Genomic DNA, 72,089 nt, shown 5'->3' with positions numbered 1-72,089 from the left:
ACTGAGAACTACCATAACCATGTGAATGAATGACGAAACTAGAAAGCCTGTCTAGAGTACAGGTTGGGGTGGGGTGGGATGGAGGGAGATTTGGGACATTGGTGGTGGAAATGTTGCACTGGTGAAGGGGGGTGTTCTTTACATGACTGAAACCTAATCACAATCATTTTTGTAATCAAGATGTTTAAATAAAGATATTAATAAAAAAGATAAAAAGGAAGAAAAATAAAACAACACAAAAAGGGTGTGTGTGTGTATGTGCGTGGCAGTTGTTTTTGTATAGGTGTAGCAAAAATTGGGGAAAATAGCAAGAAAAAGCCTTTGGCCTAAAACCAGGAAACCTTATAGGAACTACTTTAAGACAAGATGAATCCCACAAACATGCCTGCAGAAATATGGCAGAAAACTCCATGAAAATAACCTATTTCAAAATGTACCATTGAAGAGAAATGCATATCAGGATGGACTAGAATATTGAACCAATCTTTCTGCTGCTAGCATGAAACACCTTTGCATAGTTAGAGCAATTACAGACTCAAAGTCAAATATTTTAATGCACATCTTCAAACAATTACTTTCAAAGGTAATAGTTGGTATTACTATGACAATGAGGGTCAGTCCATGGTAAGAACTTTGTCACAAAGAGTGGGGAATTGCAGTTAGGGCAGAGAAGGAACCACTATCACAATGATGGTTGAATATTATAATTCTGGACAAGAACTGGTGCTGAAAGAAGATTACATAATATACATGATCCCCTTTTAGTAACATTTTTGCAAGTCACAGTGTCTAAATCAGGGGTCTCAAACTCAATTTACCTGGGGGCCGCAGGAGGCAAAGTTGGGATGATCCTTGAGTGCAAAGTCAGGAGTAAGCCTTGAACATTGTGGGGTGTGACCCAAACTAAAACAAAACAAAGCAAAAAAAGATTCCTCTACGGCAGGGCCACAAAATATTGTATGGAGGGCCGCAAACGCCCCGCGGGCTGTGAGTTTGAGATCCCTGGGACTCTAAATAAAGGAGGAAAATGTGGTGAGGAAGGGAGGGAAAGAGGGAAACTGAAGCTATTGGTGGGAAATGTTGTACACTGTATGACTGAAACTTAATAATAAACAGTTTTGTAACTGTGTAAGTCATGGTGATTTAACAAAAGAATGTATTTAAAAAATAAAAAATGGCCAGATTAACCATTCTTGTATCAGATGACATAGTCTTCAGGCTGGAAAAGGTTATAAGCTATTTCTAAATGATCAAGGAATATATATGTTAAGAAGAACTCACACACCTAGACATATATGCACCTAGTGAGAGATAAAGAGACAACTGATAAGAGACTTGAAGAAATATAATGATAATAACACAATAGTAGCTGAAGACTTCAGCACTGCTTTGTTACCTCTCCACCTTCTCTAAAGAACAATAAAGCTAAAACTCAGTAAGAAAATACTTACTTTAAAGGAGAAATGGAAGAGAGGTGTTTAGTATGTATATTATATCTCTATCTCTATATCTGTCTTTCAGTTTTAAAAAGCTGGATTTTTTTTCTTCAATTCACATGGGACTTTGCTAAGATAGACCACAGGTTAGGATTCAAAACATAACTCCACAAAGTCAAATGGATGGAAAAATTTTCTCTGATCATGATACACTAAAAATAGAAGTTAATCACAAACAAAAATGTAGAAACAAATAAAAAAAGAAATTAAATTTCTTAGGAAAAAAAAAGAATGAGGACACTACCAGAATTTATGAGACAAAGTAAAAGGATTAGTAAGAGGAAAGTTTGTAGTCATGCAAGCATTCATCAGGAGGAAGAAAGGGTCCACATAAAATAATCAACTACTCCACTTAAGAAACTGGAAAATAACAAATGAAAGGATCTCAAAGCAGGCAGAGAAAGGAAATAAAAAATTTAGGGCATAAATCAATAAACCAGAGTAAAAAAGAAATAATAAAACTAAGAGCTAGTGCTTTGAAAAAAATTAAGTATTTCAATAAATCACTCAAAACTCACAGAGACAGGGAGAGAGAGAAAGAAAGATATAGAGAACCCTAATAAAGAGAACCAGAAATAAAGGGGAGATGTATAACAGCTGTGTCAGAATCTATATGCTACAGATAAGAGAACTTAGAAGAAATGATTAAATTTTTGAACTCTTAACCCCTTAAGGATGAACCAAAAAAAAGCAATAGTCATTAAAACATCATGGAATTGTAATAAAGACAGATCAATGAAATAGACTTGATATTCAGAGAATGTTCCCCAGACATATAATTAATTAATCTATGATAAATGAGCAAGAAATGCAAAATGGAGTAAGAAAAGTCCACTTCAACAAGTGGTGTTTGGACAACTGGTTAGCCACATGCAAAAAAACAAAATCAGGGTTACATCTAACACCATGCACAGAGGTCAAATCCAAATGGATTAAAGACCTTGATATCAGACCCAGAACCATAAGGTATATAGAAGAACTTATAGTTAAAACACTCCATGACATTGAGACTAAAGGCATCTTCAAGGAAGAAACATCATTCTCCAAACAAGTGGAAGGAGACATAACCAAATGAGATTATATTAAACAGAGAAGCTTCTGCTTCTCAAAGAAAATAGTAACTAGTATACAAAGGTAACCCACAGAATGAGAGAAACTATTTACCCAATACCCATCAGATAAGGGTTAATATCTAAGATATACAAGATACTGACAGAACTTAACAAGAAAAATATATCCAACTCCATCAAAAAATGTGCAGAAGTGTCTGTTCATTTCTTCTCCCCATTTTTTGATGAGGTTAGTTGTTTTTTCTTGTATAGTTCTGTCAGTACCTTGTAAATTTTGGATATTAGCCCTTTATCTGATGAGTATTGGGTGAATAATTTCTCCCACTCAGTGGATGGCCTTTTATTCTGGGTACTATTTCCTTTGAGATGCAGAAGCTTCTCAGCTTAATATAGTCCCATCTGTTTATCTCTGCTTCCACTTGTTTGGAAAGTGCTGTCTCCTCCTTAAAGATGCCTTTAGTCTCAATGTCCTGGAGTGTTTCACCTACATGTTGTTCTATATACCTTATAGTTTCAGATCTGATATCAAGGTCTTTAATCCAGGGGGTCTGAGTTCGCTGTTTTCCAAGTGGCTAACCAGTTGTGCCAACACCACTTGTTGAATTGTCTTTCCTTGCTCCATTTAGGATATCTTGCTCCTTTATAAAAAACTAGGTGGTTATATGTCTGAGGAACCTTCTCTGAGTACTCAAGCCTATTCCACTGATCTGAGGGTCTGTCTTTATTCCAATACCATGCTGTTTTTATGACTATTGCTTTGTAATACAGCTTAAAATTGGGGAAAGTAATGCCTCCTATATTTCTTTTCCCAAGGAGTGCTTTAGCTATTCGAGGTTGTTTATTGTTCTAGATGAATTTCAGAAGTATTTGATCCACTTCTTTGAAGAATGTCATGGTTATCTTCAGAGGAATCGTGTTAAGTCTGTACAATGCTTTTGGAAGTACTGCCATTTTAATGATGTTGATCCTGCCAATCCATGAGCAAGGTATGAAAATATTCTCAACATCACTAATCATCAGGGAGATGCAAATCAAAACTACTATGAGGTACCACCTCACACCACTGAGATTGGCACACATCACAAAAAAGGAAAACAAGTAGTGCTGGCGGGGATGTGGACAGAAAGGAACTCTTTTTCACTGCTGGTGGGAATGCCGTCTAGTACAACCTTTATGGAAAGCGATATGGAGATTCCTTCACAAACTGGAAATTGAGCTTCCATATGATCCAGCTATACCACTCCTAGGAATATACCTGAGGAACACAAAAATACAATACAAAAATCCCTTCCTTACTCCTATATTCATTGCAGCGCTATTTACAATAGCCAGACTCTGGAAACAACCAAGATGCCCTTCAACAGATGAGTGGCTAAAGAAACTGTGGTACATATACACAAAGGAATACTATGCAGCCGTCAGGAGAGATGAAGTCATAAAATTTTCCTATACATGGAATCTATTATGCTGAGTGAAGTAAGTCAGAGGGAGAGAGAAAGACACAGAATGGTTTCACTCATCTATGGGCTTTAAGAAAAATGAAAGACATTTTTAACAGTATCTCAGAGATAAGAGAGATGAGAGCTGGGGTGCAGCTCATGACATGAAGCTCATCACATAGAGTGATGAGTGCAGTTGGAGAGATGACTACACTGAAAACTATCATAACAATGTGAATGAATGAGGGAAGTAGAAAGCCTGTCTCGAGTACAGGTGTAGGGGGGTGGGGAGGAGGGAGATCTGGGAAATTGGTGGTGGGAATATTGCACTGGTGAAGGGGGTGTTCTTTACATGACTGTAATCACACAACTATAATCATGTTTGTAATCACGGTGTTTAAATACAGATAATTATAAAAATGTGCAGAAGAAATGAACAGACACTTCCTCAAAGAAGAAATACAAATGACCGAAAGACACATGAAAAAATTCCCCACATCACTAATCATCAGGGAGATGCAAATAAATACAATAATGTGGTGCCATCTCATGCCACAGAGACTGGCACACATATCAAAAAAAATCAGTGCTGGCATGAATGTGGGGAGAAATAAACTTGCATTCACTGCTGGTGGGAATGCCGTCTAGTCCAGCCTTTATGGAAAACAATATAGAGATTCCTCAAAAAACTGGAAATTGAGCTCCCATATAATCTAGCTTTACCACTCCTAGGGATATACCTTAGGCACACAAAAGCACAACACAAAATGGCCTTCTGCACACCCATATTCATTTCAGTGCTATTTACAGTAGCCAATATCTGGAAACAACCCAGATATCTGACCACAGATTAGTGGGTAAAGAAACTGTGATACATATACACAATGGAATACTATGCAGCAATCAAGAAAAATGAAGTCATGAAATTTTCCTATACATGGATGGATATGGACATTATGTTGAATGAAATAAGTCAGAGGGAGAGAGATAGACAGAACTGTCTCACTCATCTGTGGGATTTAAGAAAACTAAAAGACAGTATTATAATAATACCCAGAGACAATAGAGATGAGGGCTGGAAGGACCATCACATGATATGAAACTTATCACAAAGAGTGGTGAGGGCAGTTAGAGAAATAACTACACTAAAAAGTATTATGATGGGGCCGGAGAGATAGCATGGAGGTAAGGCATTTGCCTTTCATGCAGAAGGTCATCGGTTCGAATCCCGGCATCCCATATGGTCCCCCGTGCCTGCCAGGAGCAATTTCTGAGCATGAAGCCAGGAGTAACCCCTGAGCACTGCCGGGTGTGACCCAAAAACCACAAAAAAAAAAGTATTATGACAATGGTTATGAGTGAGAGAAATAGAATGCCTGTCTCGAATATAGGCAGAAGGTGGAGGAGGAGGGAGATGGAGGACATTGGTGGTGGGAAGGTTGCACTGGTGAAAGGGGGTGTTGTTTTTTATATGACTAAATCCAACTACAAACATTTTTGCAATCATGGTGCTTAAATAAAGATATTATTAAAATGTATTATGATCAACTATTTCAACTATGTGATGCATTTCTTAAATAAATAAATAAAAAAGTCTAGGGAAGCTATTTTAGTTTTTATTAGTACTTTATTACCAAGATAATCAAATTGTAAAAAATCTAGACCATCTAGATTTTTCCATTCAACCAGATACTCTTGAGAAGAAGGGAAAACTCTTTACTACCCTTCGCTGGCAAGAAGCAATGGGAACATTCTGGTCTGCTCTCTCCCAAGCACCCACATTCTACGAAGTGAAATCTCCAGAGCAAGAGGTTCCCAAACTTATTTGAACTACCACCAATTTTCATAAAAATGAAAGCACTACACGTTCTTCATAAACTTACTTTCTTGAAGCATACTAAGTAATATCACCCTCCAGTTGCACCCAAGGGTTTCTATCACCCTTCTGGATGATTCTGGCACCCCCTGGATAAACTTTATTGCCCACATTTGGAAAAGTTAAATACAAAAGTATTTCAGGTGGGTTGTTAGTTAAGAAATTCTGTGGACTTTCCTACATTAGCTAGTGAACTTTAAAAAGTGTCCATTCATCCAGTGCATTAGAGAAACATCAAAAGATGGCTGAATAGAAAATGATGTACCATAGGAGAACCAAGTAAATGGTTACAGCTATAAGTGGATCTCTATCAGGAAGCAAGATCCAATGAAACCTATTCTTAACTCCCTAGCATGGTCTTGGACTTAGGGTCCCACCTGTCCTTACAGTTCACCACTCTGATTTATGGGTTTTGAACTCATATGTGCATTGTATGTTGCTGCCAGCTTTTGAAACTGAGTGTTCATTGAGTCCAGAATATACTGGCACAGAATCTCACCCCCTGGTCTTGAGTTCATGAGATGTACATGACTTCTGCCTCTGCTTCCTGTATTGGACAGAGCTTTGGAGGACATGTTACATAATACTGGAAAAATGCTTGGAGAAAAGTAAAAGTATATTCAAAACTTCATTTTTGTTGTCTAAATAAAGCAACCTGCTCTGATGCACATATAGGATGTATAATATAGAAGCTCACAACTAACTTCTGCCTTGGGACTCTGTTAAAGTCTGAGAAATAAATTTTCCTCAGGCTGAGGTGTCTGGCACATTGTGAATCCTTAATAAATATTGAATGAAATTTTGGCTTTATCATCATCTCTGGCCATAAATGGGGAGTTACTTCATTTAGCAGCTTCATTTGAGAAGCACTCAAATTGAGAACATTTGAAATTGGTGCAAACATTTCTCACTCTACCAAAACCAAATCCACCAGATCCTTTTATTTTTACTTGTTTTTTTGGGGGGTGGGGTGGGAAGGGTCATATCTGCTGGTATTCAGGGTCCAGGCTCAGGACTTATTCCTGACAGTTTTTGGTAAATAATATCCAGTTCCAGAGCATGAATTAGAGTCAGCTACATACAAGATAGTTTTTTAATTCCTCTACTAGCATCTCTCCCACACTGGGAATTTTTGTTTCTTGGTTCAATTTGGTTTGTTAAATAAGTGGTATGTACTTTCATGGCCAAGGTGTTTTGCAGGCACTACAAGACTGAGATAGTGATTATATGCTATGATGTAACTTAAATCTGTCCTTGAGGATGTCCAATCCTGTGACCCATAAGTATTGGAAGGGAAGGAAAATAATGTTCTTTCTATGCTTATAGTTCTTTGCTAAGAAAGTCCTATAATAGAAGACAGATGAACAAGAAAGAATACCAATTTTAATTCCCATATAGGCAGAATAAAACTACACACATACAGATATTTGAGGTTTTTATGCTTTGGGTCTTCAAGAAATGGTGGACAATTTCTAGAAAGTTAAGAAGAAAATATGTGGTACACAAATGTTTGCTTTGAGGCTAGACAGATAGTACAGTGAGTAGTGTGCTTGCCTGATATGCTGCCAACCTACGTTCAGTCTGAAGTATCTTTCTCATTTGGTCCCCCAAACCTTCCCAGAGTGATTCCTAAATACAGATCCAGGAGTAACCCTTGAGCACAAACCTCCCTATAAACAAACAAACAAAAATGTTTGCCTTGACATACATACAGCTCAGTAGAAAAGTTATCTCTATTAATAGTTTTTTTTCTTCCTTTTATAGGTCCTCCCTCAAAATTTATATTAGTAGTAAGAATTAACTTTCCTAGGCCTGATAAAAACTCAAAGGATTGGAACGCATGCTTTGAAATGATTACTTAGAAACAGAAAGTATATTACTATTAAAAATCTTTCACCTGTTAAAATCTTAAAGTTTTCTGCCTGTACTACTCTACACTGCTAGGATTAAACTAGAATTCACAGATTTCTATGTTAAATATTTATTTGTATGTTTTCCATATAAAAAGTAATATAAGGAGCATTGTTAAATAACCTTGAGCTCTGGATTTAATTCCAGTACTGCTGGGAGTGAATCCAGGTACCAAGGCAGGAGTACTCCAAAGAAAAAACAAAAAAATAAAACAATTAAAATATTTTTTGGTGCAATTGGTTTTCAGCTCATATTGAAACACATATACTTAAGTGGCATATATGACTCATATTTTCTTCCCCCTAAATAGTATGATTATTATTGAAACTTTACTTATGTCCATATTTTCAGTTTCAGGCACTGTGAAAATTATAACAGAAAACAAGTCCATACTATTTACTAATGTTACAAATAGACCCACATAGAAATCATGGAGAAATCCCTTTAACTTTTTAATTTTAGACTATTCTGGAGAACTTCAGAGAAAAAAAATGAGTTTGCTACGTTGCAATGGAGCATTTACTCATCAATATTTAAACCCTTCACACAATTCCACTAGCACAGCAAAGGAGGCAAGGAGAAAAAAAGTGAAGAAAACTTTTTATTATCATCTAGCTATAATTAATTATTTGTCTCCTTCTCCTCTAACCATATTTCTTGATGTGAGCTTTATTCAGTGTCAAGTTTACTTTTTACTTCTCCTAAGGTCAACATGATCTTCACATTGCCAATTTGTATATATTTTTATGCATCATTATGCTTGAGCTCCTAGCAACAATTAACATGGGTCACATCTCTGTGATTTTAATACTGACTTCAACATTTGTTCACATATACTTTAATCAACAGAATGAATCAAAAGTGAGAACATGTAATCTCTGAGACTAGGTAATAATAGGGTTTTTTGTTTGATTTTGGGCCCCACTCAGCAATGTGCCCAGGGTCACTTCTGGTAGGGTTTAGGGGCGTCATATGGGGTGCTGGAATTGAACTTGAGTCAACCATGAGAAAGACAAGCACCCTACCTACTGTACTATCTCTCCTAGCCCCAGGAATATTAGACTATTTTTCTCAGTTTCTTGAAGAATATTTATTCTTCAGCAAATTCAACTACCTTGAAATCAGCATGTTGAAGTCCAGTATATATATACATACACACATATGTCATATATGTATATTTATATATCTGCTATAAAACAGTATATACATACATATATATGCTATTAAACAGTGCCAGCTCAGTGCTTATTGAGAACAGTCTTAGTTTCCAGCAGAGTGAGTAAACAATCTTGAACAGTCAGTTTAGTTGAGGTTTTGGGTAACTTGACTCTCACTGACATCTTATTATAATGCATAAGAAAACTCAAGTGAGAAGTACTAACTAAAGTCCTTTGCAAATTCTGCACATGGTCATAGGCAGTCAAATGATGATTTGAAGCAGCTACAATTGAAGACTATTTGTTATGCAACAATAGCTGAAATACACTGACTTAACAGATTTCAGGTACTATCTTAGGTTACCTACCAAACTTCTATAAATTATAGTCTCCTTTGTGAACTTATTCATGCCCATGTACTCCCAGCATAGAAATGGGTTCAGAATCCACATACTTCTAACTTCTAGCTCTATTGATGAGTGGGCATTTGGACATTTTAAAGACATAACTGTCTTTTTGCTCTTTGACTACAACATATTTTCTTCTACCAAGAACATTTCTGAAATTGGTTTGCTCTCCTAGAATGCTCATCAACTCTCATGAGAACTCCCTCTTATCCCCCAGATCTGAGATCTGGTCTCCAATCTAAGAAATCTTTGATTTCAGAAACCCTGGTCTATTGTTTCCACAGAGCATTTAATTCCATTTCACAATGTTCTGTTTCAACTTAAAACAAAGGGCTGGTTCTAACCCTATATGGAACTTTTGGCAATAGAGAAGACAATCATATTTGCTCACCTTTCCTCTGCAACACCTAGCACAATGATTACTTCATTATCTTCACTCAATTATTATTCATTCATTCTTTTCACCATCAAATTTATTATGATTTTCTTTCTTTATCCCCTCAGTAAAAATTACTTATAATTAAGGCTGCTATTAATTAAATCCCAGATGTGTCAAGAATGAGCTAAGCAACCTATATATTCCATCTATTTAATAACTAATGCCAGCAAAATAATCATGTTATTATCTTCTTCATATTGCAGAAAGAACAAGTAAATTTCCTAGGATCATGCAGTTACTAGGTGGTCAAGCAAGTAGTTGAACCCAAATCAGATCTCTCCAGATTTGAATTTCAGGTCCTGCTTAGATGAGCAATGATGAAACTGAAATTTACTGAAAAATGAATGTCTCCTCTCAGCACTCAGCATCCTAGGAAGCCCAAGCCTCATTTCTACTTACCACTTTGCTTTCTAGATAAGTCTCCTCATGTCAGAAGGAGAACTAGGTGTTCCTGTTATGTCATTTGGGACATTCATCAAAGCTACTCTGGGGTGTAGCAAAAACAACCTATTCCCAAATACACCTGCTCATTATATGGTAGACAAAATCACTCCCACGTTGAATTTGTTGTCCTGATTAAAAATGAGCAGTAGAAGGAGCTGTGGCAGTCACCCTGACTGTTTTGTAACCAAATGAAATGTAGGAAACTTCATTACCCTTCGTTTTTACACTTATTCTGAACCTAATTATTGTTGTTGCCTCCTACTGCTCAGGGTTGAACTAGCTGACAACTTATTATAGTTACATCAGCTTATCTGTCACCTGAAGCTGTGTGTCAGCTGTGGCCTCCTAGAGTTATAGGGATTCATAATGAGCCAAAGATGAGTGAGGCTGAACAGAAAGACATGGCTTCTGATGATGAAATTTGATGCACTCAAAATCTTACTCTCCAGATGCAAACTCAGCTGCAATTTCCTATGAAAATGTGTTGATTCTGACATAAGGTCCCAAACAACTAGAATTAAGAATGCAATCACATGCATACAATGCTTGGCATTGGCTAGCAAATACACACATACACACACTCACTAACTCCTACCAGTGATCGAAAGGTTTATTCCTCTATGGTATTAGACCGAATGTCTCTTTGGAAGAAATCAGCCCTTTCTCTGCAGAGCCACCTGCTAGGCAAGCAGGTCTAAACAGATCATTCACATGGAAATTATACTTGTTATGTCCCATTATATAAACAGGAACATTTTTAGACTGTAAGGGGATACTAAAGTTAAATTAAAGTAGACATGAATCGATCTGTAACACATAGAAGCTGGGTTTCTTCCAGGCAAAGTTGAACAATGGCAAAGAGTCAGGATGTAATAGACACATTGATATGTGCCCCCAGGAAAAATAAAATAATTGGGCTGAGTTTGCACAAATGGCAGAGAACATGCCTTGTTTATGTGAGCCATGGCTTCAATGTCTCAACTGCATAGTCCCAAACATCACCTGTTGTAAATCTTACTTTCCAAGTACCACCACAGCAACAATAATGAAAATAAATGAATATAGATACTCCAGCAAGCAACCTCCATTTTAAAGAGTGAAGGGAGGCTGTCTGGCCTACCCTCGATGGCGAACCTATGGCACGTGTGCCAGCAGTGGCATACGAAGGCCTTGCAGCCGGCACGCGGGAAGGTCTGCAATTAAGATATGCGGCGTGGCGGGAGGCGAGTGTGCGGTGTCTGCTTTGCAGCTCACCTGGCAACAAAACTGGACTGGCATTGTGCGGCAGTTTAGGCACTCGGGCTCAAAAAGGTTAGCCATCACTGGATGGGACTAGAATGGTTTTTCTGACCAGAAAGATAAATAGCTATCAGATTAAGTGCCACTGGAGCCCTGGGATTTCCACAGTGGTCAAAGGATAGGTAAAGATGGCACTGGGGCATAATGTTTCATTGTGTATATGTACCACAGTTTCTTTAGTTATTCATTTGTTGAAGGGCATCTTGGTTGGTTCCAAAGTCTGGCTATTGTAAATAGTGCAGCAATGAATATAGGTTGAGGAAGGAATTTTTGTATTGTATTTTTGTGTTCTTAGGTATATATCTAGGAGTGGTATAGCTGGATCATATGGGAGCTCAATTTCCAGCTTTTGGAGGAATCTCCATATCGCTTTCCATAAAAGTTGAACTAGACGGCATTCCCACCAGCAGTGAATAAGAGTTCCTTTTTCTCCACATCCCCGTCAACACTGAACAGTCTGACTCATCTATGTGTTTTAAGAAAAATAAAAGACATGCTTTTGCAATAATCCTCAGAGACAAAGAGAGGAGGGCTGGAAGGTCCAGCTCACAACATGAAGCTCACCACAAAGAGTGGTGAGTACAGTTAGAGAAATAACTACAGTGAGAACTATCATAACCATGTGAATGAATGAGGGAAGTGGAAAGCCTGTCTAAAGTACAGGTGGGGGTAGGATGGGGAGGAGGGAGATTTGGGACATTGGTTGGGGAATGTTGCACCGGTGAAGGGGGGTGTTCTTTACATGATTGAAACCCAACTACAATCATATTTGTAATCAAGTTGTTTAAATAAAGATATTAATATTAAAAAAGATGGCGCTGGGGAGAGGGGGAGATGGTAGCAGTCTGAGCTAAAAGAGCTATAGCTTGTTACTAGCAAAAAAAGACAAGGATGAATGGAAAGTTGCTTGGTAAAGGTTCACTTGTCACAAATGATTCAAAAAATAATATGGAGAAAATGATTTTGGTGTTGGCCAAAAGAAGCCATTCAAGAGCTACTCTTCCCAGCCTTCCACATCCAGGTTGCTGGCTCTCTTCAATGTTAATGATATTTGAATTATTCTATCCTCTAAGGTAAGACTTTAAAGAATAATTCTAAAACCAGATTCATTATTTAGGGACAAACATTAAAAATAGAGAGACAATTCACAGAAAGCAGAAAGCCATAGTGCTCCATGGAGCTTGTGATACAAGCTAGTGCAATATTTTTCTCTACTGGCCTAAAAAGTCACTCTTAAAACATAATTTTAGATATGCTGTTTCTTCATAAGATTCTAAATGTCCCCATAAAATATGTTCTCTGTAAAAAATAGAAGAGAATATTAATTGGGTACTTATCCTGTGCTACACTGTATTTAAAATTTTTAACTCTTTGGCTTTTGGGGGCCACATACAGCTATATACTTAGTGCTTTCTCCTGGTTTTATGTTCAGGAATGACTCCTGGTGGTAGCATGCAAGAAAAGCACCTTTCCCACAATACTACCTCTCAGGTCTTTTAAAATACTTTTTGTCATGCCTTTTCTCATTTAGACAAGATTATAGGCAAAATTAAATTTAAATAAAGCAATATTGAAAATACATTTCAATGACAAAATATAAATAAAACTGAATTGATACCTGGGGGAAAATTGCTGGTCCAGAAATGAATTTCTTTAAAAAAACATTCAAATTTATGAAAACATATATTAGAGTTGATGAAAATTCCAAGTGATTCAAAACATTAGAAATCAAATAGATTATATTCTTTATATTCAAATAAATGAGTTTTGTCAAGAAGGCAATAATAAAGTAAATGTTAATGAAAACATGTATTTTACAAATTAAATTATCTGTAAAAGGTAAATATTATAAATACATAGTTTAAATAATACAATAAATATTATAAATAAATATTTGGTAAAACAAATTAAAAGCATTCACATACAAATTAATAAATATCTTAAATATGGAAACATATAACCAAAGCTAAACTTTAAGACAAATTCTCATCTTTATATGCTCTCATTCTTTCTTTTTTTGGGGAGGGGCCCACAACCCGTGATGCTCAGGGGTTAAGCCTGGCTATGTTCCTAGAAATTGCTCCTGGCTTGGGGCCCATATGGGACACTGGGGGATTGAACTGCTGTCCGTCCTAGGTCAGTTGCGTGCGAGGTAAACGTCCTATCACTGCGCCACTGCACCAGTCCTAATGTATGCTCTCATTCTTCAAACAAATAATAGAAAAATAAGTTAACTTTTAAATACAATGAATTAGTTATAAAAAAACATTACCTACCTTTCCTGTTAAAATATAGGGTTTGAGCACTGGAAAGCCACATACCAGTGATGGCACCCGGCGTCTGGATAGGATGGGATGCAGTGCTCGGTAACTCAGCTCCTCTGTGTTCCCTGGAAGTTTAATCAGGACAAGCAGAGGACTGAGTGATAATGAAGCCTGGCAGCTGCATGGAATGCGGCTGTAGGGGGGCCAGATCACTTGTCTCTGAAGCTAGAGTAAGCATATAAGACGACCCCAACTTTTAAGAAGTTTTTCATGGGTTAAAAAATCTTCTTATATGCCTGAAAATACAGTAATAAGAACAAATTATAAATCTATATTTATATACATACAATATATAAGCAATGTTTCCCAGTTTATGGCTTAAGCCTTACACTTAAACCTGAGTGGATCAATCAAAATAACATACTTGTGATTTTAACTCGTAGCATATTAAAATAAAATAATATTTTGTGATTTATGTCAAAAGTGACAAATAGTTTAATAGGAAGCATCTATTGATAATCATATTAATAGATCAAAGGATAAATATGTCTTGATAAAACAAAATTCAATGTTCTTTTATGTTATCCATGTTCTGTAACTTGGGAATTAAAATTCAGATTTCTTCTCCAAAGACAAACACATAATGTGAATTCTGAATTCAAATTATCATTGGAATGACAGAGATGTCTCTATTGAAGTCACAAATCAGATGGGATATGCTTTAGCACATCTATTTAGAATATGACCTAGGAATAATGAGAAATATTACAAACTACTAGGGAAAACTTCCACTTCATGTGGGGCAGAAAAAGTTGTTGGTATCTGTATGTATGCATGTATCTCTGTGTGAACCTGTCTAAGCAATTTGTTTTCTGGCAATGATCATAGATGATTTTTATTTTCTTTGTTTCTATATGTAGTTTCTTTCTTCATTTTTGTATAGCACAATCAGGAAAGAAACTGTAAAGAGGGTCTGGAATGATAACACATCGGTAGGGCTTTTGCCTTGCATGCGGTTGATCCTGGATGGATCCCCAGGGTCTTATAAAGTCCCGAGCCAGGAGCAATTTCTTTTTTTTTTTTAGACTTTTTTTTTCTTTATTAATGTCTTTATACAATTTGATTACAAACATGATTGTAGTTGGGTTTCAGTCAATTTCTGAGCGCATAGTCAGGAGTAACCCCTGAGCATTACCGGGTGTGGCACAAAAACAAAAACAAACAAAAAACTGTAAAGAGTACATTTTACAGGTAAGTCAAACAAGCACACATGTAAGACCACAGGATATGGCAGAGCCTGAATGAGCAGGACCCAAAGAATTCTAATTCCTGATGACAAGAGGGCAATCAAAGCAGTTCATATATCCAAACAGTGGTCAGTCTGGCCCAGTCACAAATATTCTGGTTTTGGCCTGGCTGTGGAAAAAGCACAGCTGGAGATCAAGGTCACAATGAAAACACCCATAAATTGGGCCTTGCAACCTAATGTTAGTATTATGTGCTTTTAAAACCATGACTAATTTGCAGATAAAAGTATAAGTTCTGGGGCCAAATTATTTTTGTTGCCTTCAGCTGTTTTTTCTGGAATTGATGGTAAGCCAGAAGAATTCTCCTTTTTCATGTCTTTTCCAACTTTTCCCAAACAGATTTTGTCCTTTGCCCCCCCCAGTTCATGCACCTTTGTTCAACACAAAGGTTTATTTGTTCTACACAGACTTTGTCTTAGGACACTAATAAATAGCATTGTTTGGACACAACACATTATACAGATGTGCATATTCCCACTCTTATGCCTTGACTAATGAAGAGTCCTAAATATAATAATAGTGTAATAATGGTAATATTGGTGTAATAATGATGGTAATATTTTATTCATTCCTTTATATATGCTCACATATAATTAGTTTTATATCTATGTACTGGTATTAAAAAGAGAATGAGCACAGGTACATTGACTCCTCTGGCTTATGGAGTTTCTTGCAGTCCAGTCTAGTGGGAGACAAACATTAATAAAATAATTGAATTAATAAGTCTAAAGACACCCTGATTCATTTCAAAAACACTTCGTATGTGCAGTACCCCTATGTAGGAAGCACTTCTAGACTGTGCCCTCAAGAGTTCTGAAAAACAAAAACAAAAACAAAAAAAAACAGAAGAGTAAGACATGAGCTCTCGAGAACATCTTCTAAAGATAACCCTATGCTAGGTGCTTGCCAGGCATTAGACTGTTGACTCTTCACTCCACCCTGGAGAGTTGATCTATTTCTCCCATTTAAAAAGGAGGAAAATAAGACTTCAACTGATGTAAATCATTTTAAACTGTGTCCCATGATCAGAATTTGCATTTATTTCTAACTCAGCAGCACAGAAACTTGTTTTCTTTTCATGGGATTGAAATCTCTGTAGCTATAATATAGAATAGGACTATGGACAGTATGCGGCTTTTGTAGATTATTTTTTTCTATGTGCCATGAAAAGGATGGGCAGCCATTGAAATCCAAAATCGAGTGAGCAAAACATAATCTTCAGCCACTGCCCTGAGCAAGAATGGAGAAGCTCGGGGAGATCACATTACAGCCACTCTTTCTGGAGGTTCATCTGCCTCATTGCAAGATACTTAAAAACTGCCTAGACATATACACTCTTTTTGTTGACTCTGCCCAGGCTTGCATGATCTGAAATGTAGCACATTGCTAGAGTAATGCAAAGCACAAGTAACACATTACTAAAGAGTAAGATGGAAAGCAAAATTGGCCCTATATCAGCAAGCTTAAAAGAAAAGGGCCGGCCGTGGTTCCTACCACATGTATCCACCTCAAAGAGTCCCATAAAACTCCTTTGATTTGTAGAATTAAATTATAGTTTGCATGTAAACAAGACCTTAATGTTTCCTGGAAGATCTCCATGTTTGAAAACAACAATCTTGAAAACAGAAACTATGCCCACAAATGCTGTGAATTGTAATGTATGTATCTTGAGACATTAAAAACCACCTAGCTTTGTTAGAATAAAATGCATCAATTAAGTTCTCTATTGAATATGTAAGACTGTCAAATCATAGATAATGTGTAGGAGGTGGTGGGAACCTGCTGCTGTTAGCAATTGACTACATTTGTGGGCCAAAAATGAGTTATACAGAAATGTCTTGGTAGAAGTGGCAATTAGAATTGTTCCTGGGAAGTCAGGCTGAGGCATGTGGAACTCAGAACAAATATTGACTTAAAAGTATATTTTTGGCAGTATAATTTAAGTAGTGTAAAACGTACAAAGTTAGGCTTATTTTATTTGAGTGTGATCAAAGTTGCCAAAACCTAAAGTCAAAGTGGTAGAAACCCAAGTATGTAGTTACTAAGATCTAGGATTCAGATAGAGTCTAAGTCAGAGCTCAGAATTTCCCAGAAATATTTTTTATTGATTTTTATATGTTTTTTTTTTATTATTTTTCAGCTGTTTCTTTTGTTGGTCTCAGTCTCAGCCAACCTTGCTCTTTATATTCCTAATCTAGATCTATATTTTTCTGAATTTAAATACAGTAGTGATGAGTCCCCCCCCTCACCTCTTTCTTTTACAAGTTTCAACTCAGATCAGGCTATAGTTATTTGATTTGAAGTGTGACACATAGTTGTTGCAAAATCAATTTGTGTAGCCTGGACTTTGTAGAAATGACTCTACTCTCATCCTATGTATTGGGAAAGAGGAACATAGGAGGAAAAGTTGCAAAGTAAAAGTGGGAATGAATGTTAGACAAATAAACCCTTAAATATCCAAAGAAAGCTTTACCTTTTACTTTATTGTTTGTTTTGGGGCCACCCCCAGCAATGCTACGGGGTTTACTCCTTCCTGGTTCTGCACTCGAGGGTTACTTCTGGAAGTGCTCAGGGAAGCATATGAGATGCCAGGATTGAACCCAGGTCAGCGATATGCAAGCCAAACATCTTACCCATTTTGCTATGTTTCTGGCCCCTACCTTTAATTTTTTTTTTTTTGTTTTGTTTTGGGCCACACCCAGCGTTGCTCAGGGGTTACTCCTGGCTGTCTGCTCAGAAATAGCTCCTGGCAGGCACGGGGGACCATATGGGACACCGGGATTTGAACCAACCACCTTTGGTCCTGGATCTGCTGCTTGCAAGGCAAACGCCGCTGTGCTATCTCTCCGGGCCAACCTTTAATTTTTTAAAGGCACATTCCATTTGAATGAAGGGTGACTTGCATTCCAAAATGGGGAATATAATTGCTCTATTTTGGGGGAGTAATGGAAGGTTGTGGGACATACTCAGCAGTGCTCAGGAATTATTCCTGGTTCCGTACTTACAGGTCATTTCTGGAAGGCTTCGTGTACCATATGGGAATCCCAGGATCAAACCTCGATCAGCTGTATGCAAGCAAACACCCTACCCTCTGTACTATCATTATGCCCCCCCTGTACATTTATTATATAGGTTTCTAGCATATTTACTAAATAAAAGTATTATACTTCACTATTATTTCCTAAAAAATATTTTTAAGATTATTATTTGGGTAATGTGGGTTATGGTTTTGTTGTACAGTTACTGTACCTTTAGCTAGCAAAGTGTCCAAATCCCCCCACCATTAGGTATTTGTTATATCTAGTCTACTGCTTCCTTATACTTTTCTTCATTTCCAGAAATCTCAATTTTTTAATAAAAACTTTATTTAAGCGACATAATTACAATCACATTGTAGTTGGGTTTCAATCATAAACAGAAAACCACCCTTCACCAGTGCAAAATTCCCACCATCAATGCTCCCCTCCTTCCTCCCCCATCCCTGCCTGTATTTGAGACAGGCATTCTACTTCTCTCACTCATTAACATTGTCATGCTAGTTGTTAGTGTAGTTATTTCCCCAATAGCATTCAACACTCTTTGTGGTGAGCTTCATATTGTAAGCTGGTCCTTCCACCCTTAACTCTATTTCTCTGGGCCTTATTATAATAATGCTTTTAATTTTTCTTAAAACCCATAGATGACTGAGACTATTCTGTGACTATCTCTCTCCCTTTGACTTATTTCACTCAGCATAATAGAATCCATGTACATATATACATATATATAGTAAAATTTCATGACTTCATCTCTCCTGACAGCTACATAATATTTCATTGTGTAGATGCACCACAGTTTCTTTAACCATTCATCTGTTGAAGGGCATCTTGGTTGTTTCCAGAGTCTGGCTATTGTAAAAAGTGCTGCAATGAAGATAGCTGTGAGGAAGGGATTTTTAAATTATATTTTTGTGTTCCTAGGGTATATCTCTAGGAGTGGAATAGCTGGATCATATGGGGGTTCAATTTACAGTTTTTTGAGCAATCTCCATATTGTTTTCAATAAAGGCTGAACTAGACTGCATTCCCACCAGCAGTGCATAAGATTTCCTTTCTCTCCACATCCCCACCAGCACTGATAGTTCTCGTGTTTTTGTGATGTGTGCCAGTCTTTGTGGTATTGATATGATACCTCATAATTGTTTTGACATTCATCTTCCTAATGATTAGTGATGTAGAGCATTTTTTATGTGTCTTTTGGCCATTTGTATTTCTTCTTTGAGGAAATGTCTGTTCATTTCTTCTTCCCATTTTTTGATGGGGTTAGATGTTTTTTCTTGTTAAATTCTGTTAGTACCTTGTATATTTTGGATATTAGCCCCTTATCTGATGGGTATTGGGTAAATAGTTTCTCCCATTCTGTTGGTGGCTCTTGTATCCTAAGCACTATTTCCTTTGAGGTGGCAATCTCAGTTTTGTAATCAAGGGCCAAGCTTTGTCATCATTCAATAATATGTCTTCCTATTTTCTTCTCTGTAATTCACAGATGAGGGAGATCACCTGCCATTTGTCCTCCTTCTGACTAATTTGGAGAGCATCATGTTTCTCCAGTTTCATTCCTGGTGTAGTAAACTGCAAGATTTCATATTTTTACATAACTGATTAGAATTACATTGCATATAGAGCCACAAATTCTTATTCCATTCACCTGCATTTTGATGTCTAGGTCTTGTTGATATCATAGCAGTATATGCAATTCTCTTTCTGGAAAAATGGATAGTGAGTCTAGGAAACCTAATCAGATGTCAGGATTGAATTTCTTGTAAAGAATTTAACGTCAACCTAACAAACACAACTTCCTGAACAGTGGGTGGTAGAGCCAGCTCCCACATTGTACAGATCAACTAAGTATTAGGTAGAATACCAGAGCAAGTGTGATCAGATTGTGCAGAAATATTTACAGACTTTGATAATAATTATAAAAATATAATAATCATATATGATCATGAAATAATAATGATGATAACAATGATAAAATGATAATGCAGATAATAATAATAAGTAAAACTTCACAATAGGGACTAGAGTTATAGCATAGTGAGTATAGAACTAAGAGGAACCTTGGTTCCTCATCGTTGGCTATGATCCAAAATAAAAGAGAAAAAATTGTCTTGACCTCTCTGGTACTTTGGGTACTTCTAGGTACCTTTGACAAACATGGATAAGTATAGTAGCCATTCCCTATTGTGATTTCTTGCTCAGTGGTTCATCCACTCTTCCCATAAGAAACATTAACAATCTATGAAAGATGTATTAGGTGGGCATCTTTCCTAATGAAAACACTAAAACTCAAAGGTTAAATAGTACAGCGAGTAGGACATTTGCTTTGCAAATGGATTTGATCCCAGCTCCCCTAAACTCTGAACATAGAACCTGAGTATAGATTTCTGAGCATAGAACCATTTGGGGTTTGATACTCAGTTCTTCTGATCCCTGAACACAGAACCAGGAGTAATTCCTGAACACAGTGATGTGTACTCCCAAGATCCCCAAAAGTTCAATGAATTATAGCTAGTATGTAGGTAAACCTAGGTCTCTCTAATCTTACTTCTTTTTTTGTTTGTTTGTTTGTTTTGTTTTAATGGACCACACTCTGCTGTGCTCAGGGCTTACTCCTGGCTCTATGCTCAGAAATTGCTCCTGGCTTGAGGGACCATATGGGATGTCAGGGATTGAACCCGCATCCTTTATAGGCCAGTCATGTGCAAGGCCAACACCCTACCACTGTGCTACCACTCCAGCCCCCAAAATCTTTTGTCTAATTAAGTTTTATCTTTTTTCTTTTCTTCCTGCTCTCTGCCATTTCCCATTTCCTTCCTCTTGCTTTACAATTGTATAAGTTTTGAGGGCAAATACCACATACCACTCACCAACAAAGATCTCATTATTATGTACATCCACCCACTCTACCCTACTAACCATTTCTCCCACTCTACCCTTTCTCTCTCTGAGCCATCATTCTATTGTCAGAATTGAAAGGGTTTTGTTTTCTTTGTTGTTTTATTTTCCATATTAGAGTAAAATAAATCACATGATACTTATCTATCTTCTAATTTCACTCAGAATAGTTCCTTCAAAACCCATATTGACCCCAATTGCACAATTTGACTTTTTCTTCAGCATCAGATTTAATATAAAAATACTGTGTTGTGCAAATTTATGTGTTTCTATATTGAAAAAGTGGAAACCAATGCATAAGAAGGCAAATTAGAAAGGGAAAGAGAATGTTCTCAGTGGGCCTTCATGCGAGCCACATGGTTTGGAAAATTCCAGACCCAGACCTTGTGTAGCTGGAATACTTATCTGAGGCACTCTGTGAAGTTGGCAGGCAGTTTTTCAACATCAGGTACTTCTATGACTTTGTTTTCCTTGTCAAGTTTCTAACAGCTGCGGGACTTATTAAGACAATCATGTTGCATATTCATCAGATGACTTGTTAATCATCTGCCAAGCCCCTCTGGAGAGCAGGAGTCCTGGAGCTGAAATGAAGAATAGCAGACAGCATGTCCTCATGTGCTCTTGAGTGATATGATATTGACAGTTATAGCAAGTGTTTAGAAAGTAGGGTTAAAGCAGAAGGAGGATTTGCTCTTGGGGGGTAGACAGCATTTTTAGTTTCAATCATCTAATATTTTCTCATAATTTTTTCCTCAACTTAATATATAGGACTGTTCAAAGAGTTTTGTTTTTGCAGAAGCAAAAATGGAGGCATAGAAATTAGAGGACCATGCAAGGAACGTTAGAAATCAGTTCTCTTCATTCTCACCATTCCAGTTTCAGGAATACTTTACCTGAATTTGTTGCCAAGAAGATGCACATCCAAACATATGCTTATTTTTTGTTTAGTATGCAAGCCTTTTCTTTTCCAAGTTTACCAAAATGGCTCAAGGTCCTAGAGTGATGTTGAGTTATATAAGAGATTTAAAATGACTATCTACTGCATGAGTGAAGGAATGAATGCATACACTTCTTTTTGGGTTGACACAGCCTATAATATAAAAGGAATAGACCCAGTCTTGACTCACTGTGACAACCAGAAGTGTCCTCTGTAAGTCTTTCCTGAGGGTCCTAACAATATTGCTCATTTCCCAAAACTCAGACTAATCCTACACTCATCTCATATAAATCTTAATTCTTTTCTGTAGCACAGATAATGCCAGCTGATATATATAATTTCTTATATATAGAATGAGCAAGATAGAGCCCACTTTATAGAACTTACCAAGAGACAATGAGATAATTAACAGACAAGAGCTATCAGGCTATTCCAAAACAAGTACATACTAAGGGTAAACTATCATGACCATGGAGAGGTGCTACTCAAAAGCACAGACTCAAGAGCCAGATTTCTGGGTTCAAGTCTTGGCTCTGTTATTTAACAATGATTTCATCTGGGACAAAATTCTTAACTCCTCATCTATATAATGGCAGTTAAAATATAATTGACTTCAGAGGACTTTTACAAAGTTTAACTCAATAATTTCTGGAAAGAAAATAGAACATTTCCTAGCATGAAGTAAGTTCCATGAGTAGTTAGCTAAGAAAAATGACAGATATCAGATATTTCTACACCTGGAGCCAGTACTCAGAGGAGACTTATTCTACTTTCTGTATCCTTTACTTTTCACTTTCCCACTATCTGCAACTTCCTCACATCCACCTACCTTTTTCTCAAATCCTAGTCCCTAACATATCACTGAACTGTTTCCAGAGGAAAAACAAAAGTTGTTACATACAAAGTGTCATAATATACAGTTAAGATACTTTATTAAATTGTTAATGGAAACTCTTGCCATCTCACAAATAAACAAAGTTGAATTTCCTCTTGGGTCTGCTCTTCCCCAGTACTTTGACTGGGCTCATGCACAGAGAGGACCTACTAAACTTGTTTCTTCAATGCAAAAGGAGGAGAGGGGTTTTCCAACAGAAAATAAATCCCATCTTGCACTCAATATGCTGAAACTGCCTGTACTATCCAGAATTTTCTTTTCCAGATTCAGTAATCATATTGAACCAGAGAATGTTTCCTGTTACAGGAAGGGACTGCTAACTATTTTTAAAGTGAATTTTGTCCTCTACAGAAGATGTTCTATAGCAGCAATTCTCAAAAATGTTCAGCATGACCAGCTGAAAATTTGTCATAAATTAAAATATCAGGATCACCTAAATATTGAGTCTGTGAAATTGAGGTTCATTGGTTGATATTTCAACAAATCTCTAGATTTTCCTCAATAGTTTTACCAAGGATAATGGCCTTATAGAGTCTTGATATTAAAAGCCCAGATTTCTTATTATACATAAATGCTTATTTTAAAGACTGAGTATTACCAAGTTGATCATAATACACTTGGTTCTAGGCAAGTGGGAGTAAACAGTGGGTATGACATTTTCCTTGCACACTACAGGCCTGGATTCAATCTATGGCATCCTATAGATAGGGTCACCCAAGCCGGTTAGGAGTGATTTCTGAGCACAGAGCCTGGAATAACTCCTGAGCACTGCCAGGTGTGGCCCAAAAGCCAAAAATTAAATAAAAATATGAAAGAGAGGAAGAAAGAAAGTTAGAAACAGAGAGAAAGGAAAAAGAAAAAAGAAAGAAGAAAGAAAAAAGAAGAAACAGAAAGAAGGAAAAAAGAAAGAGAAAGAAGAAAGAAAGAGAAAGAAAGAAAGAAAGAGAAAGAAAGGAAGAAAGAAAGAAAGAAAGAAAGAAAGAAAGAAAGAAAGAAAGAAAGAAAGAAAGAAAGAAAGAAAGAAAGAAAGAAAGAAGAATAAAAAAGAAAGATTTAGCTTTTTTCCAAGTGGCAAACCAGTTGTGCCAAAACCATTTGTTGAAGAGCTTTCCTTGCTCCATTTTGGATTTCTTGCCCCTTTATCAAAGATTAGTTGATTGTATGTCTGGGAACATTCTCTGAATACTCATGTCTATTCTACTGATCTGAGGATCTGTCATTATTCCAATACCATGCTGTTTTGATAACTATTGCTTTGTAGTTTAAAATCAGGGAAAGTAATGCCTCCTATATTCCTTTTCCAAAGGATTGCTTTAGCTATTCGTGGGTGTTTCTTGTTCCCAATGAGATTCAGCAGTTGATCCACAACTTTGAAGAATGTCATGGGTATCTTTAGAGGGATTTCATTCAATCTGTACAATGCCAATGTATTGCCATTTTAATGATATTAATTTTGCCAATCCATGAGCAGGGTATGTGTCTACATTTCTTTGTGTTCTCTCTTAGCCCTTGAAGCAGGTTTTTGTAGTTTTCTTTGTATAGGTCCTTCACCTCTTTAGTTAAGTTGACCCCAAGATATTTGAGTTTTTGTGGTACTAATGTGAATGGGATTGTTTTTTAAATGTATATTTCTTCTCTATTATTATTAGTGTATAAGAAGACCATTGACTTTTGCCTGTTAATTTTGTAGCCTGCCACTTTGCTATATGAATCTAATGTTTCTAGAAACTTTTTGGCAGAGTCTTTAGGGCTTTCTGAATATATTATCATGTCATCTGCAAACAGTGAGAGCTTGACTTTTCCTTTCCTATCTGGATGCCTTTGATACCTTTTTCTTGCCTAATCACTAAGGCAAGTACTTCCAGTAGTATGTTGAATAGGAGTAATGAGTTAAGGCAGCATTATTTGTACCAGATTTAAGGGGGAAAGCTTTTAGTTAATCTCCATTGATAATATTTGCCATTGGCTTGTGGTAGATGGCCTTGACTATTGAGAAAAGTTTCTTTCTTCTCATCTTGAGAGGGTTTTTTTTAACCAAGGATGGGTGTTGGACCTTATAGAATGCTTTCTCTGCATCAATTAATATGATCATATGATTTTTTCTTTTTGTTGATATGATGTATTATGTTGTTTGATTTACAGATGTTAAGCCATCCTTACATTCCTGGGATGAAACCAACTTGGTCATGGTGGATGACTTCTTGATGATGCATTGAATTCTATTTGCCAGAATTTTGTTGAGGATTTTTGCATCTGTGTTCATCAAAAAAGCAAACTCAGACTCCCATCTAATACCATGCACAAAGATAAAATCCAAATGGATTAAAGACCTTAATATCAGGCCTTAAACCATAAGATATATAGAACAACACAAGGTATATAGAAAAAACATAAGGTATATAGAAAACACTATATGTCATTGAGATTAAAGGCATCTTCAAGGAGGAAGCAACACTCTCCAAAAAAGTGGAAGCAGAGATAAACAGATGGAACTATATTAAGTTGAGAAGCTTCTGAACCTCAAAGGAAATAGTGTCTAAGGTATAAAATCCACCCACAGAATGGGAGAAACTATTCACTGAATACCCATCAGACAAGGGGCTAATATCCAAAATATACAAGGTGCTAACAGAACTTAATAAGAAAAAAACATATAACCCTATCAAAAATGGGGAGAATAAATGAACAGACACTCCCTTAAATAGGAAATACAAATGGCCAAATTCACATAAAAATTGCTCGAAATCACTAATTATCAAAAAGATGCAAATTAAAACTACAATAAAGTCCCATCTTACACCACAAAGACTGGCACATATCACAAAGAACGAGAACAATCAGTGCTGGCGGGGATGTGGAGAGAAAGGAACTCTTATTCACTGCTGGTGGGAATGCTGTCTAGTTCAGCCTTTATGGAAAACAATATGGAGATTTCTCAAAAAACTGTAAATTGAAGTCCCATATGACCCTAGGAACACAAAAATACAATACAAAAATTCCTTCCTCACAACTATCTTCATTGCAGCACTATTTACAATAGCCAGACTCTGGAAACAAGCAAAAATGCCTTCAACATATGAAAGGCTAAAGAAACTGTGGTACATATACACAATGGAATATTATGCAACTGTCAGGAAAGATGAAGTCATAAAATTTTCCTATACATGGATGTACAGGGAATCTATTTTATTGAGTGAAATAAGTCAGAGGGAGAGAGATAGACACAGAATAGTCTTAGTCATCTATGGGTTTTAAGAAAAATTAAAGGCATTACTGTAATAACCCCAGAGATAATAGAGTTAAGGGCTAGAAAGCCAGAAGGACTGGCCCACAATTTGAAGGTCACCACAAAGAGTGGTTAATGCTGTTAGGGAAATAATTAAACTAACAACTAGCTTGACAATGTTAAAGAATGAGAGAAGTAGAATGCCTGTCTTGAATACAGGCAGGGGTGGGGAAGGAGGGGAGGCATTGGTGGTGGGAATGTTGCACTGATGAAGGGGATATTGTGTTTATGACTGAAACACAACTACAAATATGCTTGTAATCATGGTGCTTAAATATTTTATATATATAGAAATAAAGGAAGAAAGGAAGAAAGAAAGAAAGAAAGAAAGAAAGAAAGAAAGAAAGAAAGAAAGAAAGAAAGAAAGAAAGAAAGAAAGAAAGAAAAAGAAAGAAAGAAAGAAAGAAAGAAGGAAAGAAAGAAAGAAAGAAAGAAAGAAAGAAAGAAAGAAAGAAAGAAAGAAAGAAAGAAAGAAGAAAGGAAGGAAGGAAGATAAGAAGGAAGGAAGGAAGGTAGAAAAATATAGAGAAAGAAGAAAGGAAAAAAGAAAGAAGAAAGAGAAAGGAAGGAAAGAAGGGAAAGGAAAGGAAAAGGGAAGAGAAGGAAAGAAGAAGGAAAAGAAAGATAGGAAAAGGAAGTAAAAGCAAAAAAATTGTAAAAACCATTGCATATCTCAGTGAGATCATTAAATCACTATAAGAAGGTTTATTGAAGAAGGTTTTCTTGTTTTTAGTTGATCAAAAGCTCAGAATTTATTTAGCAAAACTCTCAAATCTGTTATCCTGAATATCCTGAGTCTTTTCAGCTTTTCTGATTGTACTTATCTCCTTAGTTATACATCTCTCTTCTTAATTCCAGCATACAATTCTGCACCTACTTTTCAACAATACCTACCTGTGGAAATCCAGAATAGAATTGTGATTAAGGGGACTGTTTTCAGATATCCCTGAGTGAGTTAGTTTTTTAGATTTAGGGCAATACCTGGAAGTGCTCAAGGCTTATTTTTGGCTCTGTGCTCAGAGATTATTCTGTGCTCAGAGATTTGGCAAGACTAGGGGACAATATGGGGTTCCGGGGATCAAATTTAGATAGCCACATGCAAAGTAAATGCCCTATCTGCTGTGCTATTGTTAAAGCCCAAGTTCTTCTATTTCTTCTTTTTTTAAAAGTACTGATTCTGAGCTTTAAATAAGTCATATTGAAGCATTTATTCATTTGTTCAAAAGCTGTGTATAAAAGAAAATAGCCTAAGAATTTCTTTAGTTGTTTTTATGATTTAGTTCATAATACACGATACATGATACATACTCAATATCAGTTATTTCACACTTAGTTGCACATAAAAATCCCCTCTGTAGAGACCCAAGAGGTAGTTCAATGGGTTAGACCATATGCTTTGCCTGCAGATTATGCCTAGAATGACTTAGACCTCAGGCACCACTAGGAAGTGATTCTCAATAATGCACTTCAGAATAGTTTTCCTTGAATAGGTCCAAGTAAGAAGATATATTTGAAATTTTTGGATGCTCCAGGGTTTTTATTTTACTTTTTTGTTGTTGTTGTTGTTGTTGTTTTGCTTACTTTTCTTTAAGCGTTCAATATAATACCTACCCCTTACTAAGACCTGAGACATGTTTGTATGAAAGAATAAATGAATAAGTTAAGCTAAAATGAACTGTTTCCCTTTTGGAGAAAGAAAAAGTCTATTGTAGAGGGAAATATCAAGATAGACATGTCTCAAGACTGGAGAGAGTCAGTTATCTCAGCACTTGGTCCTATAAATCATTATACTGTTCCATATGCAACTCCTGACACTGGCTTCCCAGGAGTCGGCCTTACTGTTCAGAACAATATTTTTCTCCTGGATGTTTATTTTTATCAATCTTACCTTTCATTTTTTGCTGGACCTCTATGGAATCCTTACTAATTCATTCAGTTATCAAGGTGACAGAGTCTTAGAGTCATGAATCAAGTCTAGAAAGAGATTGTGGCTCAGCACAGAGAGGGTTCTGTCAGGGGACAACGCAGACTCTTGCCTCTTCATTGTATCACTCAGCAAGCAGTTTCATGGTCATGTTGAAAAGTATCTCTTTTAATATCTGAACACATTTTGTTTTTTTTTCCTCTGCAAAGAAACATATACTTTTGGGGGATACATTTATCTAGTCTTGGAATAGCCAACTGGTTTGGTAGAGCTATATAGATCACTATAGGTCATTGCAGATCCTTCTGCTTACACACACATTGGGGCCTCAAATCCAGAACTTTATACATATGAAGCATATTTTCTAGAACTGAGCTACATTTCTTACCCCAAAATAGAGAGCCTTGGAAGAAATTTATGCATAGATTAAAATCCTGGCTCTTTTTCTCATGCAGTTCAGTAAACTGCAGCATGCTTTATATGTGCAACTCACAGAGCATCACGATTATAGACTCCTACCAATGGGTGAGTGAATTAGGAGCTTGTGAGCATCATTAATCAACAACATCCTTAAGCACACCATTTGTTCTGCTGACTTTCTTTTTCTAAAGCAGGATGTTTTGGTGAAGAAAAGTCAATATGTTGATGTGTATTATAGCATAAATTGATTTTTCCTCCATAAGATCTCTGAGTAGTATTGGGGGCTAAGACACAAGGCCACTCTCAGTAACTTGGTGATATTTGACTTGGTGATACTGACCTGGTGTTATGGTCATGGGGGTGGTATTTGTGCCAGAGATCAAACTCATGGCACTGCATCTGCTATCTGTATACACCTAATCTATCAACTTTCGTAAATTTTTCATGCCTTTCTTACTTATAGCAAAGAGTTCTAACGTAGCATTTTGGATAGCACCAAGTAAGCTTAAGTAATTTTAGTATTTAAGTAATTTTAGTATTCTCAGACTCACCTACCTCATTTGTAAATTAAAATATTATCTTCTACCAAGGAGGTAGGATTGCTCAGAGAAATAAATGAGCTTGTAAGACCTTAATATAGCAAATACTCAACTGTTGAGAGCTAGGTTGGATAACTTAGTCCTAATATGACTATAAAATTTCAGTATTGCAGATTTGAAACAAGGGTGAAACAAAGGTTAAGGAAACCAAGGATTCCAGAATTTCATATGATTACAAGGTTGATTTGAACTACTGGTTTAAAATCACCCCACACACCATCCAACCCTAGGTGAACAAGTCTAAAGTAGGTTGTGCAGGAAATAATCCAAACCAGGATGAGGATGAAACATGTGTAGTCTGCCAATCTTCTATCTCATATGGAGCTGCCTGCCAGAAGTACAGAGTACAGAGACCACCCTTGGGTGGTGAAATAAGGACTGAGTAAGAGCAGATAGTTCAGGCTATCCTGACACTGTCCTGCCCAGGTTTATATATAAGACAATCTTTTTTTTTTGAGCAATTTTATTTTATTGAAACAGTGTGATCTACAAAGTTCTTCATAGTTGAATTTCAGATATACAATGATTCATGGCCCTTCCCACCACCAGTGTCAACCTCCCTCCACTGATGGACCCAGACTGCATTCTATCCCACCACCCTTTGCCCTGTGGCCTGCCAGTGTAATAGGCCCTTTTGAATTTAGATTGTGAACGCTTAGGTCCCTTGATTCCATTATCGTTGACTTTGGCTTGGATATTTAGTTCTATCTTTATTTATTTTCTGCCCAATTCATCTGAGACCACTTGGCCCCTGCCCCCCCAACCTTTCTTTATTCCTTTCTTTGTTGTTTTATAGAAAAATGTGGAAATACATGGTAAAATAAAGTAATCTGTGTCCCAAAGGTCTATGAAAAAGGTAGGAGCCCCAATTTAAATAAGAAATAAAGGGCCAGAGAGATAGAATGGAGGCAAGGCATTTGCCTTGCATGCAGAAGGACGGTAGTTTGTATCCTGGCATCCCATATAGTCCCCCGAGCCTACCAGGAGCGATTTCTGAGCATAGAGCCAGGAGTAACCCCTGAGCACTGTCGGGTGTGACCCAAACACCAAATAAATAAATAAGAAATAAAAATACAATAAATAAAACTTAAAAAAGGTGTATGTGTGGCAGGTTTTGTGTAGTTTTGTTGTTGTTGTTGTTTATTTTTTGCATAGACACAGCAAAATATGGAGAAAATATAAATGAAAAATTTGGTCTAAAAACAGGAAACCTTACCCATAAAGTATCCTGGCCTAAGACCAACTACATGCTGAACCCCAAAGTCTTTCTCTGTGGTCCCAGTAAAAGCTCTTCACAATCACGGTTATTGCAATCAAATTTCTGTAGTTAGAGATCCTGGGTTTTGCACAAATCCTATGTTGAAGTAAGGGTGACATAGAGCATCTTCTGGTTTCATCTCACCAGTAGGTGGCAATGCAGAAAACCTTGCCCTGAAAGCAGGTTATTACTGTTACCAAGTCATCAGGGTGTCAATATGAACCCACTCTGGAACAAGTCTATGCCAGGGCAGCAGTAGGACCTTCCCTAGTAGAAGTCTGATTCCTGGTGCTGGTGTAGAAAACCATGGTGGTTCCATTGATGGGACCCAAGATTCAAAGGTGAATGGCCAATATCTGATCTTCTGAAGCCTAAGTCAAGTCACTACAACAAGTGATGAGCAACTTTATAATTGTATCTCATGGTGATTCAATTAAAGAATTCAATTTAAAAAATAAAAGACTTTCAACCTTAAATATTACTGTGAAAGATTTGTACTTCGGCCACAATAAAAATAAATAAATAAAAAATAAAAAAAGACTTCCAGGGGTGGAAGAAACCCCAGACTCTTCACTAGGTCTAATATTTGTTTCTTTTCTTTTCTTTTTGGAGATGGTGGGGTAAGGTCACACACAGTGGCACTGAGAGTTACTAGGTAAAAGGGCACTGCTGCCTGCAGTGCTTGGGAGAACATGTAGTGTTGGGGAATGAAATTGGAGCTCCAGCAGGCAAAGCATGCTCTCAAGCCCTTTGAGCCATCTCCCCAGCCCTAGCCCCTACTTTAAAAAGGAACAACTTGAATGTAAATACAAATAACTTCTCATTTCCATCATGTCCTGCTCATTATAGGGATCAAAGCTGAAGGAAGGGTAATTTCTGAATTACAAAGACAGCTCAAGATAGGGCCCTGGCAGGATGACAGCATAGAATGACTATGATAATGAATCTAATAGGAGTTTTTTTTTTTGTTTTTTTTTTTTTTTTAGATTTTGATTTCTTTTTTTTTCCAACTATTTCTTTTATTTAAACACTTTGATTACATACATGATTGTGTTTGGGTTTCAGTCATGTAAAGAACACCACCCATCACCAGTGCAACATTCCCATCACCAATAAGACAATCTTTGTTTTGGGTTGAAACCAAGTTCTAAACAAGCAGATACAAAGAAATCAGGGATGATTTTTGTTTTGGGTAAAACAAGGTATAATCTAACATATGGGGAGAAAAGAAATTTATCTTAGTTATGTACCATCTGTCTGACTCTGGGGGACCAGAACTAATTTATTGTTTGCCCTCTGAGGCAGCAAACCCTGTATTCAATAATATAGAGGAAGTCTGAAGGCAGACTTCACCTGGAACCAAGCTGTCCTGAAATTAGTACATACAAGACCGTTCCTATTATATTTTATATCTCTAATTCTTCTGCCTTGAGCATGGATGATGGGCTCCTTTGGGTTTCATCCTTTGGCTGCAACTCGTTTTTCACACTTTTCTTCTTAAATCACTTTTTGCAAGCTGAAAGCTAGAAATCTTTCTTATTGCAGCAGGATCTCTGAACAAGTATGAGGGATTTGTATCATGGCTATAGCAAATTATTCTTTAAGGAAAAAATTAATGTGGGCTAGAAGAAACTTATTTTTAGGAAATCACAGTTTTTGGCATCAGAGGGATGAACAAATATGTGGAAAAAATGTTACTGGGAAATTTCAAAGGGACTTTGAAGAAATGTGAAGACAGCATCATGTTCTCTGTGACCATATTTTGTTTTATTCCCAGCATGATTTTCCACTATAGAATTTTAGTTTATTCATAATTTTTTGTTAAATGATCATGCACTTGCTTTAGATTAAATATATATTAATGAGGAGTCTTTGGATGAAAGCTGTCAGAACTAAAATCCAAGTAATTTAGGCAAAAAAGTGAAGTTTTTGATTTTTATTGCTGGAAGGGATGAAGATAGTAAATTGAAGTGTGAATGAATCAGGAAACTCAGACAATATCTTGAAGGCCTCTTCTGTCTCTATTCTGCCTTTCTTCTATTCTCAGTGTGTCAATGTCATTTTCCTGCCTGCAGATTTATTTTCTTCTAATAGTTGCAACATGAATGCAGGGTTCTGGGGTCATATACACATAACCTGTAATCCAGGGATAATAGAACTTTTATCTCTGATCATCTAATTACAAGTACCTTACACAGATCCAATTAAAGCTGCCCATCCTAGATCACAGAGTGGCAAATTACAATAATTAACCAGTGCTAGATCAAGAGATACTTGAGCATCCCTACTTGCAATTTGGAAACCTGAAAACCAAAATCCCACCAAAGCTATATGCTAGAAGGGACTAGTCAATGTGAAGTTCTTCAAAGGAAGCAAAAAAAAAAAAAAAAAGTTATTCAAAATGAAGAAAATTGCTCCCCAAATGCAGTCATCAGGCCAGCTCCTTAGATTCAATCTATTCTTGAAAGTGAAATTAACCAAGCTATGATAAATTAGAGGCACACCAGTCACATGGCTGAAAGCAGAGGGACTTAGGCGGAGAGGATAAGCCAGGTCTCTGCCCTGCCAAAGCAATGCCAGATACATCTACCACTGACAATTGTCACTCAACTATGATTCACTGCAGAGACACCAATCTGACTAAAGTTCCAGGTATGCCAATATTTGGGCTGATATCACCATGACATTTTTGGAGTGATACCTACACCTTCCCTAACCCTCACCTTATTGTACTTCCAGAGGCCTGGAAGCAGAAACCACACCCCACAAAAACCACAGTGCTTGGAATTTCTGGACGACATGAGTACTCCAAATTTTGTAATATTGTCATTCCAATAGAAACACACTAGATTAGATTAGATGCCAATGTGTATTTGAATCAACTTAATATTCAAAAACAAAAGAAGTCACATAAATATCAATTATCAACAAGAGCTTAGTAAATCTTTTGATAATGACTTAATGTCATCATTGTATGATGCAATAATTTTCATAAATTTTTTTGTTGCTGTAATACTTTCTTCTTTTCTTCTTTCTTTTTTTTTTAATAATTTTACTCCCACTTACCTGGGAACAAATGTATTATGATCAACCATGTAATGCGTGTTTTTTAAATAAATTTATGTATAAGAAAGAACAGACCCCCCCCCCAAAATCACAAAAATAAAAATGTGTAACTGTGGATGGTAACTAGGGTTTTGGGTGGTGATCATTTCATAGTATATAACAATATCAAATTATTAAATTGATTACCTGAAATGGGTACAATTTTACATGCTAATTATTTTTAAAAATATTGGCTGATTTACATAATGTGTTCATTATATAATATTTCACGGAGAAGGTAAAGCTTATTGCAAAAACTGGTAGTTTTTCATCTTTTTAAATATCTTTATTCAAGCACCTTGGTTACAAACATGATTGTAGTTGGGTTTCAGTCATAAAAAGAACACCCCCTTCACCAGTGCAACGATGAAACTTCAAATAAAAATAAAGGTTCTAATTCAGGCAGACTGGTCTTTTAAGATCATTATTAGGGCTTATTCAGTATAAGGTAATGCTTTGTCTAAGGAGTTCACAAATCTTGCTTATAAAAACTACTGTTTAACACATCTCTTTGCAAGAGAAAAGTTATAATTCCCACATCTGCAAAGCAAAAACACTTTTTCATCACTCACTGGGTCTTTTTGATGCACCTAGCTTTCATCTTTTTGTGTCATTTTTCTTAATAAAATGTCTACCATGTTATAAATGTTTTATGCATATTAATTATTTCTGTCATTTTGACTTACGTTATTACAAGAACAACCTCATCAAATATTTATAATAGCCTTGCATATAATAACCTTATATTGGAATTGCTCTGTTTTCATATGAGCAAACTGAAGCTCAGAGACTAGCTTAAGATCACATCGTTAATAATTGCTATGGTTGATATTGTTCACATCTGTCTGACTCCCAAAATGAAGCTACTGATCTCTACATGCCCAATTCCATTTCTGGTAGTTGCGAGACAAGAACACTATCTTTTTTTCACCTCACTCCAGTCCCAGCTCCCAAGCAGTAATTTGTACCACCCTGGCCTTTAGGCAATGTATCTCATCATAATAACAAAGCAGTTATTGTACAAGGGCCCTTTATTTAATTTGTAAAACTGTTGAATAGAGAATGTTGTCTTGACATCCCAATCCAATAACATGCAACAAAATCTTCCCTCAGATATTTCTTGCTTAAATACAGATGTCACATCCTATTTAACTTGAAAGGCAGAAACAAGTTTGGGCTAGTTTTCAACAGCTCTATTTAGCCCATTATCTTTACCTTTTTGTTAATGATTATCTCATTTTGGGTTGTGAATAATTTCACCACTGAACCTTCAAATCATCTCATTTCTATTCTCTCTGGTTGCCTATGCATGTTCATTTCTGACTACCTGCCAAGATATTGATCTTCATTTTTATGTGTAACAAGCTTGAGGGCCAGGACGAATAGAACCAAGATTTATTTAAAAATTTTTTTAAATTTCTTTAGCTAACTTTTATCTTAGCTAAGCTTGAGGACTTATTTGACTTTAGTTCTTATTGCCTTGAATCTATATTTGGAAATGGAATTAACACTTGCAAGAGAAGGTGGAATATCTGTTTAAAAATCATTGGATTAAATATATTATACTTTGTGAATTATATGCTAATAAATCTTTAAAAAAAAGCACCTTGTATCAGAGATCTCAATGGGAGCTAAAAACTTTGGATCCTTTCATTCTTCATTCTTTTTGCATCTTTGATTCCTTCTGTACCCTTTCTGGATATCCCTAGACTTTCTATTTCTCTTTCTGATGTTGAAACAGCAGCAAGTGACATCTTGTAACATGATGACATTTTTTTCAGAGGTCAAGAGCCCCAACATGGACTCTTTTGGTTGGTTAATTTAACAATGCAGGTCACTTTCCTTCTTTACTTTGCACTCCTTAGCCCCTAGGTGTATCTTTTATGGACCTGAATCACCAGTCTAGTGTCAAAGATGGACAGCTATTTAACAAAGATGGACACTTTTGTGCTTCCTCTTTCTTTATCAATGAGGAACACTTCCCCAAACCTCCAGTCCTCACTTCTCAGCATCCAAAACCCTTCTCTAGACCTTTCTGAGAATCTTAGAGATGATCCAGAATAACCCTCCTTGTCTGGATTAATCAGGATATATGATTTCTGGTTGGAACGTGATACTGAGCACCTAACCCATGGAGCATGAAGATGATCAAAAGAAATTTGCATTTGGTCACTGAAAGAAGTAGCATGTGGGCAATAGTGGGTCTCACTGGCTAGTGGGTAGGCTCAGACCAGTGGCTTGTAACCTTTATCATAATATTGTAACAAGAAGGACAATGATCCATGTCAGCTACTTTTAGTATAATTTCTTCTAAGTTTTTAGTGAAATTTCCAAATATCTATTCAGCTATTTCTCTTCAATATACAGATCTTCCTTTTGGATAACTTATTTCTTCTCCCATTATACATTACTTAGACATCCCATAAGCTCCTCCTTAGAAAACACCACATGCTCTTTCAATATCCCGCTTGTTTCTTACACTGAATCCAGGGTACTTTCTTCCTTGCTACAGTTTAGTTAAACAAATGGAAGATCTCATTCTCTGGTTCATGCTTGAACATTTACAAGATACCATTACTCTTGTAAGATGCATGAGATAAAAGTCCTCAGTAAAAGATCGGGAAAAATACAGAGAATTTACAGTCTAGTACTCCTCAAACATTTTAAACAGGGGACCAGTTCACTGTCCCTCAGATCATTGAAGGGCCGGACTATAGTAACAACAAAATCTATGAACAAATTCCTATGCATGCTGCATATATCTTATTTTGAAGAGAAGAAACAAAACGAGAATAAATACAACATGTGGCCCGCAGGCCGTAGTTTGAGGACCACTGGTACAATCTTCATGCTTATGTGCAGTGTAAAAATGATCAGATAAACTAAAACCAGGGCAAATAATCAGGATAATTAGTGAGAAAGTTTACTACATAGCAATGGAGTAATCGGAAAAATTAAATATGGCAAAACTATAAAATATCATAAAATTCTATTAAAATTCATTTGATGGGTAGAATATGTGGTCCCCTTTGTATCTAACCCACAACTTAGTAGTCTTGCACCTGTTTGGTCTTGATGCCTCCCTTAGTTCCCCCTCTAACTGGAGGCAGGACTAGCTAGTTCAAGTTGCGTGGTTTTGTTTGAAAAAGAGAAAAGTAATAAACTGGGGTAAGGGTGTAATACACCGAAACTGGGCGGAATCCTTCTAGAGGCTCTCATCATTGATTTGAGAGATGGAGAAAAAGAGTCAACACTATGTAAACCACTATGATCAAAATAAAAATTAAAAAAAAAGAATAAAGAGTTGTCAAAGAAAAAAAAATTCATTTGATGGGAAAATACTACATATGCAAACAAGTTGTTATATAACAGAGATAAGAACAGAAATTTTGTAATGCAGTTAGGCCTTATATCCTGAGCACTGGCATAATGACTTGACTCAGGCCTCCGAAGAATGGGCATTGCCCATACACCCGTGAACCATTGACCATCTACGGAAACAAACACAATTGTCTACGGCATCACCAGGAGGCAAATCTCTACCAAGGCAGACCCTACCACTACCCTGGCATTGACTTTACTCCAAGGAGTGTTTCCTTGACACCCAGATGACTCAGCAACAGCAGCAACTTGCTTACAGGGCAGGACACTTTACATCTGATGGTGACGTGAAACTGGAGAATGCTCCACACCCCAACTTCGATGAAACACAGAAACCAGAATCTTTAACTACAGAAACCGGACGACAACAACAACAGCTAATGTGTGAAAAAATTTCGCCGTGACCACAGAAAATGAATCGGGTTGGACAACCTAGGATGCCTGGAGCCCAGAGTCGGTCTTATGCCTGAGAACTTCAGGGATAAAGTCTCTTTGTATTTAGGACAAGGTTTTTTCTTTTCTTTTTTTTTCCATTTTACCCTATCCAAACAACACTTGCTAGTGCTATATATATATATATATATATATATATATATATATATATATATATATATATATTTTTTTTTTTTTTTTTAAACTCTTACCCTTAAAAAAAAAAACTAAAGTTTCTGCTGGTGCTTCAATGAATTCATTGTGAACCAATAGTTTTCAAAAATATTCTTTCCTTTCTCTTTCATCTCTTTAGTTTTTCTTTCAACTTTCTAATTTTTAAAAAAAAATGTAGCTTTTGGTCTTCTTAAAAATGTATTATTATCAGTTATGTCAACTATGTAATGCATTTTCTTTAATTAAATTAAAATATATATAAAATAAAATTTATTTGAACTTACAAAGAAAAAATTTAATAGTAAAATAATGTTTAATATAGTTTTATCTAAATGTTAGAAAATTTGAGAATAAAACATTGTATTTCTAATTAAAAGTTACCAAAAGTGGTTGACAGTACTGGCTTTCTTCTTGTCATACAACTTAAATACTGAGTGAGCATCTTTTCTGTGCCTTAGCAAATTGTCACTCTTCTTTCTAAGTTTGGATTTAGCTTCTGACATTTTTATCCTTTGTACTTTCAATGTTGTGAAATAGCTATGAGAAATCCTTTCATGCAAAGTTTTTGGATGGTGTTATTTTCTGTGACATTTTCTTCCTTTTCCTGATGTATGTGGTTAAGTCACCTTCATCAGAGTTTTCTGGATGGATAGAGACTCACCAATGGTACAGTCAACAATCCTTGACTGGCCTTCACTACCCTAACAACCTTGATCTGAATTTTACTAATGGTGTGTTCTTTTTTCGTGTCTCTATGTGCCTCTTGATTGGATACCTCCTCTTGATTATATATTTTTATTTTTAAATTTTATTTTATTGAAACCATTGTGATTTACAAAGTATTTCATAGTTGAATTTCAGACATACAATGAGAAAGACCAATCCTACCACAGTATCAACCTCCCTCCTCCAATGTTACCAGCGTGTATCTTATACCACCACCCTTTGTCCAGTTGCTTGCCAGTATAACAGGCCCATTTAAAGGTTAGAGTTTGGGTCTCTTTATTTCATTGTTGTTGACTTTGGCTTGGATACTTAATCCTGTCCTTTTATATCTCCACGAATGCATCTGAGACCAATTGGCCCTTGGCCTGCATACTTTCTTTCCCCCCCTTCTTAATTTTATGAAAAATGCAGAAATACAAAATAGAAAAGAATAATTAACTTTGTGTAAGATGTGAAATATGATCAATCTTTAATTTCTTACATATTTGTATAATTGTTCCAACATCATTTGTTGAAGAGACTGACTATTCCATTTCACATTATTGGCTCTTTTGACAGAGTTTAGTTGACCATATTCGTGGGACTTTATCACTTGATAATCTGTTCTACCCATTGGTCTGGAAGTCTATCTTTGTTCTAATACTATACTGTTTTGATCACTACAACTTTGTAGTAGAGCTCAAATTAAGTAATAAGATGCCTCCCAGTTTCTTGTGTTTCAATATAGATTTGGCTATCCTAGGTCTTTTATGTTCTGCATAAATTTTATATTTAATAGTTTTAAGTCCTTGAAGAATGTTGTTTGAATTTGAATAGGAGTTACAATAAATCTAGATAGTAGTTTAGATTAGATGGGCATTTTGATGATATTGATTCTTCCAATCCATGAACATGGAATGTCCTTCCATTTCCTTAGGTCTTCTTTAATTTCTTTTTGAAGCATTTTGTGGCATAGGTCTCTCACCTCTCTTGTTGCCTAGGTACTTGATAGTTTTGGGCACTATTTTTTTTTAAATATGGAACACTTTATAAATTTGCGTGCCATCCTTGCTCAGGAGCCATGCTAATCTTCTCTTTATCGTTTGGGCACTATTTTAAATGGGATAGATTTTTTGATCTCTTTTTCCTCTGAATCATTATTTGTATATAGGAATTCAACTGTCTTTTGTGTATTAACATTGTAACCAGCTATTTTGCTGTATTGGTTAATTGTTTCTAGGCACCTTTTTTTGTGAACCCTTTAGGGTCATCTGCAAATAGAAATAGTTTAACTTTCTCTTTGCTAATTTGGATTCTTTTGATTTCCTTCTCTTGTCTGATTGCTATTGCTAGGACTTTTAATACTATATTGAATAAGAGTGGAGACAGTGGACATCCTTGTCTAGTGCTTGACCTTGGTGGAAATGCTTTCAGTTTTTCACCATTAAGGATAATATAGGCCATGAGGTTTTTATAGTTAGCTTTCACTGTCTTGAAGAAGGTTCTTTCCACACCTATTTTGCTGAATATTGTTTTATATTTATCATGAATATGTGTTGGATTTTGTCAAATGTTTTCTCTGCATTGATTGATATGATCATGTGGCACTCCTTTTGCTTCTTGTATTTGTATAGCAACCTCTTTCTAGAGAGTGGGAAAGTTCTTCGTTATAATCTCACTCACTATTTGTTTTCTCTTTTTTCTCCCCTTCTTGTATTCCTATAATTTTGAGATTATATTTTGTTCATTAAGTACCTTGAATTTTCTTCAATTGTTTTGTGTCTCCTTTATTTTTTGTCTTCTTTATCGTTGCTGGCTTGTAACTTGTCTTCAAGTTCATCTGTGTGATTTTCCACCTGTGTAATTCTACTACTATGACTTGCTAACATATATTTAGTTCCTTCTGTTACATTGTATGGATTCTCTCATCTTCTGAAAGAGTTGTTATTTGACTGTTCATCTATAAATAGCTTAACTTCACAGGGTAGTGCCTCATTAATTTCTGTTACTAAACCTTAATATTGATTTTAGGTCCTCATCCATAAGACTCAGGCATTTTGGTTAACTTGGAAATTTGCTAGAGTTTCTCTCCAGGTCCCTGCCTGCAGGTGTCTTCTTAGTTTCCCCATTGTTCTTTGTATTTGGTAGGTTGGAATGCTGGTTTCCAGGGTATTTGATTAAGTGATCTATTTAACTGATTGTAGAAAAGGTGGCTAGAAGTATATTTGCTTTAGAGATTATTTTTCTAAACAAGCAAGGTTAACTATGTATGATAAAAAAACATAGCAAACTAAATTATTGGTTTGTTTAACTAAGTTTAATTCTGTATATTTTAGGGGAAGGAAGTGTAAGATCTAATATCTCTGGAAATATCTAATATAGTATCTAATATAAACTGAAATGTCTTTGTGTAGATATTAGTGCATCCACGCAATTTGGGAAGAAGAGGGCTGATGGTAGAGACTGAAGGGGTCCTCTCTCTGCACACACACAGACCGAGAAGCAGCACAGATGGCAAGGGAACCCTGGAGGGTGGGAGAACTCAGAAGCTGGATGGGGAGAGGTGTTTCTATTATTATCAGCATCATTTGGTGGGAGGGACCATAAGGACCCTCTGCACACACATAGACCCGAGAGGTGCCTCAGATGGCAGAGGGCTTGATTATTTTTATAAGCATTCTGTGATCTTTCTCACCCAGGGATAAGAAAGCAGCAAAGTGTCCAAGTTTGCTGTCTGTATATGAATAGAATAAATGTGTAATTATGTGTGTAACCAATCACTGCCAGATTTAGAAGAAGTTAATTGATCTGAGTGGACATAAGGCATACTTGATGTTTGCAAAATTTATTGGTGAAGGGTTAGTAAACTTTTGACTTTATCCAATTACTAACAGGTAATATGCTGGATAAAAAAATAAACTGTATTGGTGGGAAAGTGTTTTATTAAAATAAATTTCAGAACCTTGCAAAATAATGGCTGCTTGTATTAAAGCTCATTGCCCATTAACTGGTACTGTTCCTTTCTGCTCTGAGATACTTTCAGGAGGTAGTGAAGTAGGCAAAGCATAGTTATGTGACATATCCATCCCTGGAGGATGGACCTTGCAATTGTCTTGGGAAAGGAAATATTTATGATAAAGAGTCACATGGTGAACAAGTACTGGAACAAGCATAAATTAGAAAGGTAATGTGTATTCAGTTAAGTTCTAATAAATAACAGGAAAGATTATTGGCATGTTTAATAAGATAAATGACATATATTCTTAACCAATGATAGTAAATGGAACAAGTATTTGACTACAAGGATTTCTCTTCCCTTTATTTTTAATCATTTTACAAAAGTGAGAAATCACTCTGAATGCTTTCTTAATGGAACACAGGAGAATTCAATAAAGGTGTGTTGGAGAAGGCTTGAAATCTCTGAATTGTCCTGCTGGATGGCCTCACCCATATATTTTAGCCTTGGTTTCCTTGCACTGTTTTTCTTCCTCCAAACTTAAAATCTTTTCCTTGGTAGAGCTCTTCTGTAAGTTCTTTTGATGCTCCTAGAGGTGGATGCAGCCTTAGTCTTCAAGTTTGAAATAGAGTGGAATACTAAGTACTTGCTAACTTTGAGTTCCGTTTGATACCTCCCACCCCCATTTCAGTAAAAATACAGATTATATGTATCTTCTATTTTTATTCTGTCTACTTAATTATATGCTTCCTTTTATATAATAAATGCAACTATTAGATTATGGAAAAAAGCAGAGATTTTGAATCAGACAGGGTTGAGTTGGATCCTAGCCTGGACCACTAACTGTAGTTGGAATATTTTTGTCATCTCACTAAGCCCTCTTTTTATCATTAAATAAGCACATTCATCAGTTGTTAAGTGTTAATGTATGTAAATGTTTAGTTATTGGACTAGTTATGAAAGGAAATCAGTATATGATGGTTGCTATTATTAACTGTTGATCATATGCTACTGTGTAGAACAAATTAATTGAGGATACATCAAATAAAACATCTTACAAAACAACATTCAAGGTGCCACCAAATGTTATTTTAGAGCATCTTTGTTTTCCTTTCTACTAATCTTCCAACAATCTTATATAATCCACTAATCTATTCTTTTTTCAATCTCAATCAGAAATTAGTGATTGTACTATTTATCAAAGATTTGAGACAATCAATTTCTGCTTTATTTTATTGTTCCTTTTCATTTTCTTGGTATAACTTTGTTCCTGATATTGACCTCAAAGATGTACTTAAAGGGTTGGAGCAATAACACAGCAATAGGGCATTTGTCTTGCATGCAGACAACCTGGAAAGAACTAGGGTTGGATCCCTGGCATCCCATATGGTCCCATGAGACTGCCAGGTATACTTTCTGAGTGCAGAGGCAGAAATAACCCCTGATTGCCACTGGGTGTAGCCCAAAAACCAAAAATAAAACTTAAATATTAGAAGTCTATAGTTTGTAGTTGTATGAAAAAGAATGAACAATGGAAGTTTTTTTTCTGTACCAATGAATTACAAATCACTCTGACCTCTTTTCTTCTGTTTGGCAAAACTGTCATATGCAGCAAACTTCAATAGCATGGCAAGAATGCTACCTTTGTAATATAATTTGCCCTGCAAATGTTTTGTTGCTACAATACAGTTGTCACAGTCTCAAAGTTGTTAACAAGGATGATTGTCAACTCTTTGTTTATAAATAGGCTGGAACAAGTGCTGGCGCGTTTCTAAAATGTATACTTTGATTTAACCAAAATTCAAATCATTATTTTTTTCCTGGGTACACAACCTAACCTTGTTGTTAGATTGGCATTCTAGGTTCAGGCAAATAGAATATAGCTGGAAATTCTAGCTTGGCTCCCATTTCCAGGAAAATGGTGGCCTTATATTTCACTCCCCAGTGAACTTACATGGAATTCTAAGAACTTATTTTAAAAATTAGGAAAAGTGATATGAAAGAATCTTGGTTACTGCTGAGATGAAATCTACCACAGATAACCAAGAGAACCTGCATTGATTTTGATCTCAGTGAGATATGCATCTTTGTTGGTTTAGGTTTCTGACATATCAAGACTCACTTGTTACCAAAGTAGAACTTATTTTATACTGATTAAAGCACCTCACTATATCATTTATAGGACTTCTCTGGGAAAGGGGTATTATACTTATATTAATACTTTATAAAACATAGGTAGGTTTTTATTTGTACAAAGAATTTGGACTGAGAAGGGAAGAGACCAAGATCTTATTGGCATGCTGAGTTCTCTCTGTCTCTCTGTCTCTGTCTCTCTCTGTCTCTGTCTCTCTCTCTCTTTCTCTTTCTCTCTCACTCTCTTTCTCTCTCTCTCTCTCTCTCTTTCTCTTTTACCTTCAACTCTATAACCTCTAAAATCTAGTTCTGGCCATGCCTACTTATTTGGGTTTTTGCAAGATGCAAATAAAATTATAAACATATAGGAACTTAGTAAATGATAAAGTTCTGTCAAGTACAAGGCAGCATTACTATTTCTCTGGAGCCTTGAACCACTCTAAGGAATATCCTTTCACGTATAAGAAGTATGCCTCACTGCTTCTAAGTGTTACTGTTTTCAGAATGTCAGTAGAGACTTCTGTTCAGCAAAGTGTGAGTCCAAACCTCCTGAACATAATGCAGAACACTTGGCAGGCATTTTATGCCAGTAACATCTGCTTGAAGCTGAAAATAAGGTGGTTTTAATTCTAAACTCAGAAATCTAGAGAGGAGTGAAAAGACTCCACAGAGCTTTAATTTCTCCCTGAAGATGGAAGTGGAAAGCATGGTGGGGTATGAGTGAATGGAGACTGGATTGAGATAGACAAGTGAAAGTTCACTCTGGGATACTTATCTAGGACTCCAGGAAGGTCAAGACTTATGCCTGGTTGTGAACTAAGCCAAATATAGCATGCATCTCCAAGAATTGGAAAGTCCAATTTTCTACTTCCTTACAGAGCTGGCTTGTAGATTTCCTTGGTATAATTTTTTGGTCTTAGTTTATTTGTTTGTTTGGTTTGGTTTCATTGTTGTTTTTGTTTGGGAGCCACATTTTAAGGTGCTCATGGCTGCTACTGCCTCTGCACTTAGAAATTGCCCCTGGCAGTGTTCAAATGATCATATGGGATGCTGAGGATTGAATCCATTTTGGATTTAATCCTGTACTATTTTTGCCTGGTACAGTTTGTTTCCTTTTAGTCAGCAGCTTTGTTTGTTTCCTTCCTTCCTTCCTTCCTTCCTTCCTTCCTTCCTTCCTTCCTTCCTTCCTTCCTTCCTTCCTTCCTTCCTTCCTTCCTTCCTTCCTTCCTTCCTTCCTTCTTTCTCTCTTTCCTTCCTTCCTTCTTTCTTTCTTTCTTTCTTTCTTTCTTTCTTTCTTTTCTCTTTCTTTCTTTCTTCTCTTCTTTCTTTTCTCTTTTCTTTCTTCTTTCTTTCTTCCTTCTTTCTTCTTTCTTTCTTTCTTTCTTTCTTTCTTTCTTTCTTTCTTTCTTTCTTTCTTTCTTTTCTTTCTTTCTTTCTTTCTTTCTTTCTTTCTTTCTTTCTTTCTTTCTTTCTTTCTTTCTTTCTTTCTTCTTTCTTTCTTTCTTTCTTTCTTTCTTTCTTCTCTCTCTATATATATCTATCTATCTATCTATAAATATAAGCACCATGATTACAAGCATGATTGTTGTAGTAGGGTTTCAGTCATAAACAGAACACTCCCCTTCACCAGTGCAATATTTCCACCACCAATGAGCCCCTCCATCTTTCCCAACCTTTGCCTGTATTTGAGACAGGCATTCTATTTCTCTCACTCATTAAGATTACACTAATCTTTGTTAGTGTAGTTATTTCCCTAACTACTAACTACTCGTTGTGGTGAGCTTCACATTGTGAGCCAGTCATTCTGGCCTTCATTTCTATTGTCTCTGGGGATTATTACAATAATGTTGTTAATTTTTCTTAAAACTCATAGATAAGTGAGACTATTCTGTGTCTATTTTTCTCCATCTGACTTATTTCACCCAGCATAATAGATTGCATGTACATCCACATATACAAAAATTTTATGACTTCCTCTCTCCTGAAGGTTGCATTATATTCCATTATGTATATGTACCACAGTTTCTTTAGCCACTCATCTGTTGTCAGGCATCTTGATTGTTTCCAAAGACTGGCTATTGTAACTAGCACTGCAATGAATATAGGTGTGAGGAAGGGATTTTTGAATTGTATTTTTGTGTTCCAAGGGTATATCCCTAAGAGTGGTATAGCTAGATTATATGGAGTTCAATTTCCAGTTTTTTGAGGAATCTCCATATTGTTTTCCATAAAGGCTGAAACAGATGTGAATGAGAGTTCCTTTCTCTCCACATCCCTGCCAGCACTGATTGTTCTTGTTCTTTGTGATGTATGCCAGTCGCTGTGGTGGGAGATTTGATACCTCATTGTTGATTTAATTAGCATTTTCCTGATGATTAGTGATGTGGAGCAATTTTTCATGTGTCTTTGGCCATTTGTATTTCTTCTTTGAGCAAGTTTCTGTTTATTTCTTCTCCCCATTTTTTGATGGGGTTAGATTTTTTTTTCTAGTTAAGTTCTGTCAGTACCTTGTATATTTCAATATTTGCCCCTTGTCTGAGGGGTATTGGGTGAATAGTTTCTCCCATTCTGTGGGTGGCTTTTGTATACTAGGTACTATTTCCTTTCACGTGCAAAAGCTTCTTAGCTTAATATAGTCCCATTTGTTTATCTGTTTCCACTTGTTTGGAGAGTTTTGTTTCCTCCTTGAAGATGCCTTTAGTCTCAGTGTCTTGAGTGTTTTACCTACGTGTTGTTCTAAATACGTTAACAGGGGTCTCAAACTCGAGGCCTGCGGGCAGTTTGCAGCCCTCCATACAACATTTTGTGGCCCTGCCCTAGAGGAATCTTTTTTTGTTTTGATTTGTTTTAGTTGTTTGGGTCACACACCCCAATGTTCAAGGCTTATTACTGACTTTGCACTCAAGGATCACCCCGACTTTGCCTCCTGCAGCCCCCAGGTAAATTGAGTTTGAGACCCCTGCCTTATGGTTTCAGGTCTTAATCCATTTTGATTTGACCTATGTGGATGGTATTAGATGGGGGTCTGAGTTCACTTTTTTTGCAAGTGGCTAACCAGATGTACCAACACCACTTGTTGAAGAGACTTTCCTTGCTCCATTTTGGATTTATTTCTCCTTTATCAAATATTAGTTAAGTGTATTACTGATGAACATTCTCTGAATACTCAAGTCTATTCCAATGATCTGAGTATCTATATTTATTTCAATGCCATGCTGTTTTAATAAAAATTTTTGTAATACAATTTAAAATTGGGAAAGTAATGCCTCCTATATTCCTTTTCCCAAAGATTGCTTTAGCTATTTGTGGATGTTTATTGTTACAAATGAATTTCAGGTGTGTTTGGTCCACTTCTTTAAAGAATGTTGTGGGTATCTTTAGAGGGATTGCATTAAATTTGTACAATGCTTTGGGAGAATATTGCCATTTTAATGAAATTATCTTGCCAAACATGAGCAGGGTATGTGTCTCCATTTCCTTGTGTCCTCTCTTATTTATTTTCTTTTTTTGTATTTTTTTATTTATTTAAACATCTCGATTACAAATATGATTGAGATTAGATTTCAGTAATGTAAAGAACACCCCCCTTCACCAGTGCAACAATCCACCACCAATGTCCCAAATCTCCCTCCATCCCACCCCACCCCCACCTGAACTCTAGACAGGCTTTCCAGTTCCCTCATTCATTCACATGATTATGGTAGTTCTCAGTGTAGTTATTTCTATAACTGCACTCACCACTCTTTGTGGTGAGCTTCATGAAGTGAGCTGGAAGTTCCAGCCTCCTCCCATTGTCTCTGAGGATTGTTGCAAAGATGACTTTTATTTTTCTTAAAACCCGTAGATGAGTGAGACTATTCTGCGTCTCTCTCTCTCTCTCCTCTCTCTCGTCTCTCTCCTCTCTCTCTCCTCTCTCTCTCTCTTTTTCTCAGACTTATTTCACTCAGCATAATAGACTCCATGTACATCCATGTATAGGAAAATTTCATGACTTCATCTCTCCTGACGGCTGTATAATTTTCCATTGTGTAAATGTACCACAGTTTCTTTAGCCATTCGTCTGGTGAAGGGCATCTTGGTTGTTTCCAGAGCCTGGTTATTGTGAATAGTGCTGCAATAAACCTAGGTGTGAGGAAGGGGTTTTTGCATTGTATTCTTGAGTTCCTAGGGTATATTCCTAGGAGTGGTATAGCTGGATTGGATGGGAGCTCTAGTTTTTGGAGGAATCACCATATCACTTTCCATAGAGGTTGGACTAGACAGCATTCCCACCAGCAGTGGATAAGAGTTCCTTTCTCTCCACATCCCCACCAGCACCGATTGTTCTCATTTTTTGTGATGTGTGCCAATCTCTGTGGTGTGAGATGGTATCTCATTATTGTTTTGATTTGCATCTCCCTGATGATTAGTGATGAGGAGCATTTTTTCATGTGCCTTTTGACCATTTGTATTTCTTTTTTTATCAAAGTGTCTGTTCATTTCTTCTCCCCATTTTTTTGATGGGATTAGATGTTTTTTTTTCTTGTAAAGTTCTGTCAGTGCCCTGGATATTTTGGATATTAGCCCTTTATCTGATGGGTATTGGGTGAATAGTTTCTCCCACATGGTGGGTGGCTCTTGTATCCTGGGCACTATTTCTTTTGAGGTGCAGAAGCTTCTCAGCTTAATGTATTCCCATCTGTTGATCTCTGCTTCCACTTGTTTGGAAAATGCAGTTTCCTCCTTGAAGATGCCTTTAGTCTCAATGTCATGGTGTGTTTTACTGATGTATTGTTCTATATACCTTATGGTATCAGGTATGATATCAAGGTCTTTAAACCATTTGGATTTTACCTTCGTACATGATGTTAAACTGGGGGGTCTATGTTCGCTTTTTTGTAAGTGGCTAACCAGTTCTGCAAGCACCACTTGTTGAAGAGGTTTTCCCTGCTCCACTTAGGGTTTCTTGCTCCCTTGTCAAAAATTAGGTGATTCCATGTCTGGGAACATTGTCTGAGAACTCAAGCCTATAACACTGATCTGAGGGTCTGTCTTTATTCCAATACCATGATGTTTTGATAATGTTTGATGTATTGCTTTGTAGTACAGTTTAAAGTTGGAGAAAGTAATGCCTCCCATACTCCTTTTCCTTAGGAGTGCTTTAGCTATTCGAGGGTGTTTATTGTTCCAGATGAACTTCATAAGTGTTTGATCCACTTCTTTGAAGAATGTCATGGGTATCTTTAGAGGGATCGAATTAAATCTGTACAATGCTATGGGGAGTATTACCATTTTAATTATGTTAATCCTGCCAATCCATGAGCAGAGTATGTGTTTCCATTTCCGTGTGTCCTCTCTTATTTCTTGGAGCAGGGCTTTATAGTTTTCTTTCTATAGGTCCTTCACGTTTTTGGTCAAGTTGACTCCAAGATATTTGAGTTTGTGTGGCACTAATGAGAATGGGATTGCCTTCTTGACCTCCATCTCTTCCCTATCATTATTGCTGTATAAAAAGACCATTGATTTCTGTGTGTTAATTTTGTAGCCTACCACCTTCCTATATGAGTCTATTATTTCTAGAAGCTTTTTGTAGAGTCTTTAGGATTTTCTAAGTAGAGTGTCATGTCATCTGTAGATAGTGAGAGCTTGACTTCTTCCTTTCCTATCTGGATTTCCTTGTTATCTTTTTCTTGCCTGATCGCTATAGAAAGCAATTCCAGTACTATGTTGAAGAGGAGTGGTGAGAGTGGACAGCCTTGTCTTGTACCAGAATTTAGAGGAAAGTTTTTAGTTTTTCTCCATTGAGGATAATATTTGCCATTGGCTTGTGGTAGATGGCTTCAACTATATTGAGAAAGGTTCCTTCCATTCCCATCTTGCTGAGAGTTTTAATCAAGAATGGGTGTTGGGCATTATCAAATGTTTTCCCTGCATCTATTGATATGATCATGTGATTTTGTTTTTCTTGTTATTGATGTTGTGTATGATATTGATATATTTATGGATGTTAAACCATCCTTGCATTCCTGGGGATGAAACCTACTTGTCGTCAGTGTATGATCTTCTTGATGAGCATTGGATTCTATTGCCAGGATTTTGTTGAAGATCTTTGCATCTGCAATCATCAGGGATATTGGTCTGTAATTTTCTTTTTTGACAGCATCTCTGATTTTGGTATCAAGGGTGATGTTGGCTTCATAAAAGCTGTTTGGGAGTGTTCCCCGTTTTTCAATTTCATGGAAGAGCCTGGCTACTGGTAGTAAGCTCTTCTTGAAGGTTTGAAAGAATTCATTAGTAAATCCATCTGGGCCTGGGCTTATTCTTTTTAGGCAGATGTTTGATTACAGTTTCAATTTCCTCAGTAGTGATGGGGTGGGTGTTTAGATATGCTATATCCTCCTTACTTAATTGTGGAAGGTTATAAGTTTCCAAGAATTTATCCTTTTCTTCTAGGTTCTCATGTTTAGAAGCATAAAGTTTCTCAAAGTAGTCTCTGATCACCCTTTGGATCTCTGCAATATCTGTCGTGATCTCCCCCTTATCATTTCTAATATGGGTTATCATGTTTCTCTCTCTTTCTTTGTTGAGGTTTTGCCAATGGTCTATCAATCTTGTTATTTTTTCAAAGAACCAACTTCTGCTTTTGTTGATCTTCTCGGATTGTTTTTTGGTTTTCCACTTCATTGATTTCTGCTTTTCAGTTTTGTTGTTTCCTTCTGTCTCCCTAGTTTTGGTTCCTTTTGTTGGTAATTTTCTAATTTTATGAGCTGCGTCATTAAGTATTTATGGTTATGCCCCTTCTTCTTCCTGATGTGTGCTTATAGAGCTATAAATTTCCTCTCAGGATCACTTTTGTTGTGTCCCGTAGATTCTGGCAGTTTGTGTCTTCATTATCATTGTTTCCAGTGAAAGTTTTAATTTCCTTTTTGATTTTATCTCGGACCCACTGGTTGTTCAGTAGCAGGGTGTTTTAATTTCCAATTGTTAATTTTTTTCTTCTGTGTGGGCTTTGTCGTTCACATCTAATTTCAGAGCCTTGTGGTCAGCAAAGGTAGCCTGCAAGATTTCTATATTCTTGATTTTATGAAGGTATGTTTTATATGTCAGCATGTGTTCTATCCTGGAGATTGACCCCATGTACATGGAGAACAATGTGTATCCAGGTTTTTTGGGGTGGAGTGTCCTATATATATCTACTAGTCCTCTTCTTTTTCCATTACTCTTTTCAGGGTTAGTTTGTTTTGGTTGGGTTTTTGCGGGGTCCTGAAGCCCCCAGGGGGGGGCCCGGCCAGCAGGAATTAGCTGGGAAGGCTTCTCAGACAACCGCACTCCTATTTTGCTGAGCAGAAGAGCAACCACACCTGTAAAAAATCTGTGAGAGGTTAATAATAAAGACCCAAGGCAGAGGTCTCACTGTTCAAGGGTACCTTTATTGGGCTACAGCTCCTTCTTATATAGTGAAGGAGAAGGGGGCAGTACAAAGGTGATGTCAGTCATATTTTTGGCGCGAAGGTCCATACAAGGCAAGAATACATATCAGGTTACAAGGAACAAAGAAAGTAAATCATTCTCCAAATAAGGAAATGGGCAGTGGGCTAGGAGGCAGGATTACCCTGCAAGTCATATGAACGTGCTGTTTCCATGGAAATTTCTAGTGACCTTCTAGCTGCATTCCTAATTGCTTAACTATCAGGAGGTTGGTGCAAGATGTGCCTGCCTCAGTGATCTGAACAGACAAGTGTAGCATACACTTATTGATAACAGCCTAGTTCACTCCGGAATGTGGTCTTAAGGAGTGAGGCCTAGTTTCTGATAACGGTACCAGGCAGCTTTGCTCTCCTCCGGGCTAGAGTTAATTATATCCTGCAGCTGCACATTCCTTTCTCTTTAGCTCAAAAACTTACAGCAAGACTGCAAAATAGCTTTTAGGTGAAAAGCTGGAATATGGCAGAAAGAACAGCAAAATGGCCTCAAACAAGTCACAGTCCCCCAACAGGGTTTCAGTCTGGTTGACCTATCAAGTGTTGACATGGCCATGTTGAGGTCTCCCACAATTAATTGTGTTATTATTGGTGTCTTTCTTTCAGATTTGTCAGTAATTGTATTAGATAATTTGCTGGTGTTCTCATTTGGGTGCATATATGTTTAATAGGTCTGATTTCTTTCTGTTTGCACATAACCCTTGATTAGTACCTAGTGTTCATTCTTTGTCCCTTACCACTTTTCTGAGTATAATATTGGTGTCAATCAGATATAATATGGCCACCCCATGCTTTTTTAAGTGTGTTGTTTGATTGGATGATTTTCTTCCAGCCTTTGATATTGAGGTCTATGTTTGTTCTGACTATTCACAGATTGTGTTTCTTGTAAGCAGCAGAATGTTGGATTCATCTTTTGACCCATTTTGCCACTCTGTGTCTTTTAATTGGTGAATTTAGCCCAATGACTCCATTGAGGGAGATGATTGTCATAGGATTTAATGTCATCTTTGTAGATAAGTTTGCTGTGTTTGTTGGTCTCTCTTGTCTTAGAGTAGACCTGTCAGTTTTTCCTTTAAGGCTGGTTTTTCATCTGTGAAGTTTCTGAGCTATTGTTTATTCATGAAGCTATGTATCCATCCTTCAACCTAACGTGAGTCAGGTAGTGTGCGAGTATTCTTGGTGAGGCATCTATTTCATTCAGTCTTGTCACAATAACCCACCACTGTCTTCTGGCCTTGAGAGTTTCTTGTGTCATATCTGCGGTAAGTCTTAGGGATGCTCCTTTGAATGTAATTTCCCTTTTTGATCTTGCTGCTTTCCATATTTTATCTCTATCTGTGGATTTGTCATTGTAACTGAGGATGTGTCTTGGGGTTGTTTTCCTTTGGGTCTCTATCAGCTGCTACTCCCTTCAGGCAATGCAGGATTTGATTGCATGTAAATCTTTAACTCTGGGAGTATTCTTTGATAAATGTCTTTGACAGTTGATTTCTTTCCTAGACATCTCCTACCTGGGTCGCGGGGACTTTGGTGATTCTTATTTTGTTTCTGTTGAATTTTATCAAATTACTTTCTATTTCATCAGTTCACATATTTCTTGATATACACTTTAATCTCATAGTGCCTGATTGTTTATCATAAGATTTACTTTTACAATTTCTTCTGCTGTGTTGAGTTTTTCTGCATCTCATCTTCCAGCAACGCTGATTCTGACTCAGCTGCTTCTACCCTGCAGGCCATCCACTGAGGTCTTCAGGTTGAAGCTACCGTGTTTATCAGAATATGTATATTCAGTTTGGGAGTTTTCCTTGAGTTCTCTGTCTTTGTGTTTGTTCAGATCAAATCTATGCTTTTCTTTGAGTTCTACAAACATCTTCCATATTGCTATTCTAAACTCCTTGCCTGAGAGGTTAATTATATGGTCGAAGTTTTTTAGGTCATCCTAGCTATTGTCTTTATTCTCTGTGCATGTTGATTGCCTGTGAGGTTTCCCCATTTTCCCCCTTGTAGTGTGATTTTTCTGCGTGTTGTGGTGGGGTTCATTGGGTAGAAAGAGTGCACGACCGCCTCTGGAGCCTCTGGGAGTCCTATTTTTCTGGGCCCTTTTCGGCCCACTCCCAAGCGGTTTCAGAGACAGGACAGTGTAAAAACACACAAAGGCGACACTCCTCTCTTATTTCTTGAAGCAGGCTTTTGTAGTTTTCTTTTTATATGTCCTTCACATCTTTAGTTAGGTTGACTCCAAGATATTTGAGTTTTTGTGGAACTAATGTGAATGCGATTTTTTTTAAATGTCCAGTTTTTCTCTATCATTATTGGTGTACAAAAAGGCCATTGATATTTGCTTGTTGATTTTGTAGACTGCCACTTTGCTATATAAATCTATTTTTTCTAGAAGCTTTTTGGCAGAGTTACTAGTGTTTTATAAATATATATATATATATATATATATATATATATATATATATATATATTATCATGTCATCTGCAAACAGTGAGAGCTTGACTTCTTCCTTTACTATCTGGATGCCTTTGATACCTTTTTCTTGCCTAATCACTAGGATAAGTACTTCCAGTACTATGTTGAATAGGAGTCTTGAGAGAGGGAAGCCTTGTTTTGTACCAGATTTTAGAGGAAAGGCTTTTCATTTATCTCCATTGAGAATAATAACTGTCATTGGCTTCTGGTAGATGGCCTTGACTATATTGAGAAAAGTTTCTTTCATTCCCCAAAGGCGAAGGGGCGTGGCCCCCAAAGCCTACAGCACCCGGTATTCCCAGGCGGTCTCCCATCCAAGTACTAACCAGGCCCAACCCTGCTTAGCTTCCGAGATCAGAGGAGATCGGGCGCATTCAGGGTGGTATGGCCGTAGACCCTAGTACCTTTAAACTCAACAAAGCTTTTGAAATACAGAATACTTGAAGACACTGAAATAATAAGTGGAAGAGGCAGGTTCCAATTCAGACAGGAGAATGCAGTCTTACTCTGCACAGTAACCTGCCTCGTTGAGAATGCGGGCAGAAATGTCTGACATCCTGGATCATTTGTGACATACATTCTTTGACTTGAATTCATAAGGAGAGAGTCCATAAAAAAAGGAAACAAGAACGCTATATACTTTGGGAATATTTTTGGTCTATTTTGTTTTGTTTTGTTTCATTTGGGGGGGTCACATCTTATCAGGGTTTATTCCTGGCTCTGTCCATAGGTCTCACTCCAGGTGGTACTCAAGAGACCATATAGGATGCCAGAGGTACCAGGATGTATCAGGTGCATGCAAGGCAAGTGCCCTGCTTACTATACTATTTTTCTAGCCCACAAGAAAACTGCTTATTTCTTAACCAGTGCTTGCTGTATAAATAGATAGTTATAGCTAGCAAAAAATGAAACAAAAATCCTCTTTACCAACTCCAACTAACAGAAAGCAGGGAAGTTTCAAAGTGATTCTAATAAAAAGGCAAGTGAGCACCTAGCACCCTCAAGAGGGAAAGTCAGCCTTTCATGAGCAAATTATCTCTCAGTCACTGACTCAAATGAAATTAGAAAGAAAAAATCTCTTCCCGAGATGTATTCAGTTTGGGGCACTAAGAGTTATTAACACATCCTCATCATAAATGCTTGTCTGCAGTTTATGTTTATCCCCTCTCATTACAGTGCTCTCACGCGCCTCATTAATTACTACTTGCCTCTTGGCACTGACTTGAAGGCAGTCAAGAACTGTGTAATCCAGAGAACACACAAATTACTTTTGTGGTGAATCTGGGGAAAGGCAAGTGTGATATTAGCAATTAGTAGTTATCTCTGACATTCCTTGTTGACTGGTTGCTTACCTACTGCTGCGGGCAGCATCCCACAGCTGTGGTTGGGGTAGGGGGATAGTATTTACATTTTCCCCAGGAGATTTCGGTACAGAAAGTGCATGCTCAGAATTCTCCTTTTCCCCTACATTCTCACAGATTGGAACTAAAGAAAGGTTGAAGAATATCAGCCACCCCCTATCACAAACAAGGAGAAACAGAAGGTCAATGTTGTCTGAGAAAGCTAACTGAACATTAGTTCTGAAAACCTGTGTGACATTTCAAAATAATTATGATGAGCCTGCGTGACAGTACAGTGTGTAGAGTGCTTATGTTGCACCCTTGCATGTGGCCAACCTGGGTTCAATATCCAGAATACCCAGTGTTCCATATGGTCCCCTGGAACCCTGCCAGGAGTGACACCTGAACACAAAGTCAGGAGTAAACCATGATGGCTGCTGGGTATGGCCACCCAAGTAAAAAAAAAAAAAAAAAAAAAAAGAATATTGTTATTGTTCACTACCCTGTTTTGTTTGTTTGTTTGTTTTTGGGCCACACCCATTTGATGCTCAGGGGTTACTCCTGGCTAAGCGCTCAGAAATTGCCCCTGGCTTGGGGGGAGACCGTATGGGACACCAGGGGATCGAACCGTGGTCCTTCCCTGGCTAGCGCTTGCAAGGCTGACACCTTATCTCTAATGTCACCTCTCTCCAGCCTCACTACCCTGTTTTTTAAAACCTATCTTGCTGTAGCTGGTCTCTCTGAGCGATAAGTAGTTGGTCATTTCTTTTGTTTGTTTTTGTTTTTGTGTTTTGGGCCAACCTGGTGATACTCAGAGGTCACTCCTGGCTATGTGCCTCAAAAAATTGCTCCTGCTTGGGGGAAATATGGGTCAGTCTGGCTCAGCCGTATGCAAGGCAAACATCCTACCAAGGCGAATACCCTACCAACTGCACTATCATTAAGTTGTTCATTTCTATTTGAATTTAAGTGCAGGAATAATTACAACCAGAAATAATTTCTCCCCTTCTACTGCCTATTTTGTATAATTTTGACTTCCAGAAAAGCTGTCACCCATATGATAAAATAATGCCAATAGGAACTCATCAGGTTCCAGAAAAAATAGTATAGCAGAGAAGGCACTTCTCTTTCATGTGGCCAACCTGTGTTAAGCTCACCAGTTCCACATATGGTCCTTTGACTACTGAAAAAAGTAATTCCTAAACACAGAGCCAGAAATAAATCCCGAGTACTTCTTATGGCTCATATCTCCCCAATCCCCAGCCCTGCCAATGAACAAGATCACTCAGACTTTCTCCTAACAATCAGCTTGCTGTACCTGACCATTGTGGGTATCGAGAAAGTCTATAGCTGAAGTGGGTATATGCCTTCACTTTAAAGTTCCTGTCAAGATATAAAATGGGCATTGGAGTTATATTACAGTGAATGAGGGGCTTGCCTTCCACATGGCAGACTTCTGTTTAATTTCCAGTATGGTTCTGTGATCCATTATCAGGAGTGGGGCCCTGAGTGCAGAGCTAGAAGCCAGTTCTGCTCACCATAGGATATGCCCCCCCAAAAGACCATAAAATTGTTTCTTCTGTTAATTATCCTTTATAATTATTATTACCACTTTTGGTTTGGCACTATACATAGGGGTACTCAGAAGCTACTTCTGGCTCTGTCTCATAGGTTCCTCACTCAGTGCTTCGGGATGAAAAGCTGTGATTTTATAGAAGGAGTAAAAGTGAAATTAGAAAGGAAGAAAGGGTTTAGAGATATCTCTTTTCAACTTTTTTTCTCTGGCTGGTATGTGAGAAATAAAGGGTTTAATTTATTTTAACATTTATTTTCTAAAAAGTTTTGTCTTTTAAGGCTGAAAGTGGAAAGAGAGCAACTAGAATCTGAGTTAGGTAGAAGATGTTTACTCTAGCTGCAAGACAGATTCAGCAACAGGGGAAGACGAACTTTTCTCATTAATTCAAAGAGCTAGTGAGCCTGCTTTGCATGCAGGCAGCCTGGGTTCAATGCCTGGCCCCACGTGGTTCCCTAGCACTACAGAAGAACCCCTGAGCATTGAACTAGATGTGGTCCTAAAACCTAAGCTAAAATCAAAATAAATAAACACAGACCTCAAAGAAAATATTGCTTCTTTGCTCTTCCTTTTGCACAGGAGAGGGTGTAGGCACATTGCTTAGAAGGTTGGTCACAGTGAGGCAATCACAAGGAAGCTTGAGGTTCTGTGAGGACAAATTTCTCCATGGCTCTGGGTAATCGCTATCAGATTGTAATGGAAAGGTGGCCCATTTGAAAGAAATTTTTAAATTTCGTCATTAAATATAAAAGACAGTGTCATCACATAGTGAGAAAGTCTGGACAGTTTATGATGTGGGCTTACATTGTTGTTGAGTGCTGAGGAGCTGTATTTTCCATTGTATTATCCAGTGAAACTAATGCAATAAATTTCTTTTCTAAATTAAATTACTTTATTTAAAGGCCATCTATCACATAATTGACATAACTGATCATAATACATTTGTTTCTAGGTAAGTGGGAGCAAAATTATTTAAAATATAAAAAGAAATGAAAGAAAAAAGTTCAGCATTTGTGAAAACTATTTTATCTTGGAATGAGGTCATTGAGTCATTGTCAAAAGATTTAGTGATCTCCTGTTAGTTAAGCATTCTGTTACTTCTTTTGTTTCTAAACATTAGGCGGCTTCAGATCCACATTGGCATCTAAATTGGTGTGTTCCTATGAAGATGACAATATTTAAAAAAATTGGAATTTTCCAGAATTCCAAGCACTATTGCTGATACTGAGGCTTTAGTGGGGCATGTTATTTAACTACCAAACATTCCAGAAGTCCAGGAAGGTGGAGTGAGGTTGCTCACGCTCACTTCAAAAGAGTCCTGATGATGTTAGCTAAGTAACAGTATACATGGAGTTTTTAATCAGAGTGGTATCTCTGCAGAGAGCCATTGATGAGTACCGTATTTATTCAAGAATAACACGCATCCATGTATAACATGCACCCCTAATTTTCTATTAAAAATCGGTATAAAATTTTGTTTCACACCAAGCATTGTATTGACAAAAAAAAGTTGTTGAACCGTGCGGCCATGATAAAAATCATTTATTGACAACTTAAACTGGTATACAGCACAATACCGAAATAAAATGACCAGTAACAATATTAATTTAAAATGGTTCAACGTCAGATTCATCATCAGATACACTAAGAGTTGTTCCATTCTTCTCGAGTTAATTTTTCATCAGTGTTTCAGTTGGCAGGAACCATCTGTTCCTCCAGTTTCTTAGCTTTCTCTGAGTCTGAATTTCCACAGCAGGTCATCTTCTGTGCGTCCGATTTGATTGCTGATGCCTGTCTTCAAAAAACTCTTGATGATTATTTCCTTTAGTATATCTTCCCATGATGTTTGAACCCAGGATGTCACGAGAGATAGGCCAGGTTTCTTGAGGTTTTTGCAGCCCGGAAAAGGTGCAGTGCGAACTCACAATTCGCCTGCGCCCACATTGGACTGGCCGCCACTGCCACCCCACCTCAACCCTTGTTTAGAATGCGCACCCAAACTTTGATTTCTTTTTTTGGTAGAACATTATGCGCATTATACGTGAATAAATACGGTAGTCAAACTAGGCCATTGGCATGGTGGTGATTGTGGGTGATGAATGTAGCTGGCGTGGTTTCAGTAGTATGGGGAATTGGTTCAACTTCTCCTCTTGATGTTGCCATTTTCAGCTGTATAGCTGGTATATCCATGATTTGTCATGGCTTGGTTTACATCTTTTTCAAGAATAGATTGAGTCTATGAAACTGGCCAAATGCAGACCTAACAACTGTATTTGTTTATGTGGTTTTTTGTTTTATTGTTTTTTGGTTTTTGGGCCACACTGGTGACACTCAGGGGTTACTCCTGGCTATGCACTCAGAAATCACTCCTGGCTTGGGGAACCATATGGAATGCCGGGGATCAAACCATGGTCCCTCCTAGGTTAGCACAGGCAAGACAGATGTCCTCTCGCTTGCACCACCACTCGGACTACCACAGCTTCTAAAAGCATAAGAAGTGGGGAATGCACATACTCCAAAAAATTCCTGATGAGATACAGCTATAAGTTCTTTTGCATTGAAGAAAAGTGAAATTCCTAGAACATTCACATTTTATCTAATAAAATTGAAACTTCTAAGCATTTCTAAATATTCTTCTACCTGCTAGGAACCATTACTTCTATCTCTTTTCATAGTGACAGTTCTACCCCCTGTCTTTTTAGCAAAGTTAATCCCACTTCTGGAAAGTTTAGCCTTTGTGCCACATTACCTTGTGTCCCTGGCTATAAATGTTTTGATCAAAGTACTCTCTGGACTTAAAGCTAGTCAATGGAATCAATCAATCAATCAGATATTCTCTTTGGATATGAATCCAACTGAGTTCAGCCATTGAAGAGTCACAATGTGTTGAAGTTTGTGTATGAATATGTGAAATAAAAATATTTATAAAGGTGTAAAGAGAGCTGGGTGGGAGAAAGAAAGAAAGTACACATTACAGATTGTGATAGAAGGCAATAGAGAATGGTACCTGTTTTGAGGAAACTTGGGGGCAGTAACAGTGAGTTTCAGGGAAAATTCATTTGGTTTTCTCTCTTTAATTCTCCCGAAAGTTTATCCAAATATCATTGCTCTTTCTTGGTTGTTTTTATATCAATGCCTATCTTATCCTTAAGGTAAACTCCTCATTAAGTTAATGCAAATGAACTTTTGTACTTTATAATCCAAAGAGTCTTACTACTATGAACACAATGCCTTAGAAGATTAATAAAAGCTGCTCACTTTATAAGCAGTTTGTTTATTCCTCAGAATAATTATATGAGCTAGTAATTATTGGTTTTTATTTTGCATAAAGGGATCTTTGGTATATTTCAGAGAGGGGAAATCATACAAGTCATAAATGGTGTATCTGAAATTCAAATCTAGATGTTCTGAGAGAATATTGTTATTGTCATGATAGCAAATTAATTTCCTTTGATTTGAGATGTAGTATAGGTTTACCCTATACTAAAAGTTAAAAGGTCATTTGAATAATATTTATCCATGAAATAGCAGTGCCTGAGAGGTATCTAATGTTGATTTGATGGTTATGCATTCTTCTTTATTGTTATACTTCCTTTTTTTATTTTGGGTCACACCCAGCAGTGATCAGAGGTTACTCCTGGCTCTATCTCATAAATTGCTCCCCGAAGGCTTGGGGGACTATATGAGATGCCAGGATTCCAACCACCATCCTTCTGCATGCAAGGCAAATATCCTATCTCCATGCTATCTCTCCAGTCTCCTTGTTATACTTTCTTTAGGATGTCACCCTTACTGGTTGCCTCAAGATGTCTATATTCCCAGAAACAAGAAGGAAAGTGGGGAGCTGGCATTCTTTCTTCTCATAAGGATGTGCTCCTTATGAGGAACTACCCACTTGGCTTCCCACCAGATTTCATGGCTCATGATATAATTATTCATGTTGCAAAATTTATGCAGCCTCTTTACCCCCACTAGGCCTTTTCTAAGATTGTAGCTGGAGTTCTGTAACCATGGAGAAGTTTCTGGAAACAATAGATTAGAGAAGATCTTTAAAGGTTTCTGTCTACATACCTGTTTCTTTAAGATCCAATTTTCCCCCTAGAAGCCAAGCAATAATTCAATGTGTAGGGCATTTTTCTTGCATGTGATGACCTGAGTTCAAATCTCCAGCATCTTATATTGTCCCCTTGAGCCCACCAGGAATGATTGCTGAGCACAGGGTCTGGAGAAAGCCTTGAGCTTTCTCAGTATTCCCTCAAAGCAAACAACAACAATAAAAATCTAAAAATTTTCCTCTCTGGGGCTGGAGCAATTAGCACAGAGGTAGGGCATTTGCCTTGCACCTGGCCAACCCCAGACGGATCCTGGTTCAGTTCGATTCTCAGATCATATTGTTTCCTGAGCCAGCCAGGAGTGAATTTCTGAGTGTAGAGCCACAAGTAACCCCTTAGTGTCCCCGGGTGGACCCAAAAACAACAACAGTTTTTTTTTCTCCTCTTACCATTCTGGAAGTGTTTATAAAATTCTCATGATGAATGTAATCAACAAGGAATGCTTCTTTGGAAGGACATCCATTCAATTGACTAAGAATACAGTAGGAAGGAAAAGGGAAACAGAAACAAGGAATATCTGAAAGAACTGGGGAAATCTCTCAGAGGGTAAATAATACAAAAAAAAAGGATGCAAGGATAAGAAACAGCAAAATGTAACAAATTCATGTTTTTTTTTTTGTTGTTTGTTTTTATTTTTTTGGTTTTTGGGCTACATCCAGTGACGCTCAGAGGTTACTCCTGGCTAAGCACTCAGAAATCGCTACTGGTTTGGAGGATCATATGTGACTCTGGGGATGGAACCGAGGTCCATCCTAAGTTATCTGCCTGCAAGGCAAATGTCCTACTGCTACAAAACTGCTCTGGCTCCCAAATTCATGTTTTTTGCAAAGATAATTTCCACTTTTTTCTTTTGTGTTCTGTAGTCTTAAAAATAAGTAGGGCTACTGTAGTGATATACAAATTATGAAGGGTCAGTCTTTATATTCGCATTAGGAATGAATAGCAGACATACCAGATGCTGGACACCCTGAGCTATGAGTTTAAATGCAGATTTTCCCAGTCCATTGTACTGCTCCTGTTGTTTGTCTTCTTTCATGAGTGAGATCTAAAAATACTTCAGCTACTTCTACATCAACAGTGTCAACATTTTAAGTTTGACTTATACAGAATAACATTAATCTTATGTTAGCTTTGGCTATTACTATGGCCCGTTGACACCCATGTCTTCCAAATCCTGTACTATGAGACTGGCAGGATTGAAAGTATTCAAAGACAATACTTAACAGAATTCTCAACGTAGACACTATATACATGAGTCCTTACATCTTAATAGTCTGACAACTACGATCAAGAGAGGAAATTTCATAATTGTTTCAATTGGTATTATCAAGACTTAAACTCACTTGCCTTCTTTTCCATATCTATGCTTTCTGCCCCGCTAGACAATCTTCATTTTAGTAGTAGTACCTTTTCCACAATTTATAGGAGCAATCCCAGAAAAGTCAAAGACCACTACTCTCATTATTAGATCTTCCTATTTGGTAAAAGGATGGCCCAGAGAATCCTAATCTTCAGATTAGGCCACTCAATGGCCATAGAGAAACAATGATAACAGGTTTTCTGTATCATTACATACACTCCAGCAGGGATAACTGGAATGCCATCGCAAAAGAGTAAGTGGTTTGGTAAGGCCTGTTAGCTCTTTCCTCTTGCCTATGGACATCACTAAACCAGTTTTCTCAAATACTCCCTCAGCTAGCATAGTGTCTCCAACTCAGAAACCCAGAAGTGGAGTTGGACTAATTGATTAGCTTGGGGAAGCCCCTATGTTGATTTTTATACCCTACAAAATATAAATATCATATGAATTCAAAATGATTTATGTGGAAACAAATGCCGAGGAAAGTCATAAAGATTTGACACTTATTAAAAAGTGTTGCCAGACAAAAATGAATGATTATTTTAATATAAGCACTGTGTGTTCCATATTCCCTTGCTTCCCTTTAATTTCCCCAGATAAGCTTCTGTACATGCCCTACCCTTGTGAAGCAAATGAGAAATTATATTTTGAATTAAATTTAAAAGAAAGAATTGCAATTGTTTTAATTATAAGTCACCCAGTGCGGGTCCTGAGCAAGATGGGCTCACAAGAATTAGTATGGGACTAAGATCAAAAGCAGGCTTTGGAGCAGATATTGGGTTTATGATCAACTCCCATGAAAAAGAACATGTTCATAATTAATTATTATTCAATAAGTTGAAGACTGAGAAACTTTTTCATTCTAGCATCTAGAGATATTGCCTTTGATCCCTCGTTAGGCCAGAAACATCCAACCAGATCTCACCTTCTCCTCACCCCTTCATAATTAATGAAAGATTGATAGGGCTTAACTTTGCTTTTGTATGGATATCCTGTTTTTCACCAATATTTTATCCAGTATTTTTTTTCAACAAAGGAGGCATACTTAACAGCATTTGAGGGACCCATGCCACTCTTGGCAGTTCTGAGCAAGGGCATGAGGTGCCAGGCATTAAATGCAGGTACTGGCTAATGCTGGGATCTACTCTTCCACTTTAACCACATCTCAAGTTCTGGCCTCAGATTCTGGCCTCAAATTCTGATTTCAGCTTGTTGTTTGAAACAGTTATTATGCCAGGCATTGAATAATAGTAATATTCCATTTGTATCATTTTCACATTTATTAGTTAACATAACTGCAAAAGAATAATTTTGGAAGGTTTTCAAATATGAAATAAAGTTCCTATCTTGCATATGGTCAAATCTAGTTGGATTCCTTGACACTGCACATACCTGAGCACTGCAGAGCACAAAGGCAGAAATAGCCCCTAAATATCACTGGGAACAACTACCTGTTAACATCCTCCAATCTAAACTCCGCTGCCCTCATTAAAAGAAAAAAACACTAAATCCTGTTCTTTTTTCTACATCAATTTTTTTTTCAAAGAATTTATTATATTTTTTTTTTCAAAGAATTTATTATATTTCTTTAGTAGTAGTATTTCATTCTGTTTAAATTGTCCAACTTGGTCAATGGGAACCATTGGCCAGCTCTTGTTGTGATACTTATGATCTCATAAGTTCTCTCTGGCAGAAAATTAATTACCAGGTTTATTTTATATTATATCTTCTTATGCCTGCACCCAACACTATGAATCTCTTTTTATTGCTGTTGTTATTTTTTGTTTGTTTGTTTGTGTTGTTTTGCTTTGTTTCTTGTTTAAGTAGCAATAGAGTCCAAATTGTGTCTCTAAATATTATTCCTCCCAGGATGTTTCAGAAGAAAAACCTAGGAATAGAAATATAAGAAACATGTTCCTAAAAGAGGAATTTATAGTAAGACTTTTTGATTCAAACCTACCATAATTGTCATTATAAGATTTTCTGCTTCTTTTGTCTTATTTTTGGTTCAGGGGCCAAACCTGGCAGTGCTTGGACTAATTCTGGTTCTGTAGTCAGGAGTAATCATTGATAGTGCTTGGGGACCATATGAGGTACCAGGATTTGATGCAGGGTTGACACGAAAAGTACCTTACTACCGTACTGTCCCTGAGGTCCAAGCTTTTCCATCTTTTTATTTTGATTTCATAATTATTTTCTCCTATAGTATGCATTTTGATCCTGAGTCATTGATAAACCTGATTTATTCTAATCTATGTAAAATTTTTAAAATTTCTATGTCCATATTAATTAATAATCACAATAAATCTATTGTATGACATTTCAGGACTCATTTCATTCCAATGAACTGATGGTGGTGGAGATCTCTGGGGTGACTTATGTGAAGTGTCTGGAGAGGAGGCAGCCCCAAGAAAGGAATTTGCAGCTTCTCTACTCACCTCCTCTATCCTGGGAAAAAAGTGACTGGAATAATTAAGGACTCTGGGCCTTGCTCTGGCAAGGAAAGCAAAGTCAATCCTAGATCTTGCCCAGGTCTTTTGGGTCAATTACTTTCCCTCACAGAAAAAAATTTCAGGAGAGGATGAACGGTGAAATAAAACAGTTTTTATTTGGAGATACTTAGGAATGGGAGGGAGAGGATAAGAGAGAGAGAGAGAGAGAGAGAGAGAGAGAGAGAGAGAGAGAGAGAGAGAGAGAGAGAGAGAGAGAGAGAGAGAGAGAGAGAGAGAGAAATGAGTAATCTTCTGAAGATGAGAGCTTGGGCTTCTCTAAAGGCAGAGCATGAAGCAGGAAAGTTCACATCAAGATAGGAGATGTAGGCCACATTTCTCATGTCCCAGGTACCTAGGCAGCACATAGGCACACCTCCTGAGTCCCAACTTGACTTTTATAGGATTTTCTTAACCTGTCCCACAGGGGCTTTTTACCTAGGTGAGAACCCTATTGCTAGTAAGGTTGCCAGCAGAAATTATTAGGGTTAGTTGATGGTCCTCTTTGAAATTCCTGTGTTCCTGCTGACACTTCTCCCCTCTAGGGGTTCAGTCTTCTCTGGGCCTATAGTGGCACAAGGTGAGGCTTATTATCTTCATCTTATTAATGATGAAGCAACTTCTCCAAATCTTGTCTTATGGGGTCCTGGATTCTGAACGGATGCCATTTTGTAAAGGTCACATGGCAGGCTTCTCTTCTGTTCTGAACAAGAAGAGATGCCATTTTGTAAGGACCACATGGTATAAGCCACTTGGTAGGTTTCCTCAAGCCTATTTCCATTAATGCCGCCTCAAGCTACTGGGCCATCCCACGTAGCCTATCAGGGAAGGATACAAAGAAACAGTAGGAAGGTACTCCTAGACAATAGCCAATCATTTTAAAGATCACCAAAAATCTAGAACCTCCCTATATACATTTCCTATAAAATTCACTTCATAATCTTGAGTTGTGTTTATCTTTTTTGAGATAACTGACGTGGTCAGTTAAGGAGCTGTTGGTTGGCATATTAAAGTTTTATTCAGCTTTACTCCAATTGTGTGGTCTTGTCCCTTGACTGCAGACCCTTACAGTATTGCTTTTATTGCATTTCAGAACTTCATAGTCATGGGGGTTTCTTCTCTACTGGCTAGTTTGCCTGCTTCTAAACTATTTATTTTAAAATAATAGGTTTTTATGAAAATGTATAGGAAGTTCCTGTGTACTATTTAACATGCTTCCCCCAATTGCTTAGTTATTTCTAAGTGATATATAATATTGTGACTAAGAAGTTACCAACAGAGTTTATGTCAATTTTACCCAGTCTATATGCATTAATTTTTATAGCACCAATAAAAGTTATAACATGTATAAATTCCTACAAACATGTAAGCATGTTATCCTCAAATCACAGTTTTTCTAGCACCACAAACCACTCTCATTTGCATTTATGTCTTATTATATTTTCCTCCAAATATGTAGGGCCAGAAAACTATTTAGATTCTACTTAGATTAGATTTGTGCTCTACCATTGAGTTTATAATTTCCCCTGTCTCTCTTTATTCTCAATTTTTGGTTTTATTCTTTTTTGGCCTTCTTTATTTCAAAATAAAAACCACATAAAATTATACTTGGAAAATTCCTTATCTCAACTCATTATTCTCCATTTCATTTTCAGGTCTTTGTTAAAAGTAATGGCTTTTAATAGTTTTCCTTATATTCCCTTAGAGTCCTTTGCACAAAAAATAAGATGCACATCTTTTGTATTCATTCTGTACAAAGAATAGAACTTCTTAAACTTTTCAGCTTTACAGCAGGAGGTCCTCAGCCCAGCTTTGGTCAGACAAAAGGCTCTGTATGTGTGCCTTAGGCACCTGTATATAGATGGTTGTGTTTATATGTGAGTGGTAAGTTTGCATATGGTTTCAGGAAAAGCGAGGAAGAAAATAGAGCTATAGATCTTTGATCTTTGTTGAGACACTTTTCTAGGTGTTTTGAGTTATTTTTTTGTTTTCTTTGTTTGTTTGTTTTTGCTTTGGGGTCACTTCCTGTGGTGCTCAAGGCTTATTTCTGCCTTTACTTTCAGGGATCACTCCTTATAGGGTTCAAGGTACCACATAAGGTGCAGTGGACTGAACCCTGGTTGGGTGCCTTCAAGGCAGGAATTTATCAGTTGAACTGTCTCTTTAACTCATTAATACCTATTAAGAATAGATTGTTTCCCTTAAGATTCTAAAGAATATTTAGTTTTCATTAAATGTCGAAAACAACTCATAAAGATGAAAGAATGGTTTACAAGTACAAAAAGCCTGAAAAGAAGGAGCAATACTACCTAATCTGGAGAATGTCCACTTATCATGAATTTATCAGCACAAATGAGTTTACCAGAAGCTCATGAAGGGCCATTTCAGATTCTTCTACATTATTTTTCATTTTTTATTCTATTTTGAGATTTTTGTCTTTCTTCTTTGTTTTACCCATTACCCAACCAGATCAGATTTATAATGACTACACCATGGGAATTATCTTGCTCTTGATTTCTAATTGGGTCTGCACAGTAGAATACATTGACAGGATATTGGAGACTGAGAAGAGCAAATGTTAGGGTGATAGATTTATCAAATACAAATGCAGAATTCAAGCATGTATTCATTTCCTCTGTTGTCTTAGTACTTTTTAATAGAACTCATCTTACTGTTCCATTTTTATGGTTGCTTTTTTAGTTCTACCTATCAGTGAGATGATATAGTATTTGTCTTTAGATTATTTCACTTAGTTTAATTTCCTCCAAGTTCATTAATATAAATGGTATATAATGGCATATAAATGGCAATATATCCATTTTTATTATAGATATACACACATGGGTGTGAAGTATACTTTTTTATGCATTCACTTATGAATGCATGTTTTTTCCCATGTCTAGCTATTGTGATTAATGCCAACAAAAATGCAGGTAAGTATCTATTTCTTTGTGGGTAATGATTCTGTTTCCTTTGGATGCATACCAGAAATAGGATTGCTGGATCATAGAAGATAAATAAGTTCTGGGAATCTAATACACAGCATGGTGAATATAATTAGCAATCATGTATTATATGCTTGAAAGCTGTGAAGAGAATAACTATTTAGCATCCTTGCTATACACATAAAGAAATAACTATTTGAGACAATGAACAGGAGACAAATTTTAATTGTAAATAAATCACAAAGCATTTTATAAGACAATGATATCCTGTGAAGTATTCAGGGCATTAATTACATAATTATTTTTTGTTTGTCTGAAATTCAAATTTAACTATGTGTCCTATATTTTATTTAGTGTTCCAAGAACTGCCCAAGTATATACTACTCTTTCTGCTAACCTGGATGAGATTTTAGTAGAGATTGAGTTTCTTTGAGAATTCATATTGGGGTTTCCCTCTATGAATAATTCCAGCTTTTCATTGGACTTTGGAAACTCAGTTCTCTCCCCTATGAGCTCCTCCATTCCCTATATTTCCCGATTTCTTATGGTTTTTCTAACTTGCATTTTAACTTAGGGAAAAGTGCATAAAATTGAGTTCAACAAAATATTTTGGGCCAGATCCCTGAAGGAAGCTGAGAGACTGAGTTGCACTGGACATGCCTGAACAGGGTGAATCTGGGTCGCCACTGCCTATGTCATTACTCAGAGCACCTGAGCATTGTGGGTTTGAAACCAACACCTGAACAGGTTGGGGCCAGAGTTGCATGACCACTCTGCTTCACTTCAGGAAGAATCAACAGTTAAGGACATCATTACTGAGAAACTCCCAGAGCTAAAGACAACATGCAACCAAGTACCAGCTAAAAGAGACCAAAAGAAAAGTACCCGAAGACCCATTCTAATCATGATGAAATCCATAAAATGGAAATACAAAAAACAATTTGAAAGATCAACAAAAGCAAAAACTGGTTCTTTGATAAAATAAACAAGATCTATAAACCACTTGCAAAGCTCACAAAGAAACAGAGAGAGAAATCTAATACACCATATTATGAATGAAAAGAGAAAGATCACCACAGATACTGCAGAGATTCAAAGGGCAATCAGAGACAACTTTGAGAAACTCTATGCCATGAAACATGAAAACCTGGAGGAAATAGATAAATTCTTGGACTCTTATAGTTTTCCATGGTTAAACCAGGATAGTCTTGCATATCAAAACAGATAAATTACTACTGAGGAAATTAAAATGGTCATCAAGAATCTTTTCAAAAACAAAAGCCCAGGTTTAGATGGATTCACTAACAAATTCTTTGAAGCTTTTCAAGAGGAACTTCTACCAAACCTCTTTAGGCTCTTTCATGAAATTGAAGAATCAGGAACACTCCCAGTTTTTACAAAGCTAACATCACCTTGATACCAAAATCAGACAGAGATGCTGAAAAAAAAAAGAGAGAAAAGAAAGAAAGAAAAGAAAAGAAAACTCCAGACCAATATCCCTGATGATCACAGATGGAAAGATCCTTAACAAAATTCTGGCAAATAGAATCCAATACCTTATCAAGTATGTCATTCACCATGACCAAGTAGGTTTCATCCCAGGAATGAAAGGATGGTTTGACATCCATAAATCAATCATTATAATAAACCATACCAACAAAAAGGAAAATAAAAACCAGATGATCATATCAATAGATGCAGAGAAAGCATTTGATAAGGTCCAATACCCATTATTGATATAAACTCTCATCAAGATGGAAATAGAAGGAACTTTTCTCAATAGAGTAGAGGCAATCTACCACAAGCCAATGCCAAATATTATTCTCAATGGAGATCAACTAAAAGCCTTTCCTCTAAAATCTGGTACAAGACAAGACTGCCTCTCTTACCACTACTATTCAACATAATGCTAGAAGTTCTTGCCATAGTGATTGGCAAGAAAAAGACATTAAGGGCACCCAGATAGGAAAGGAAGAAGTCAAGCTCTCACTGTTTGCAGATGACATGATACTAGATTTAGAAAATTGCAAAGATGCTACCAAAAAACTTCTAGAAACAATAGACTCATATAGCAAAGTGAAAAAATACAAAATTAACATTCAAAACTCAATGGCCTTCTTACACACCAATAATGATAGAGATGAAATGGATATAAAAAAACAATTCCATTTACATTAGTGCCACACAAACTCAAATATCTTCGAGTCAACTTAACTAAAGATGTAAAGACTTATACAAAAAAAAAAAACCCTGCAAAACCCTGCCACAAGAAATAAAAGAGGACATGTGGAAATGAAGGCATATGCCCTGCTCATAGATTGGGAGGATTAATACCATTAAAATGGCAATACTTCCCAAGGCATTGTACAGATTTAATGCAATTCCTCTAAAGACATCCATAACATTCTTCAAATATGTGGATTAAACATTCTTAAATTTATCTGGAACAATAAACACCCAAGAATAGCTGGAACAACCATTGGGAAAAGTAATATGAGAGGTGTCACTTTTCCCAACTTTAAATTGTATTACAAAGCAATGGTCATTAAAACAGCATGGTAGTGAAATAAAGACAGACCCTCAGCTCAGAGGAATAGACTCGAGAATTCAGATAATGCTCCCCATATATACAATAAATTAATCTTTGATAAAGGAGCAAGAAATGAAAAATGGAGCAAAGAAAGCCTCTTCAACAAGTGGTGTTGACACAATTGGTTAGACACTTGCAAAAAAACAAACTCAGACTTCCACCTAACACCATGTACCAAGGTCAAATGTAAATGGATTAAAGACCTTGGTGTCAGACCTGAAACCATAAGGTATATAGAACAGCAAGTTGGTAAAACACTCCAGAACATTGAAATTAAAGGTGTCTTCAGGAAAAAATAGCACTCTCTAAATAAGTCGAAGCAGAGATGCACAAGTGGGACTATATTAAGCTTAGAAGCTTCTGCACCTCAAAGGAAATAGTGCCTAGGATACAAAAGCCACCCACAGAACGAGAGAAGCTATTTATCCAATACCCATTGGACAAGGGGCCAATATCTAAGATATACAAGATACTGACAGAACTTAATAAGAAAAAAAAATCTAACTTCAAAAAATGGAGAGAAGAAATAAACAGACAATTGCTCAAAGAAGAAATACAAATGTCACATGAAAAATACAAAAGACACATGAAAACATGCTCCACATCAATAATCATCAGGAAGATACAAATAAAAACAACAATGAGGTACCATCTCACACCACAGAAACTGCCACACAAAACAAAGAACAAGAACAATCAGTGTTGTGAGGCTGTGGAGAGAAAAGAACTCTCATTCACTGCTGGTGGGAATGTCTTCTTATGGAAAACAATATGGAGATTCCTCAAAAAACTGGAAATTGAGTTCCCACACGATCTAGCTATACCACTCCTAGGGATATACTCTAGGAACACAAAAATACAATACAAAAATCCCTTCCTCACACCTGTATTCATCGCAGCACTTTTTAGAATAGTCAGACTCTGGAAACAACCAAGATGCCCTTCAACAGATGAATGGCTAAAGAAACTGTGATACATGCCCAATGGAATATTATTAAGCCATCAGGAGAGATGAAGTCTTGAAATTTACCTATACATTGATGTACATGGAATCTATTATGCTGAGTGAAATTAGTCAGAGGGAGAGAGAGATACAGAATCATCTCACTCATCTATGGATTCTAAGAAAAATGAAAGACATTGAAATAACTCCCATAGTTGAGGGCTGGAAGGACTGGCTCAAAATATGAAGCTCAACACAAAGTGGTGAGTGCAGTTAGAGAAATATTTAAGCTGAGAACTATCATAACAATGTCAGTGAGTGAGGGATGTAGAAAGCCTGTCTTGAATACAGGTGGGGGTGGGTGAGGGAAGAGATGAGGGCATTGGTGATGGGAAAGTTGCACGGGTGAAGGGGGTGTTCTTGTTATGATTGAAATTCAACTACAATTATGTTTAAATCACGGTGTCCAAATAAAGAAATTATTTAATTAAAAAAAAAAACCTTTGGGCCAAGCCATGAATCCTGTCAGTCTGGGCTCTGTCAGACCCTGCTAGATTAGGACAGCAGGGCATCACCTCCTGCTTCCAGTTTTCTACTTTGCTCAGATTCTCTGGAAGTAGAATGCAGAGAACTGTCACCAGCAGTATCTATGATGAAGATTGAAATTAAAATATAAGGTAAGTGAAAAGGCACTATAAGTGGGTTATCTAGGTTAGATCAAAGACTGGGTTTTAATAGCAGGGTATGTTAGTATTTGGATGTATGTTTGTACAAGCATGTGTGTGTACATAAAATAATGTATATATGCATTAATATAAATGTATATATGCATGTATATAATATATAACACATGGTCTAATTTTATTTTAAAAGTTCAAGTCTAAAAATATTTCAAGATAAAGAATATTTTTAAAATAAATAAGCCTTATTTATTTATAAGCTAAGAAAATGGAGGAGGGTAAGCCACGGAGTCCCTAAAAGAAGGGAGGAAATAGTTCAGTCAGATTTGGGGCTTAAGCTAATTTCAAGAGCTATTACATGATGAATGATCTTTATCTTGATTTATAATCTTAGTCTGTACTTGTAGGAGTTTATTATTTGTGATTTTTAATAAAATAAAACCTTCAAGTTGTCAGGTTTTTGCTTAATCAAAATTTTTTATTTGTGTGTAAATCAAACACTATTTTTGAGAGTCCTTGCATCAATTTATTTGTAAGATAATTTATGATGTCTCCTTCAATCTATGTTTGTATTGTATTTCATCAAGCTCATTGTTACCCCATCAGCAATACATTAGAACACAAAGCACAACCTTGATGAAGTTGCTGATAGAAAGTAAGCTCAGTCATTAGGTTACCTGGGTGATCTTTGAGTTACAAGCTGTGGCCAATGTCTTTCAACAACATCCTTTGGAGGCTGTCAGGATGGTATCAGGGAATGAAAACACCCACTTTTAGACTCAGAGGCCTTCTCTTTATCTTTTTCCTCTTTCCCCTTACCCTGTATTGAGTCTTCAAAGAAATTAGGAGATAACTCCTCACCCTAAAT

General features: G+C 36.8%; 2 non-coding genes across 2 annotated transcripts; both read right to left on the bottom strand.

Annotated features, from left to right (window-relative positions):
* Positions 1–39,192: 39,192 nt before the first annotated feature.
* Positions 39,193–39,302, bottom strand: LOC125995480 (U6 spliceosomal RNA). The gene has a single exon (XR_007490998.1). It is a non-coding gene; the product is annotated as a U6 spliceosomal RNA (small nuclear RNA).
* Positions 39,303–53,466: 14,164 nt separating this feature from the next.
* On the bottom strand, positions 53,467–53,585 carry LOC125995128 (5S ribosomal RNA). The gene has a single exon (XR_007490721.1). It is a non-coding gene; the product is annotated as a 5S ribosomal RNA (ribosomal RNA).
* Positions 53,586–72,089: the final 18,504 nt, after the last annotated feature.

This window comes from Suncus etruscus, chromosome 17 (genome assembly GCF_024139225.1).
Source record: "Suncus etruscus isolate mSunEtr1 chromosome 17, mSunEtr1.pri.cur, whole genome shotgun sequence".
Taxonomy (NCBI): domain Eukaryota; kingdom Metazoa; phylum Chordata; class Mammalia; order Eulipotyphla; family Soricidae; genus Suncus; species Suncus etruscus.
Note: the sequence above shows the minus strand (reverse complement) of the source record. Positions and strands in the feature narration are given on the sequence as shown.